Below are 72,089 nucleotides of genomic sequence, written 5' to 3' on the forward strand. Positions count from 1 at the left end.
GGCCCGAACTCCAAGATAAACATTGGTGGTAATACTCGAGTATACCGATTAGTCGAGGAGATAACACTCAACTCGACAACACTAGATACCCATGGTTCGTTATCTAATCGACCAAGCCCTTGCCGGCTCGACTCGATTAACTAGCCAGTGGGGTTTGGATCCCTAAGAAGTCGATGAGATAACATCTTCAATCGACTGAATCAAAATAAAAGTACGGAGACGAGAATGAGAGGCACCTCCCACTCACATTGAGTGTGGTACATGCTGCCGCTCAGCACTTATAAGTCAAGTACAAGTATATCAAGTCAATTGCAACAATAAACAAGTATATATCATATTACGGCAAGTGCGATAAAGTACACTCTTGCCCGATCAAACAAATTACACATCATTAAATCACATTGGTCAAGTATTGAAAACAAGTGTCCAGTTCAATCAGGTATTTGGAAGCACTCACCAAAGGTCTAGTGCCTCTCAAAAGTCACGTTCAGGTCCAACTCCTTGGTTGGAGTCCAATATCTGCGATAAAATATAATTTACAAATGTAAAACTCTCTAGAGTTCGAAACATAGGAGTTTCGCTTCAAGAAAATCAAATAAATGCAACTCTTTTAAGTAGTATTCAAGACACTTATCAAAGTCCGAAAAATTCATACTCGCTCGTTTAGTTATGATCAAGAAGTGGTTTCGACTTTAGAAGTTACACTTGGTATCAAAGACCGGGAAAAATCGTATTTTGAAAGGGTCCCTACTTTCACTTTTCAAGGGTACGAGTTCCGGCAAAATTTTAGCTTATATACCCTGACTAAAGAAAACTCGAATACCATAGGCGATCCAAGTCCAACTTGACCTCAAATCCTTACTCAAGTCGCAACTATATTTACCTAACCCTTAAGTGAAAATTTGGGCAACACGCCCTTTGTGTTTACCTATTTTCCAGCCATTTATGCCTTCATTGTTTTTCTTAATTCAGTCCCAAAACACATACAAATAATCAATCTCATCACAATAGCCGTTCAATAGCTCAAAATCATCCAAGTACAACACAAGTATAATAATCCAATCGGAAATCAAGTTTTGAAGGCAAAAGGCTAAATGGCAGATTCGACATCTTACAACATTTTAGTCACAACTGAAGTTATGTTTATCAGATTGGTTTGAAATTTATACTGTTTTGAAGCTAAGACAAAGGGCTACAACTTTCATGAAGACCACTCAATCCAGTTCACAATTGATCTAGGTCAAAAGTACAGGTTACAGAACCAAAAGGTCATTGTCAGTACGATTATCAGTACTGAATTCAAATGACAATAACCCAGGCTACACAATTCTGTTTGAGGTGTTATTAGATGCGTTGCAAAGCTAAAACATAGGGTCGAAAGTTTCGTGTTTTGGCTAAAGGCTGATTTGATATGGATCAAGGTGAAAAAACGCAGCCAGAATGATGAAATGTCAAAATTGTCTGCAAAACTGTACCTATGGCAGTCAAGGGTATTTTTGTTATTTCACATGATAAAGTGCTCAGATTGAGCTGAAAATTTTCAGATAGTTATAAAACATCATTTCCTACAACTTTCATGTTTTAACCTAAGCCCAATTCAGCTTCTATCATACACGAATAGAACTGGTCAGAACAGAGCATTTGAAATCCTTAAATCTGGAATTTAATGCATTCAATGTATAAGCTTCACATTTCTAGCTCGAACCACTACTTCAACTCCTTATCTAAGCTTATTCACATGATATTCTATCTAAACAAGAAGAAATACAGCTGAACAATTCAAAACCCTAACTCACAAATCCACCATAATCATCAAAACCACTTACATAGCTATCATTAACCAAGAATATGAGTTGCTACACAACTTAAGCAAGATGAAGGGAAAGAAATAGGATGGACAGCCATAATACCTCACTAAGATGCTTGCAAGAGATATACACCACCTATCCTTGTAAACTTTTAGCACACCAAGCTTCCAAGTGCTCAAAGAAAGGATTAATCGGTTTAGATTCTTGATTTTTCACTCAAAGAAGCTAAAATCCCAAGATGAAATGAGGTTCTCTCCTCTTGTTTTTCTCCCCTAAAATTTCGGCCAAGCTCAAGAAAAATGGAATAAAATGGAGCCAAGAAAAAGATAAAAAGGAAAGAAACTCATTTGGTCAAAGTTCCATGGATTGCCAACAAGTGTCAACTCAAGATGGCTTCTTGTTTTTCTTTCTTTTCTCCCTTTTCTTTAGTCAAAAATTTCAGCTGCTTCAGGAGATATTTTAGGGCTGATTTTGTTCAATTAATAATAAGGTGATTAAGGTAATAAAGTAGTGTTCAAGTGGTGCTCTCATTCGGTAGCAAACGGTGCACGTCGGTTCAAATCAATTTTCCTTAAATCGCGCGTACTAGGGTTTTAACTTATGATTCACTAACTTATTATTATCACTTGTAATAACACACTTTCTCTTATCTAAAACTCACTCTTAATCACCAAATTGAGTACACACTCCACACCGATTAATCACATTGCCAAAAGACGTAAAAACCCTAGTTTACCTTAACGATGAAAGAAAAGGGACACTACAAGAAAATTGAACATCAGTGACAAGGTGTTTTTGTCACAAAAAAATATAAAGTTGTCAGTAATGACTTTTATTGACAAGTTTTAGATCGTCACAGAGTCGTCACTAAATGCCCGTCGGTAAAAGTATACAATGATGACCTTAAAAGTCGTCAGTGAATAGTACTTATTAGTGACAACAATTGTCGTCAGTAACTAATACAATTCTAGTGACAACTTGAGACTTGTCATTGATACCTGGAGCAATATCGTCAATAAAAACTAGTCTGAGGTCATCTAATATTGATTAATTACTGACAACTTTTGTTGTCACTGAATGTCTTTTCATTTAGTGACAACAGATTGTTGTCAATGAAGAAATTCACCTTGTCACTATTGTTTCATGAAAACACTTTTCCAACTAGAATCAGTCAATTATGTCTTAAAAATGAAAGCAAAATAACAAAGCTTGCCAATAAATAACCAAAGAGATCCATTACATTAAATAAGCCAAAATATTCAATATTACCCATACTTTGATAAGTTGTATGCAGTCTAAATTTTCACAAATACAAAATAATTCCGATTCCTAAAACAAATGTCTAATGCCTAAACACTTCCTAAGCAAAAGATAGCTTCGTCTCCATTGTTCTTCAGTCAAGCAGTCATTGCTACTGCTGCTCTCCCAAAATGTTTGAATAGACAACATATATCTACATTAAAATAGTACAAGAATTAGTAAGTGAAAAGCAAAACTTGACAAGAACAAATAGAAAACTTAAGGATTTGCCAGCAAATAAACTCAATCATTTTTTTAATGTATGTAACACCCCGAATATTAGGAGATTGTTTGTAAAGAAGATATTAAAGAGTATTTCTTCGGGTTTGATTTAAAACCTTATTTTATTTTAAAAGACTAGAAACCCTAAATGTTTAATAAAAAAAAAACCCTAGTTTACTTGTGACTAACCGATTTTATTAAATGTCTCACATTTTAATAGAAACCCTAATTTTAATTTCTGAAATTGTAAAACCCTCACGTTTTCTTAAAAATGCTCTTTTATTTGGAAATTATTATTTATTAAAGTTCTACTATCTAATTATTCCATAATAAGTGCAAATGAATCTAGAAAGTAGGGTTTTACTCTTTGTTTTCAAGATTTGAGCAAATTAGGGTTTTAGCGATTTTTCCGCCAGATGAATTTTCGGTACTGGCCAAGGATCAATTTGATGATTAAAAGTGACTTTTAAGTGAGAAATAATATGTGAATAGGAGCAATTATATAAGGTTAGTGAATGGGAAGTAAAAACCCTAGTACGGGTGTTTTTAAGAAAAACGGCGCGAACCGGCGGGTCCCGCGCACTACCGATTGAACGCACCACTTTCTTACCACATGAGCTCATTGATATTTGAGCAAAATATCTTCTTAATTTCCAGCTAAGTCTGACCAAAATTAGAGGCTAAAATAACAAGGATAGGAAAGAGAAAAATGAAAGGTGGTGGTGGCGACACTTGTCGCCACCCTAGAGTTTCTTGGCCAAGTGATTAACTAGCCTTCTTAAACCAATTTTCTGCACTTTCCTCTTCATTTTTCCAGCAGCTGGTCGACCAGGAGGGAGAGAGAAAGTGAGAGCAAGAAACAATTCCTTCTTCTTGATTCTAACCAACCAAGTGACAAATTAAATTTCTAAACCGATTAAACTTACCTTTGAGTGATTAGTTAGTGATTGTTGGTGAAATTTTGGAAAGAGAAAGCTTGGGCTACACTTGGTGAACTCTAATCAAGGTAAGGAAGATGATATCTCTAAATTTTACTTTCAATCTTGTTTAAATTAAGCTTAGTAACTTGATTTGTGCTGGAATCATGGATGCTATCATGTTTTGGAAGTTTTCCCCTTTTTATATGATGAACTAGGGTTTGAGGAATTTCTGCCCAATTTGGTGTATGATGCATATATGTTGTAATTAAGTTTATAGAAGGGGTTTTGGTAGTGATTGAAGTGAGAAATTAAGGAAGATTGCATTAAAAACTAAAAATTCCAGATTTCTGGAAATTCTTGCTTCCATTCTGTCCGGTTTTGTAACTGTATGTTGGAGGCCGAATTAGCCTTAGGTCAAAGAATAAAAGTTGTAGAGAATGGTATTTTATAGGTACCTATAAAATTTCAGCTCAATCGGAGCAACGTAGGTCATGAAAAGTCCAAAATACCCTTACTATTTTAAGTTTTTCCTCAGCAGTCCGTTTCTTCAGTTTGTCCAGTTTATTACATTTTTTCACTAGAATGCGTACTGATTTAGCTTTTTACCAAAACATGAAAGTTGTGGTACTCTGACTTAGCTTTAAAATACCTCTAAGAACACCTGAATCGGACTTGTGTACTCTGAGATATGACCATTACAGTGTAAGGCGGTTATCAGCCGACAAATTGGATTTTGGTTCTGTAATTTGAGGATTTGACTAAGCTACATTAGGAACTGGACTAAGTGACCTTCATGAACATTGCAGCCCTATATCTTAGCTTCGAAACGGCTTAGGTTGTGTCTCAAAGCCCTATATTTCACGAGTATTCTCCAAGTGAATTTTCATTTCTTGATTCTTATTGAACGAAACGTCTAAGTTTCGAACTCTAATCATGTTTCAAAGTTCACAAATTGAGTTTTATCGCAGATTTGGACTCCGAACTCGGAGTATAACCTGAAAGTGACCGGTAGCACTATATCTTTTGGGTGAGTGCTTTCAAATACCGAATTGAACTTGATACTTGAACTTGATACGTGACCAATCTGATTACATGTTATATACGTGAATTGTAAGGGCAAGAGTGTACTTTATCGCACTTGCCCTTACGTGATATACTTGTTTATTGTTGCAATTGACTTGATATACTTGATTATGATGCGCGCACTTCCTGGAATTCCAGAAACCCTGTGGCGAGTTACTCTAGTCGAGCCGGCAAGGGTTTGGTCGATTGGGTAACGAACCCTGGGTCTCTTGTATTGTCGAGTGGAGTGATATCTCCTCGACTAATCGGTATACTCGAGTATTACCACCCGTGTTCTTGAGGATTTTGGGCCCAGCTGGGGGTTGAACGGTGGACGGAGAGTCGTTTAAGTGGTGTTCTACTGGATTGGTTACTTACTTGAAAGTTGACGGAGTGTCAACTACTATGTGATCAAGCCCTGATGATGAATGGAAGTTGGCTCCTGAGAGCCATCCGTATCCTTATGCTTTGGAATGATTATTGTTTATTGGATTATTGTTTCTTTTGAAAAACTTCTACACTCGCTCATTTTAAGATTGTTACTTGACGTGTTATTGCTCACATTTATGAACTCTTCATGCTCGTTACTTTGCTATATCGAAAACTTGTACTTATAAATAATGGTCAATTTGCTATTTGGAACCTCACTGGGCTTTTAGCTCATTCCACTCCATTTGTTTTCCTTTCAGGGGTACGAGCGAGGTGTGAGATATGTAAAGCCTAGCATAGACTAGTTGTTTGATTTTTGACTTGTACTCGCGCTATTCCTCGGATGGAACATGTTGTACTTGGATTGTATACGTTTTGAACTAGTTTGGTTTATTGAAACTTTGTACCTCGATTTCTATCAATGTGAATTATAAGCTTGAATTGGGAATGTTATTTATGGTTCATGGATGTGTGTACATGACTCGTTTGAGATAGGGAGTGAGTCCTGGCTAGAGCTGGGCAGGCGGTCTGCCGAACCCTTTGGTACGCCTTAGGGGGAGGTGGGGTCGTCACAGATGGTATCAGAGCTCCTATTGAGCTCGTGCCGGGAGAAGGTTCTCGGACTGTGGGGATTGACTTGTTAAGTGTGGAACAATTGTCTATTGTTGGAGACCTTAGATATGTATGTTGGGTAGGAATCTCTAATACGGGTGATTTGCTCTTGAGCTTGGCCAGCTTGAGTGGTGAATTATCATATTTTTGGATTCTTGTCCCCGAATACCAATGAGTGACACCTTTACGATAAGTTAAGATCTTGCGTAATATTGGGATAAGTTTGGATTGCGAAAGCAAAGGCACGGGGAATGCGAATAGTTTGGAATTGAAATATATTGAAGATATTTATGGGATTTGAGATCCTTCTTATTCACGTGTTTCGAGCCTTGATTAAGAGTAGTGCCTGAGCGATACCTAGGGTTAACGTACTGTAGGATGTGTTAATTGCCATGATACGTATATAAAGAAAGTATGTTATTTTCAATGTGTTTTGAAAATGCTTTTATTTGCTTATACTTATTTACGAATAAATGTTGAATTTCGAGGACGAAATTCTTTTAAAGAGGGGAGATTGTAACACCCCTAATATTAGGAGATTGTTTGTAAAGAAGATATTAAAGAGTATTTCTTCGGGTTTGATTTAAAACCTTATTTTATTTTAAAAGACTAGAAACCCTAAATGTTTAATCAAAAAAAAAACCCTAGTTTACTTGTGACTAACCGATTTTATTAAATGTCTCACATTTTAATAGAAACCCTAATTTTAATTTCTGAAATTGTAAAACCCTCACGTTTTCTTAAAAATGCTCTTTTATTTGGAAATTATTATTTATTAAAGCTCTACTATCTAATTATTCCATAATAAGTGCAAATGAATCTAGAAAGTAGGGTTTTACTCTTTGTTTTCAAGATTTGAGCAAATTAGGATTTTAGCGATTTTTCCGCCAGATGAATTTTCGGTACTGGCCAAGGATCAATTTGATGATTAAAAGTGACTTTTAAGTGAGAAATAATATGTGAATAGGAGCAATTATATAAGGTTAGTGAATGGGAAGTAAAAACCCTAGTACGGGTGTTTTTAAGAAAAACGGCGCGAACCGGCGGGTCCCGCGCACTACCGATTGAACGCACCACTGGACCACCACTTTCTTACCACATGAGCTCATTGATATTTGAGCAAAATATCTTCTTAATTTCCAGCTAAGTCTGACCAAAATTAGAGGCTAAAATAACAAGGATAGGAAAGAGAAAAATGAAAGGTGGTGGTGGCGACACTTGTCGCCACCCTAGAGTTTCTTGGCCAAGTGATTAACTAGCCTTCTTAAACCAATTTTCTGCACTTTCCTCTTCATTTTTCCAGCAGCTGGTCGACCAAGAGGGAGAGAGAAAGTGAGAGCAAGAAACAATTCCTTCTTCTTGATTCTAACCAACCAAGTGACAAATTAAATTTCTAAACCGATTAAACTTACCTTTGAGTGATTAGTTAGTGATTGTTGGTGAAATTTTGGAAAGAGAAAGCTTGGGCTACACTTGGTGAACTCTAATCAAGGTAAGGAAGATGATATCTCTAAATTTTACTTTCAATCTTGTTTAAATTAAGCTTTGTGAGAACCTTGAATTTTGCAGAAATACCAATGCTTACTTCGACTTCACTTTTATTTAGCCTTCGTATTCTTTAAATCTTTTCTAGTATTACTTTCACTCGCTTTTAGATACTAGTGCATAATTCCTTCGTAATTCTTGTTCTAATCTACCACGTTAGTTCATTTGTTGTAAACAAGTATATAAAAATAATTTTTGTGTGCAAAATAACATAACGGTGCTAACTATTAAAGCACTTAGCTTTGCTACACTAAGTTAATAATTCTTGAGTTATATTATGTTTTCTTGTTTTCAAATAAGTAGTTAAACACACGTTATTAATGAAGAATGATATAATTTCCCTAGACTATGAATTTCTTAGTTTTACTATACTAAATTAATATCTTAGAGTTAAGAATTAATTCTTCGTACTAACATATTAAAATTAGGATCTTAATTTCCTTGACTCAAACAATTTAAAGGACAACCAATCGATAACCTTAATTTCCTTAAAATAAATTCCAATTAGCACTAACGTTAAATGTTAGATTTTTATAACAAGGTCAAACTTGATTTTAATAAGTTAATAAAGTACAAATGTTAGGAACCTTAATATTAATTCTTAACCGATTATATTCGATAAAACGGTTTCGGTATATTAGTGTAGAATTAGGCCTTCAAATTTCAATTGGTGATAAGTATTGGATTTAAGATAGAATTGAGGATTGAGAAGAGGTTAGGGGGCAAAGTGAATGGACCAAAATGCCCTCCACAATTTCACAAAACCTCCACTATACCACAACCTCACAATGCTCGGCCAAACATTCCCTTGTTCAGCCTTCCATTGCCGCCCACTTAACCAATCAGAAACTCTCCAATTCCATACGTAAAACCATCTCCACACTCCACCAATTCTGGCCTCAAACATCTTCTAAAACCGGCACCATACACATCCCTCTTTCTTTCACATATCAAGATACAATTCCAAGTCCTCTGCCCAAACAAGACTTCGGACAGCAGCCTAGCACCGCCCATACCACCAATCCAAATCCATCACCAACTCCACAAGTAAACCAACTCTTACACTCAATCAGCTCCAAAACCACGGCACTCTTTCATCCACTTCCACTTCACATTCCAAACCACAACTGCAACTCTTCTGCTTAGTTATTATCGACAAAGAGGAGCTGAAGGAGGAAGCCGCGAGTTGCATTTCCCTTTTGTCTTGTCCGTAAGCTGAGGGAGAAACCAGAGAACCATCACCACCTTCGATAACTTCAGACCAACATCACAACTGCAATCTTAACCACTCTGCACCTCGCCAATTCCAGCCGCAACCCACTGAACCAGGACCACTACCCTGTCGCGTGCTTGTGAGCCGAGAGGAGGAAAACATTTTCCAGATTTTCGTGTGAAAGCTTGACTAGTTGTGAGGTAAATTTCTGGATCATTTTAGGAGTTATCAGAGGTAGATTGAAACCATTAGGGACATGCATGCATGGTTTAGACAGCCGATTAATGAAATCAAAGTCTTAGGAAATCTGTTTTGGAAGTAAATGTTTCGGCTGAGAAGCTGATTGGAAATGCGGCTTCACTTTTGTTTTTCCAGTGACAATCTGAGCACCTAAGTGTACTTAGCTGAATAAAAACTGGATGATTAAGACCATGCATGTTGATTGTGCTTTCGGATGATAATGGTAAAGTTTAAGAAACTTTTGTTTTAAGAGGGAAATGTCTTAGCCGAGAAGATGATTGGAAGTGCAGCTCTAATGTGTTTTCCGGAAATGAATTGAGCATGCATGGGTGATTAACTAATCGAATCTCGGATGATTATTATGATTAGAGTCATGCATGAATTTAATTAGCCTGGATCACTTGGAAAATAAAAGGAAAGCCGAAAAATTGGTTCATGAATGATCATTCGAGAATAGTTGGTAAAATTTCTGGATTTGTGTTAGTTGAGTATAATAGTAGCTTGAACCTGGATTTGATTTGAAAACCTCTACTAGCTAGCTACGTGTTTACATGTCCTAATAGAGTACCAAAAAAAAAAAAAAAAAAATTCTGCTTTAACCAAAGAAAATTCTGTTTTAGAACCATTGTTATTTCTGGAAATCTTGAGAGAAGCCGTGAGGTTTAAACCTGGAAATTTTGGGGTTTGTAACCATGATTTAAATTCAACTCTTAAACTGGAAATGTTCATTATCTTGCTATGTGTTTAAATACTGAATTTGAGTAACTAACACCATGATTAAACCAAGGGAAAATTCGAACTAAAGTAGATTGGTTGCTGGAAATTTTGGGTGATAGCCGAAGGGGTATGAACCAGAATTTCAATATCGTTGGAAAAATTCAATTTGTTTCTGGAAATTTATTTTATTTCCTTGGATTATGGTGGCTCAGAATTTCATAAGAGATACAAATTTTAAGATATACAACTTGTTCAGCAATGAACCAATTAGTACATGTAAAGCTGAAACCAAAAACGCTAGTATACAATTGCTGGAATTTTCGTTGAGACAGCCGAGAATTGAGTTGAAAATTTGCTTGGTTCTTGGAATTTTTTCTTGAAAAATGATGCTTGGAATATGTTGTTTTGGAGCCCTATAAGAAATGTACGATGGTTTGAATAAAAACTTTTGGTGTGAAAAGAAAAGAAAAAGGAGTTTTTCATAAGTGAAAAATGAAACTCCAGATTTTCGGAAGTCCCTGACCAGTCTCGATAAAACGGTTATATCTTGGTGTAGGAAAATCCGTTTAAGACGCCGTCAGCGGCATTTGAAACTAGAATCATAGATCTTCGCCCTGTAGAAATTTCGTATTTTTACTCCATGTGTACTACTGTCGGTGAATTTTCAAAGTAAACTGTTTGGCATGAATGACCCGTTTCATTTTAAATCTCCACTTGAATTCGGATTGGGACCTTATATTACTAGTGGTTCAAACTCTTGACTGAATTGTGGTTTGACCCTAGGGTGTTCCTGAAATTTTCAAAGGATTAGAGGGTAAGAAGGTACTTGCTAAACGTATGCTTAAGCCTGGCTAGTGAAACAGTTTCTATTCGTATTCCAATGTCCGCAAAGCTAATGGTCGACATTATTTTTCATTGGAGCATAATGTGTCGAAATTGTTGACGGTGGGCTCTATGAATTCCCACTTTTGAATTGACGGTTGATTTATTGGAAATTGTTGACGGTGGGCTCTATGAATTCCCATCCTGCATGGATAACTGAATTGCTGAAATTGTTTGGAAATCTGTGCTACTATTTTGTGAAACTGTGAGTTGATATAAGTAATGATTACCAAGTGCTAAGTATTGACGAAGCCTTGGTAAATTTTCCTGCTTATGCTTAGATATAAATTTGTTGGAACACAGGGCTAAGAATTGACGAGCCCTAGTGTTATTACTGTTTAAATTCTAATTGTGCAATATTGAGGAAATGTGATTTTGGTTTGGAATCGAAAATGTGAGAAGTTGTACCGACCTTGTGACTCCAAGTAAACGCTTGACTAAGTAAATGAAAAATATTTTGCTTTAAGTCTCGAACGGTACAGATTTAGCATCATATTGCTAAACATAGTGTCTACTATTTTTGCCTTAGAAACTTGGGCAACATGACTTTTATCCCTTAAGTTAAACTAGCCTTATCAATCTGGGGAAATGATTCTCCCAGACTCAAAACCTTAGTTTTGTTCCAAATTCCTTCCTTCTTTATAAATCGTTTAAGGCTAGTCGGAACTAAGGAAAATTTGAAAGGTGAAACTCGATCACTTTGGTTTTAAACGTAGCAACCTGCTTGGCAAGAAGAAAAGAAAAACCTTATTCTAGCAACATTTTTCAATAGACCTTACCCTAAAGCCTTAGCAAAGATTTTGCAAGCACCGCCACTCAAAGGAACTTTTTCTCAAGGTATACTTCTAGCCTTGATATTAAATATCTTGCCGACTTATTTTAAGAAAATAATAATAGTATTTTCTTCGAGGAAAAGTATTCCAGGAATATTATAAGAAATATTGTACGGTTCTCACAAGCTTGATTCCAAGTAAAATATTTTGAGAAAAAGTAAACTAGCAACATGCTAGAAAACTCTACATGTGCAAGCCAAAAGTTCCAATAGAAGACTTATGGCTTAAATTCTGATATTCTAGGATTTTACGAGGACGCGGAACTCGATCCTCAATCCAATATCTGAACTTCACTCTTGGTGAGTGTCCCTGCTTGTTCTATGTTATGTGGTTAAGCGCTTTATCAATTCGCTATGTGATAATTGCTAAAATGCAATAAATGATTTTGATCCATCGAAGTGAGCAGTGTGTACTTTATCGCACTAGCCGTTCGAGTGGTGACATGTGTGAAACATTTTCTAATGAATCTAAATGTAGTTGCGTCGCTGGGTGAATCCCTCGACATCTGAATCCAACTACCATAACATCTGAATCTGTAGTTGCGTCGTTGGGTGAATCCCTCGACATCTGAATCCAACTACCATAACATTTGAATCTGTGAATCTAAATGTAGTTGCGTCGCTGGGTGAATCCCTCGACATCTGAATCCAACTACCATAACATCTGAATCTGTAGTTGCGTCGTTGGGTGAATCCCTCGACATCTGAATCCAACTACCAAAACGTCGTTGGGTGAATCCCTCGACAAATTTATTACGGGTATATCTCGAGTATACTGCGTCGGTAGATGAAGTTTGGGCCCAAAGCAGAGGTATGAACGGTGACGGGTTAGGATTAAAATAAGTGTATCTACATGGAAATTAAGTAGGGAAAGTTGACGGAGGGTCAACTACGATGGTATCTGATCAAGCGTGGAAAATGGCTCCTGAGAGCCCTTGTATCCTACCTTGTGTTGTTACACGCTTTCCTGACTGTTTCGATTTGATTTAAATTATTAACCGCTGTTTGATTTATGTGATTGCATGTTTTGGGGCACCACTGAGCTTTAGCTCACCCCACGTATTTGTTTTCCTTAACAGGTTCTGGAGACTGAAAGCGCTGAGACTTATTCATGTTTCTTTTCTGCTCGTATGGGATGTAACGAATATTATGGCTATTGTGTAGGCTTGTATTGTGTTTTAACTTGAATTCTGTACTTCCATTTTTGGATTGCCGCTTGAAGCTGGAACATGTGTAAACCCTATTTCGGAGGGTGGATAATATATTTGTGTTTGTGAATTATGGATTGATGTATCTAGATACGAACGACCTTATTCCTTGGTTCTAGAGCGTGTGATGTCTAAGGGCCATAGATTGGCGATTTTAAGTTCCTTGTTGTCTCTGAAGTTAATGTGGTAGATGTTGACTTATTTTGAAAGGAAGCGACATTGTAATAATTAGGCTATTCTTCGATAGGATTTGGGTTAGTGTGCGTGCGTGAGTCCTGGCGAGAGCTGGGCAGACGGCCCGCCAACCCTTTGGTTCGCCTCAGGGGGAAGTGGGGTCGCCACAAGCTTAGTAACTTGATTTGTGGTGGAATCATGGATGCTATCATGTTTTGGAAGTTTTTCCCTTTTTATATGATGAACTAGGGTTTGAGGAATTTCTGCCCAATTTGGTGTATGATGCATATATGTTGTAATTAAGTTTATAGAAGGGGTTTTGGTAGTGATTGAAGTGAGAAATTAAGGAAGATTGCATTAAAAACTAAAAATTCCAGATTTCTGGAAATTCTTGCTTCCATTCTGTCCGGTTTTGTAACTGTATGTTGGAGGCCGAATTAGCCTTAGGTCAAAGAATAAAAGTTGTAGAGAATGGTATTTTATAGGTACCTATAAAATTTCAGCTCAATCGGAACAACGTAGGTCATGAAAAGTCCAAAATACCCTTACTGTTTTAAGTTTTTCCTCAGCAGTCCGTTTCTTCAGTTTGTCCAGTTTATTACATTTTTTCACTAGAATGCGTACTGATTTAGCTTTTTACCAAAACATGAAAGTTGTGGTACTCTGACTTAGATTTAAAATACCTCTAAGAACACCTGAATCGGACTTGTGTACTCTGAGATATGACCATTACAGTGTAAGGCGGTTATCAGCCGACAAATTGGATTTTGGTTCTGTAATTTGAGGATTTGACTAAGCTACATTAGGAACTGGACTAAGTGACCTTCATGAACATTGCAGCCCTATATCTTAGCTTCGAAACGGCTTAGGTTGCGTCTCAATCCGATAAGTGTAGCCTCGGATATGTTATTTCCGCATTCATACGTCAAATCTGCCTTGTGCTAGATTGTATTTCTGCACTTGCTATTATTGTAATTCCTATTCTTATGATATTGTAAGCCTATGGAACGGCTTTTGACTTGAATTGCTGATATTTATGATGTTGGATTTTGGTTGAAGAAAAATAATGAAGCCTAAATGGCTGGAAATTAGGTAAACACAAAGGGCATGCTGCCCGAATTTTTACTCGAGGTTTAGAAAACTATCTTTGCAACTTGAGTATGAGTTAAGAGTGATTACTGCTTGAACCATCTAGGGTACTTAAGTCTTCTTGTCCCAAGATATATAAATAAGGACTTGGCCGAACTTGTACCCTTGAGAAATGAAATAATGATTGTTCAAAGTACGATTTCCTTGTACTTTCGACTCGCATGACCATTTCAAGTATAAGTGTTACAAAGTTTTATCATTTAAAAAGTGAGCGAGTATTTCACGAGTATTCTCCAAGTGAATTTTCATTTCTTGATTCTTATTGAACGAAACGTCTAAGTTTCGAACTCTAATCATGTTTCAAAGTTCTCAAATTGAGTTTTATCGCAGATTTGGACTCCGAACTCGGAGTATAACCTGAAAGTGACCAGTAGCACTATATCTTTTGGGTGAGTGCTTTCAAATACCGAATTGAACTTGATACTTGAACTTGATACGTGACCAATCTGATTACATGTTATATACGTGAATTGTAAGGGCAAGAGTGTACTTTATCGCACTTGCCCTTACGTGATATACTTGTTTATTGTTGCAATTGACTTGATATACTTGATTATGATGTGCGCACTTCCTGGAATTCCAGAAACCCTGTGGCGAGTTACTCTATTCGAGCCGGCAAGGGCTTGGTCGATTGGGTAACGAACCCTGGGTCTCTTGTATTGTCGAGTGGAGTGATATCTCCGCGACTAATCGGTATACTCGAGTATTACCACCCGTGTTCTTGAGGATTTTGGGCCCAGCTGGGGGTTGAACGGTGGACGGAGAGTCGTTTAAGTGGTGTTCTACTGGATTGGTTACTTACTTGAAAGTTGACGGAGTGTCAACTACTATGTGATCAAGCCCTGATGATGAATGGAAGTTGGCTCCTGAGAGCCATCCGTATCCTTATGCTTTGGAATGATTATTGTTTGTTGGATTATTGTTTCTTTTGAAAAACTTCTACACTCGCTCATTTTAAGATTGTTACTTGACGTGTTATTGCTCACATTTATGAACTCTTCATGCTCGTTACTTTGCTATATCGAAAACTTGTACTTATAAATAATGGTCAATTTGCTATTTGGAACCTCACTGGGCTTTTAGCTCATTCCACTCCATTTGTTTTCCTTTCAGGGGTACGAGCGAGGTGTGAGATATGTAAAGCCTAGCATAGACTAGTTGTTTGATTTTTGACTTGTACTCGCGCTATTCCTCGGATGGAACATGTTGTACTTGGATTGTATACGTTTTGAACTAGTTTGGTTTATTGAAACTTTGTACCTCGATTTCTATCAATGTGAATTATAAGCTTGAATTGGGAATGTTATTTATGGTTCATGGATGTGTGTACATGACTCGTTTGAGATAGGGAGTGAGTCCTGGCTAGAGCTGGGCAGGCGGTCTGCCGAACCCTTTGGTACGCCTTAGGGGGAGGTGGGGTCGTCACAGATGGTATCAGAGCTCCTATTGAGCTCGTGCCGGGAGAAGGTTCTCGGACTGTGGGGATTGACTTGTTAAGTGTGGAACAATTGTCTATTGTTGGAGACCTTAGATATGTATGTTGGGTAGGAATCTCTAATACGGGTGATTTGCTCTTGAGCTTGGCCAGCTTGAGTGGTGAATTATCATATTTTTGGATTCTTGTCCCCGAATACCAATGAGTGACACCTTTACGATAAGTTAAGATCTTGCGTAATATTGGGATAAGTTTGGATTGCGAAAGCAAAGGCACGGGGAATGCGAATAGTTTGGAATTGAAATATATTGAAGATATTTATGGGATTTGAGATCCTTCTTATTCACGTGTTTCGAGCCTTGATTAAGAGTAGTGCCTGAGCGATACCTAGGGTTAACGTACTGTAGGATGTGTTAATTGCCATGATACGTATATAAAGAAAGTATGTTATTTTCAATGTGTTTTGAAAATGCTTTTATTTGCTTATACTTATTTACGAATAAATGTTGAATTTCGAGGACGAAATTCTTTTAAAGAGGGGAGATTGTAACACCCCGAATATTAGGAGATTGTTTGTAAAGAAGATATTAAAGAGTATTTCTTCGGGTTTGATTTAAAACCTTATTTTATTTTAAAAGACTAGAAACCCTAAATGTTTAATCAAAAAAAAAAACCCTAGTTTACTTGTGACTAACCGATTTTATTAAATGTCTCACATTTTAATAGAAACCCTAATTTTAATTTCTGAAATTGTAAAACCCTCACGTTTTCTTAAAAATGCTCTTTTATTTGGAAATTATTATTTATTAAAGCTCTACTATCTAATTATTCCATAATAAGAGCAAATGAATCTAGAAAGTAGGGTTTTACTCTTTGTTTTCAAGATTTGAGCAAATTAGGGTTTTAGCGATTTTTCCGCCAGATGAATTTTCGGTACTGGCCAAGGATCAATTTGATGATTAAAAGTGACTTTTAAGTGAGAAATAATATGTGAATAGGAGCAATTATATAAGGTTAGTGAATGGGAAGTAAAAACCCTAGTACGGGTGTTTTTAAGAAAAACGGCGCGAACCGGCGGGTCCCGCGCACTACCGATTGAACGCACCACTGGACCACCACTTTCTTACCACATGAGCTCATTGATATTTGAGCAAAATATCTTCTTAATTTCCAGCTAAGTCTGACCAAAATTAGAGGCTAAAATAACAAGGATAGGAAAGAGAAAAATGAAAGGTGGTGGTGGCGACACTTGTCGCCACCCTAGAGTTTCTTGGCCAAGTGATTAACTAGCCTTCTTAAACCAATTTTCTGCACTTTCCTCTTCATTTTTCCAGCAGCTGGTCGACCAAGAGGGAGAGAGAAAGTGAGAGCAAGAAACAATTCCTTCTTCTTGATTCTAACCAACCAAGTGACAAATTAAATTTCTAAACCGATTAAACTTACCTTTGAGTGATTAGTTAGTGATTGTTGGTGAAATTTTGGAAAGAGAAAGCTTGGGCTACACTTGGTGAACTCTAATCAAGGTAAGGAAGATGATATCTCTAAATTTTACTTTCAATCTTGTTTAAATTAAGTTTAGTAACTTGATTTGTGGTGGAATCATGGATGCTATCATGTTTTGGAAGTTTTTCCCTTTTTATATGATGAACTAGGGTTTGAGGAATTTCTGCCCAATTTGGTGTATGATGCATATATGTTGTAATTAAGTTTATAGAAGGGGTTTTGGTAGTGATTGAAGTGAGAAATTAAGGAAGATTGCATTAAAAACTAAAAATTCCAGATTTCTGGAAATTCTTGCTTCCATTCTGTCCGGTTTTGTAACTGTATGTTGGAGGCCGAATTAGCCTTAGGTCAAAGAATAAAAGTTGTAGAGAATGGTATTTTATAGGTACCTATAAAATTTCAGCTCAATCGGAGCAACGTAGGTCATGAAAAGTCCAAAATACCCTTACTGTTTTAAGTTTTTCCTCAGCAGTCCGTTTCTTCAGTTTGTCCAGTTTATTACATTTTTTCACTAGAATGCGTACTGATTTAGCTTTTTACCAAAACATGAAAGTTGTGGTACTCTGACTTAGCTTTAAAATACCTCTAAGAACACCTGAATCGGACTTGTGTACTCTGAGATATGACCATTACAGTGTAAGGCGGTTATCAGCCGACAAATTGGATTTTGGTTCTGTAATTTGAGGATTTGACTAAGCTACATTAGGAACTGGACTAAGTGACCTTCATGAACATTGCAGCCCTATATCTTAGCTTCGAAACGGCTTAGGTTGCGTCTCAATCCGATAAGTGTAGCCTCGGATATGTTATTTCCGCATTCATACGTCAAATCTGCCTTGTGCTAGATTGTATTTCTGCACTTGCTATTATTGTAATTCCTATTCTTATGATATTGTAAGCCTATGGAACGGCTTTTGACTTGAATTGCTGATATTTATGATGTTGGATTTTGGTTGAAGAAAAATAATGAAGCCTAAATGGCTGGAAATTAGGTAAACACAAAGGGCATGCTGCCCAAATTTTTACTCGAGGTTTAGAAAACTATCTTTGCAACTTGAGTATGAGTTAAGAGTGATTACTGCTTGAACCATCTAGGGTACTTAAGTCTTCTTGTCCCAAGATATATAAATAAGGACTTGGCCGAACTTGTACCCTTGAGAAATGAAATAATGATTGTTCAAAGTACGATTTCCTTGTACTTTCGACTCGCATGACCATTTCAAGTATAAGTGTTACAAAGTTTTATCATTTAAAAAGTGAGCGAGTATTTCACGAGTATTCTCCAAGTGAATTTTCATTTCTTGATTCTTATTGAACGAAACGTCTAAGTTTCGAACTCTAATCATGTTTCAAAGTTCTCAAATTGAGTTTTATCGCAGATTTGGACTCTGAACTCGGAGTATAACCTGAAAGTGACCAGTAGCACTATATCTTTTGGGTGAGTGCTTTCAAATACCGAATTGAACTTGATACTTGAACTTCATACGTGACCAATCTGATTACATGTTATATACGTGAATTGTAAGGGCAAGAGTGTACTTTATCGCACTTGCCCTTACGTGATATACTTGTTTATTGTTGCAATTGACTTGATATACTTGATTATGATGCGCGCACTTCCTGGAATTCCAGAAACCCTGTGGCGAGTTACTCTAGTCGAGCCGGCAAGGGCTTGGTCGATTGGGTAACGAACCCTGGGTCTCTTGTATTGTCGAGTGGAGTGATATCTCCGCGACTAATCGGTATACTCGAGTATTACCACCCGTGTTCTTGAGGATTTTGGGCCCAGCTGGGGGTTGAACGGTGGACGGAGAGTCGTTTAAGTGGTGTTCTACTGGATTGGTTACTTACTTGAAAGTTGACGGAGTGTCAACTACTATGTGATCAAGCCCTGATGATGAATGGAAGTTGGCTCCTGAGAGCCATCCGTATCCTTATGCTTTGGAATGATTATTGTTTATTGGATTATTGTTTCTTTTGAAAAACTTCTACACTCGCTCATTTTAAGATTGTTACTTGACGTGTTATTGCTCACATTTATGAACTCTTCATGCTCGTTACTTTGCTATATCGAAAACTTGTACTTATAAATAATGGTCAATTTGCTATTTGGAACCTCACTGGGCTTTTAGCTCATTCCACTCCATTTGTTTTCCTTTCAGGGGTACGAGCGAGGTGTGAGATATGTAAAGCCTAGCATAGACTAGTTGTTTGATTTTTGACTTGTACTCGCGCTATTCCTCGGATGGAACATGTTGTACTTGGATTGTATACGTTTTGAACTAGTTTGGTTTATTGAAACTTTGTACCTCGATTTCTATCAATGTGAATTATAAGCTTGAATTGGGAATGTTATTTATGGTTCATGGATGTGTGTACATGACTCGTTTGAGATAGGGAGTGAGTCCTGGCTAGAGCTGGGCAGGCGGTCTGCCGAACCCTTTGGTACGCCTTAGGGGGAGGTGGGGTCGTCACAATGTATCATTTGGATATTAACTAAAAGTAGGGTCATTAGCATCCAAAACTAAAGAGAAAAAATGGGTCAAAACTAGAGCTTAATATGCTCATGAAAAGAAAGTCTAGATAGTCAAAGGCAACTTTTATCAGTTTTATTATTTCTTAGGTTGACCTTCCAAGCAAGTGGGCACCTAGTATAAAATTAGTCAATTCTGATGAAGGGTATGCAGGTTTGTTTAACATACAAGTCTATTAAATTGGTATATCACACTTATCTAAATGATTTTTTGAAGCAAGTTCAATTTTATGTCATACCAGGTAGCATAGATCAGTTCACAACTTTTTAAGCGGTAAATCATAAACAAGAATTTGAAGAATTTTTTGGCCTTCAAATCAATTCTTTAGCAAGGTATCAGAAATCTGCTTGATGGGTTGACAACATCAAAAACACTTTGTTTCAATATTTCAAGAATGTTTGTTCCAAGTCTAACTGCCCACTATAGTTTGGCAATGACAGGATAGCCAAGGATCTATTGCAGCAGTCAACTGAGACATAGAACAACCTCAAAAACACGCGTAAAGATACCCAAAAACGAGAAGTACAGCCTGATTGAAAGACCAACAATATCCTAGTAGATATCCTGAGCCTATGTCAAGAGCTCAATTGCTAGAAATAATAACAAATCCATCAATTCTAGGAGAAATTAACTAATTTTCGCATGGTATTAATTCACGCTATTTTGGTTTAAATGCATCTAAATAGCATGTCAACTCTAACCAAAAAATGAGTCCTATCTTTGGTTCAAATTACCATGTTCCACTTCTCTAATCACAAAAATAATACTTTCAGCCATTATAGGCTATATTTTGAACAAAAAAAATTAAAACATGATGAACTTTATTTAAGAATGATACCAAGTGGAGCACCCAATTCATGCGAAGCAGATAATCACCCTGCTCTTCCAAAACAAGCTCCAAAGTACAACTTAAAAAACTTGCAATTTAGCCACACAAATTACAGACTAAATTTTGACCAAAAAAATTAAACTTGATGAAATTTTATTACAAATTGATACCAAGTGGAGCACTCAACTCATGAGAAGTAGATAATCATCCTGCTCCTTCCAAAATAGTTCTAAAGTACAACTTAAAATGTAACAGCCCCACTTTCCCCTAAGGCGAACCAAAGGGGTTAGCGGACTGCCTGCCCAACTCTCGCCAGGACTAACGATGCAGACTAGAACTATCTATAGCGATCCGGAACTTACAAACGAGCGTAAACAGGTCAAAATGGTAAAATAACCCAAAATAAAAAAAATGAAATCCGGAGCCGGCCATGAATAGTAACCGACCCGTCAAAACCCAACCGAAATAGCTAACAAACATTCACATCTGAACTTTAGCGATTACAATCCAAAAGGACATACAAAAGTTTTCAAAAGTTAATACATATACACGGTTTGCCAAATCAAAAGAGAAAACGCCCCAAAAGTACACTTAGGGTTTTAATACATGAGCTATACAAAAGATATGTTCAACTAGCTCAATTTGGCAGCCGTTTGTCAAATCCAGACCAAAAGGGTTTATTTTCCTGTAAGGAAAACAAAAGGAACAGAAAGGGGTGAGCTTGCGCTCAATGAGGTACCAAACATATAGCAGAAAAATCATGTTTCACATTTAACAAATCAGATACACATGCCAGATGTAAAGCAAAGGAACCAATGATTCAAATCAGAAGGATACGGGTGGCTCTCAGGAGCCAAATTTCCAGCGCAGTACTTGATCCAAACCGGTTGACTCTCCGTCAACGTATATAGAACCAAAACGTCCGTAGACCCCTCTTTACACCGAATTCCGTCCACCAAACACCCCTTTACCGGGCCCGCTCACCGTAACCGAACAGAAATGGTAATACTCGAGTATACCGGAATCAAGGGTCTCAATACCCAAAAATCCCCGAACAGACTACCGTGGTTCGTTATCTAATCGTCCAGGCCCTTGCCGGCCCGACTCGAATAACTTAGCCACAGGATTGAGCTCATAGGTCATAGAAATCCGAACAGATGCAGACACAGATAACAGATTCAAATTTTGCATAGTAAATTGGCATATGAATAGACTAGAGAACGAGTGTGATAAAGTACACCCCCGTCTCGAACAAATAAACAGATTGCAGAGTAGAAATCAAGTTAAACAGCAATGGAGGGGAGTGGTACACTCACCGGTTCAACTTCAAAAGTTTTCACTTCAGATTGGCCTTAATCGCCAAAAACCCTAAAATAACAAAATAAACCAATTGAAGGTTTCACATCCATAATCGAGTAAACACAGTGCACATGAGGCTCGACTACTTGTCGTATGCCTCGCCAAATAATTACCAATGCAAGGGTGGAAAACATGATTTTCTTGGAAACAAAAAGGTAACATGAAGACTTAGGCGCAAACAACCCAAAAGCCTTTCATTTCCACCAAAAGGCAAATCCAACTTAAAGGAACCAAACGGCCTATAAACTCGGGCAGCACCTCCCCTAAAATTCTTACTTTTCCAGCCATCAAGGCTTCATTATATCCTCAAATCAGTCCCAACACCTCACACAAAATTCATCTCATTTCCCAAAAGCCGTTCGCTAGGCTCAAAGTGGTACAAGTGCAAAAGCTAGCTAGGAAACAACCGAAATGAAAGCAAGCCCTAAAAGAGACTCGATAACGAGTCATATAGCCATACCAATTATAACCCTAATAGGGTTTCATATGCATAAATAAGCATCATAGGTAACCAGAAATTAAGAAATGGCTTTAACTTAGGCCTTAACCAAAAAACGTATTTGACCTCATAATGCGGTAATGACACCACTTTCACTACGGTTATCGGATGGGGGTGTAAGACCCACCGTTTCAAAGCTATGGAACAGGGCTACAACAATGTAGAAGGCCACTCAGTCCAAATCCTAGGAAAACTAGGCCAAAAATGCAGAATACCACAACCTGAACCGTAATTACAGGTTCCCAAATCGCACTATGCTGTAATGAACACAACTCATTCTATACAGGTCCAAATGCCGAAATTCCAAAGGCATATGTTAGCTAAGACATCCAGATACATTTCATCAGAAGACACCAACTTCAAAATCCAAACCAATTCCAGTCAAAACAAACGATTACAAGCGCAGTTTTCACATTCTGAGCAACCCAGACCAGCAACAGTAAAATCGACATAACTCACTCTACACAAATCCAAATGACCTGAAATTTTGCAGGCACTTCAAACTCATCAATACCTACAACTTTCATGTTTTGAGCAAAGTCCAATTCGGCCGCTAACCCTATGATCCAAAACCGGACAGAATTAGGGGTGTATGAACCCTAACCTTTCATTTTTCAATCCAAACTCAAAATTGGTTGCCATTATCATCAATTCACACCTACTAGTGTCATTATAGGTCATTACCAATCATCATAAACAACCACACCATCATAATCCAATTAAACCAGAAAAATCATCAATAAAATAAAAACTTCACCAAATCACTTCAAACCAAGATAAAAACCAGAAATTTCAGCACTTTAGGTCCCATTAGGCACCATTTAAGCATCATTAAGTGAAGTAGGATGTTTAATCATCACTTACCTAGGAAACAAGAGAAGAGGAGTTGTAGACCACCTTAACTCTTCAAGAAAACTTCACCAAACCAACCACTATCACCAACTAGAAAGATTTTATGGAGTAGAAATGGATGTAAGCAAATGTTTTTGGGTGATTTGCACCAAGTAGTAGCTAGAACTTGAAGAGTTTCTTCTTCCTTCCTTGCTCAAGATGGCCGGCCAACAAGAGGTAAGAAAATGGTGATTTTTGTGCAATTTTTAAGATATTTAACCTCTTGGTCAAAAGGTCAAAAATTGGAATAGTAAGTCATAAGCCTTGCCCAATGAAATGGTGACACTTGTCACCTCAATTAATGCATTCCTATCCTTTCTTTTCTCTCTCACATCAATCATTTCACACACTCTACTTATCTCTTAACACCCGATAAATTTTACACAGTATTCGGAATTTAACCTAATTGGCCGAATTTTTCCGAACTTTTCGCACTAGTGGGTCCCACGTCCATTATTCACTCTTAATTTTTCAAAAACTCTCCAATACTAGAAAAATCATCTAAAAACTATAATTACTCATTAAAATTCATCAGGAAAATTTCCTAAGCCAGAATACGCAGAAAACATGCAATTAAGGGGAAATAAACCCTAGGAAAAGATTAGGGTTTTTACGGGTTCTCACATAAAAAACCTGCAATTTAGCCACATAAAACATGTTAATGTATTTAAACAAAAGTTTACAAAAGAAGAAAAAGAAATGTTGAGATAGTCATGAAGGCCTATGAACATCAGAGGCCTCAGTAGTTATTGTTAGCAAGTACTTTGCTATCCTAGAAATTTTGCAAATGATTAATAAAATAACATGATTTCAGATGTCCTATCTCACATAATGATAAAGAATCAACAAATTATAACTCATAGAGGAAACCGGAGCGTCTTTGTCTAAATGAAATCTGATTGATGAAGTCATAATTTTGCTCCAAACCTGTAATGGTTAACACTGAAATGACATAAGCTACCCAACCATAGAGACTAAGCATAATTTTGCTCCAAACTTGTAATGGTTAACACCAAAATAACATAAGCTACCTAATCATAGAGACTAATCATAACTCAAAACAATAGCATTATATCGGTTGCAGTGATATAGTGGGCAAAGGAGAGTGATTCTTAGTTTGGTATGATAAGTGAAAGTTGGATACTTCAGCATGAATTGGGTCTTAAATATTTTAATTTCATCTCTTCTTCTTTTTAGTTTCCCCAAGCCAATCTTGAAGATCCACTAACATAACAAACTTTTAAGCTTTTGACTCAAACAAATAATTTGTTGATTGCATCACCAATTAAATCATTTTTTTAGCTGCAAAGCATAACCATTGCACTTGTCTCCATAAGTAAGATTTTAACGTCACTGAAAAATTTGGCTACAAATATTTAAATAGCTTCTAACTGCTAAAAAAAAGTGAAAGAACTTTCCTAACAGGGTAGAAAATGCTAAAGAGTTGCAATGGGAGGTCTATCAGATTGCATCCTGCCAGCGTAACCAAGTCAGTTTGAGCTCAATAAGTATCCTTCTCCCCCTCAAAATTCAGAGATTGACCAAAATATTTCTGGGCTTCCAGTCATAAAAAGCTGAAAAACTTGCTTCCTCATTTGTCTGTAAAACATTGATTAATATCTTGAATGACAATATCCAGGTCACAACCTATAGATTTCATCAGGTAAAAGCACTCAACCGCTAGCCCAATGAGGTTGAAATTTGCTAAAATCTCTAGCAATGCATTAAAATCGTTAATATCAGGCTCTAAACAAGGTTCATTTTTCAATTTAATGAAAAGAAGTTCAACCTATTCAAGGAATCCATTGCTTCCCAAAAGTGAGGCCAATTCTACTCAAGAAGTTCTACAATGAAACTACAAGAAGTTCTACTCAGTACATCTGACTTCCTAAACATGCAAGGAAAAAAATCAAACATTAGAGTAAATACTGATTATTTTTGGATTTGAATCATTTTAGTCAAAAGAAACATTAAAGTATACACTGATCCACCAACTAGATCATTGAAACTCACCTTCGCCCCTTTAAGCCCAAACACAAATTGATATTGTAGTCTAACCCACTAAAACTCCTTGGGTGTACATTGTGAGAACCCGTAAAAACCCTAATATTTTTCCTAGGGTTTATTTCCCCTTAATTGCATGTTTTCTGCATTTTCTGGCTTAGAAATATTTTCTTAGTGGATTTTATGAGCAATTATAGTTTTAAGATGATTTTTCTAGCATTGGAGAATTTTTAGAAAATTAAGAGTAAATAGTGGACGTGGGACCCACTAGTGCGAAAAGTTCGGATAAATTCGGCCAATAAGGTTAAGTTTCGGATACTGTTTAAAATTTATCGGATGTTAAGAGATAAGTAGTGTGTGTGAAGTGATTGATGTGAGAGAGAAAAGAATGATAAGAATGCATTTAATAGAGTGCCACATGTCATCTCTTCATTGGATGCCTTTTAAGAAACACTATTCACCTTTTGACATTTTTTGACTTTTGACCACTTAAGTTAATATCTCCAAAAATTCACAAAAAAAAATCACCATTCTTCACTTCTTGTTGGCCGGCCATCCCAAGCTCCACAAGGAAGAAAGTTCATCAAATTTCAAGCTCCCACTTGGTGCAAATCAACCAAAAACATTTGCTTCCATCCATTTCACTCCATAAAATACTATCTTCTAGTGCTAGTAAGGGTTGTGGTGAACTTTGTTTGAAGGATTAAGGTGCCCAATATCTTCCTCTCTCTTGGTTCTTGGTAAGTGAAGCTTGAAACACTCTACTACACCTAATGATGCTTATTTTGTGCTTAATGGTGGCATGAGGGTTGAAATATATGATTTGTTTCTTGATTGGAGGTGATTTGGTGAAATTTTCCATTTTATGATGATTTTTCTGGTTTAATTGGATTATGATGGTGTGGTTGTTGGTGATGATTGTCAATGGACTAAAATGACTCTAGTGGGTGTGAAATGTGGATAAATGCAATCAATTTTGGATTTGGTGTGAAAATTGAAAAGTTAGGGTTCTTAAATCCCAATTCTGTCCGGTTTTAGATCACTGGGTTAGAGGCCGAATTAGACTTTCCTCAAAACATGAAAGTTGTAGGTATTGAAGTGATTGAGATGCCTGTAAAATTTCAGGTCATTTGGATTAATGTAGAATGAGTTATGACGAAATTACTGTAGCTGTTCTGCTTGGGACAGAATGCGAAAACTGCGATAGTAATTGGCCATTTTGACTGGAATTGGTTTGGATTTTGGAGTTGGTGTCTTCTGATGAAATGTAGCTGAGTGTCTTAGCTAACATGTACCTTTGGAATTTCGTCATTTGGACTTGTATGGACTGAGATATACCGATTACAGTTTTTTGGTGTTTTGCGAACCTGTTTTAGGAATTCTGGGTTAGTATTTGGCATATTTGACCTAGTTGTGTTACGAACTGGATTGAGTGGTCTTCTACATTATTGTAGCCCTGTTCCATAGCTTCGAAACGGTGGGTCTTACACCCCCATCCGATAACCGTAGAGAATTTGACGCCATTACCGCATAATGAGAGTAAAACAGTTTTCTATTTGGGGCCAAGACTAAGGCCATTTTCTAATTTCTGGTTTGCTATTATGCTCATTTATGCATATGACACCCTTTTGGGGTTGTGTTTAGCATTGCTATATGGCTCGGTATAGAGTCTCATTGTATGTGTTACATGTTCTAGGGCTTGAAGGTAGTGCACGACGACTTGGTGATCGTGGTACATGAAATACCACTTTCTCACTTGGTGAGTATACCACTCACTAAATTGTTACTATGTGGTTTTGTTAAATGTTATGTGATGCCTTGATGGCTTACTCGAATATTGAAATTGATTAAGGTGAGAGTGTACTTGACCGCCCTCACCTCTTTTGATATTGTCACTGAATGGCTACCGTTTTATTGCATTACTGAACTTGATATATTGGTTGGTGAATTCCATTTCATGGAAACTGAATTGATGTCGTTTGGACGATGTCCAACGGCCTTACTGCATTACTGAGCTCAACCCCGTTTGGTAGTCAATTGGATCGAGCCGGCGAGGGCTTGGTCGTGAAGATTGAATTGCCACGGGGACTGTACTGGGGAACCTTGTGGTAATGAGACCCTTGGTTCCGGTAAAGTCGAGTATTACCAAAAATATTACTGAATGGAGTGCGGGCCCGGTTGGGGTATGTTGGGTGGAAGGAATGGGAGTAAAGTGAGGTCTACGGTTTGATACTTTTGACATTGACGGATGGTCAATGAGGTTGGATCAAGATTGCAAGCGCGGAAATGGGCTCTTGAAAGCCGACTGTATCCTTTTACCGTGGTACTTCATTGCTTATCGTGTACTTTAAATGATTTGCTATGCTTAAGTGACTTTGGTTGCTTATGTAGTGGTATACCACTGGGCTTTAGCTCATTCCGTGTCATTTGTTTTCCTTACAGAAAAATGAACACTTTTGGAAAGATTTTGATAGTTGGATGACAAGTTGAGCTATTGTACATGTAATTTTGTTTAGCTCCTTGAGGGTGATAACCCTAAGTGTATAGCTTTCTTTAATGAAGGGCTTGTGTTGGCCTAAATGTATTGGTATGAACTAATGAGATCGCTTGTACGCCATTTGGCTTGTAAATGTTGATTTTCAATGTATATATATGCTTGGCTGTGATTTGGATGAATTTCGGATCGATACAACTTCAAACGAAAACGGAAAAATTTTTGGCGAGGATGAACAGTAGCAAATCCGGCCAGGAATCCGGCCGGTATCTTGGCCGGATTGCCGGCCGGATTGCGAGGGAAAATTGAATTTCTTGGTTTTGCTCTCGGCCTTGTATCCGGCCGAGAATCCGGCCGGAAATTCGGCCAGATTCCGGCCGGATTCTGACGTGTCTTCTACTGTTCACTTCGGCTTCAATTTTCGTTTTTTTTATTTTGTGTTTTTGACTTGTTTGCGCGCATTGCTATGTTCCGGAACGTAATAGACCGACGAAAACTGTACCGTTAGTCCTGGCGAGAGCTGGGCAGGCAGTCCGCTAACCCCTTTGGTTCGCCTTAGGGGAAGGTGGAGCTGCCACAGGTGGTATCAGAGCCTAGGTTTGAACTAGCCTGGGTGTGAGAGAAGTGCTCGACTTGAGAATGCTATTGTTAATACCTATTACGGTTATTCATATTATTTCTTCCTTTGTTATAGGATGGATGCGAGTGGTGACCCGAGTGACCGCCCGGTAGGCGATCGTCCTCGTAGCACGCTGCCGACAATTAGGTATCAACTGAGACAGAAGGGGGCCGTGGTGCGTTGGAGCCCGGCTAGCCGCGTTCGACAGTGTGAGTGCCGTAGCAATTATGCCTACCCAAATACACTAGTTTTGTCGGTGGCAAAGGAACGCGAGGAGTTTGCTAAGGAAAATACTAAGCTTGAAGCTGCGGTTGCTACATTGGAGGCTGAGGTGGCTCAGGCGAAGGCGACCAATGACAAGCAAGCCGCACGTATTTTGGAGCTAGAGTATGACGTGAATGAGGCGGAGGACCGAGTTAATGACCTATGTGATCAGCTGAGGGATGGTCGCGAGCGTGAGGTCAAGCGAGCTCGCAAGGTCAGGGGTCGTGCTGAAGCGATCCTTAATCTTTGCGACGACGGACTCGAGGAGTCGAGTGATGAGGCCTCGTATGCTGGGGCCGAGGCTGGGGAGGAGTCTACCCCATCGCCTGGGTCTCAGACTCCAGCGACTGATTAAGCTATGAAATCTAGGCACCTTTTGGCTAGTGGTGGTTTTTGAATGTACATAGGGATAGGGATAGAGCCTTAGCTAACCGTTTGGATGTAGAGTTAGATACGTGTAAATCTCTTTTGATAGGCCTATCCTCAGGTGGATCTTTTGTGTACGTACGTGCTTTGACCGTACTTGACTGACTGATTGTAAATCTGTGTTTGGCTTGTATATATGTGTGCTTGTTATCTTGTTTGAAATGCATCAATATGTGTTTTGTGCAAAGTTAAGTATTGCTTATATGTTTTACTGCTGCTTTGGTATAGTACTTTTGCCTAGACAAAGTATACCCTATGGAAGGAACACGAAGTGGTCGGGGACGCGGGCGCGGAACTAGACAAACCGCACCGGTTAGGGAAACGGGGGAAGCCTCTACTGGACCAAATCCTGAACCCCAGATAGACCCCAACGTTCAAATAGCTGCTGCTATGCAGCAAATGACCAACCTACTTGCACAAGTAGTGCAACAACAGGGCCAAAACCCAAATCCCAACCCCGGAAATCCTGGTAACCACGTTGAGAGCGAGGATAGAGCTCTCGAACGTTTTCAAAAGTTTTCCCCGCCAAACTTTATTGGGGGACCCGACCCTGATGTGGCTGAAAAATGGCTTGAGAAAATGGTTGATATATTCGCGGCCCTACACTACCCGGACGAACGGCATGTCACTTTTGCCGTGTTTCAACTGGAGGGGGCTGCCCGTTCCTGGTGGAACGTAATTAGGCAGAAATGGGAGCGGGAACAGACACCGAGGACATGGGTGAACTTTATACGAGAGTTTAATGCTAAGTTTTTCCCTCCTCTAGTCCAGGAGAGGAAGGAGGACGAGTTTATCCGGCTCCGGCAAGGGGCTCAGACTGTGGCGGAGTACGAGAGTCAGTTTACCCGCCTGTCCAAATTCGCGCCTGAATTAATCATGACCGAGCAACGACGCGTGAGGCGCTTTATTCAGGGCTTGAACGTTGAGATCCAGAAAGACCTCGCGGCGGCTCAAATCATCACGTTTAGCGAGGCAATGGAAAAAGCCCAGCGGGTTGAGAGTGCACGGCTGCAGGTCCGAAACTTCCAGGCTAAAAAGCGTGGTTTTCCTGGGAGTACGTCTGGACAAGGTGAGAAGAGCACTCCTTCCAAGTTTGGACGAGGAACTGGGGGTGGTCGTCATTCTGGGTCAGGCAGAGGGACTCCGTTCAAGGGTGGTCAAGCTGGGCGAGGACCGAGGGGAAACGTTCAGAGTGGCTCAGCTTCTGCACCTCGCGGTCCCTGTGGGCACTGTGGGAAGACAAACCACACCGAGGATAATTGCTGGAGGAAACTGGGAAAATGCCTGCGGTGTGGAAGTGCGGACCATCAACTGGCTACATGCCCGGTCCTGAAACAAGACGGAAAAGGGGGCCAACTACCGTCGAGGACCAATACTGGATCGGCCAAGGGAGACGGATCCAAACCAAAAGTTCCGGCTAGGGTATATTCCTTAGAGCCCCACCAGATCCCAGAGTCTTCCGAGGTCGTAGAAGGTACGATCCCTATTTTCCACCGCTTTGCAAAAGTTTTAATTGATCCTGGTGCCACTCATTCGTTTGTTAACCCTGATTTCATGTGTGGCATCGATATAAAACCTGCTAGCTTACCATATGACTTAGAGGTTAGTACACCTACGGGGAATCAACGTTTGGTGACTAGTATGGTTTATAGGGATTGCGATGTATGGGTAGGTGAAAGGAGATTTCTAGGAGACCTGATTAGCTTGTCCATTAAGGGGTACGACGTGATTTTGGGTATGGACTGGTTAGCCAGATATAACGCCCAACTGGACTGTAAAACGAAAATAGTTGAATTTCGCATTCCTGGCGAGGCAACCTTAAGGTTAGATATAAGGGGTAGGTTAGCCTCATCTGCTCTCATTTCGGGCATTCGAGCTAGGAAACTGATAAGTAGAGGGGCGCAAGGATATTTGGCCTTTCTAATTAATACCCCTACGGATAAGTTAAAAGTGGAAGACGTGGCCGTAGTGAGGGAATTTCGGGATGTGTTTCCTGATGAATTAGTGGCTTTACCTCCGGAAAGAGAGATAGAATTTTGAATAGATCTTTTACCTGGAACTGCACCTATCTCGAAAACCCCTTACCGAATGGCGCCTGCAGAACTTAAAGAGCTTAAGTTGCAATTGCAAGACCTTTTGGAGCGGGGATTCATTCACGAGAGTGAGTCTCCTTGGGGAGCTCCGGTCCTATTTGTGAAGAAAAAGGATGGAACATTGAGGATGTGCATTGATTACCGGGGGTTGAACAACGTGACCATCAAGAATAAGTATCCACTGCCCCACATCGATGAGTTGTTTGACCAGGTGCAGGGAGCTGTGGTCTTCTCGAAGTTGGACCTCCGACAGGGATACTATCAGTTATTGATAAAGAAGGAGGACATTCCGAAAACTGCTTTCAACTCGAGATACGGGCATTACGAGTTCGCCGTTATGCCCTTTGGACTGACCAATGCTCCCGCCGCCTTCATGGACCTAATGCATAGGGTTTTTAAACCCTATCTAGACCGATTTGTCGTGGTGTTCATTGACGACATTTTGGTCTACTCTAAGTCACGCGGGGAGCATGAGGAGCATTTGAGAGTGGTATTGCAGACGTTACGGGAACATCAACTATATGCCAAGTTTAGCAAATGCGAGTTCTGGTTGGAGAAAGTGGCATTTCTAGGGCACGTGATCTCTCATGAAGGTATTTCGGTGGACCCGGCGAAGGTTGAGGCCGTGACAAATTGGAAGAGGCCAGAAACCCCCACGGAGATTCGCAGCTTTCTAGGGCTAGCTGGATACTACCGAAGGTTTATTAAGGATTTTTCCAAACTAGCAGGACCTTTAACTGACTTGACAAAGAAGCATGGCCAGTTTATCTGGAACGGCCGATGCGAAACGAGTTTTCAGGAATTAAAGAAAAGATTGACCATGGCTCCAGTACTGGTCTTGCCAAATGGAGTGGACGGGTTTGCAGTATATGCGGACGCGTCGCGAGAGGGATTGGGACGTGTTTTGATGCAGAACCGGAATGTGATAGCTTTCGCCTCTAGGAAATTGAAGCTTCACGAGCAGAACTACCCGACTCACGACCTGGAATTAGCCGCTGTTGTATTCGCTCTGAAAAAGTGGAGGCATTACCTATATGGGGTGACCTTCGAAGTGTATTCGGATCACAAGAGTCTGAGATACCTTTTCTCCCAGAAGGAACTGAACATGAGGCAACGGAGGTGGATGGAATTCCTGGAAGATTATGACTGTACGATCAATTACCATCCGGGAAAGGCAAATGTGGTAGCAGATGCCTTGAGTCGTAAGGTGCAAGTAGCAGGACTAATGATTAAGGAGTGGGATTTGCTAGAATCCGTGTGTGAGTGGAAACCCTGTCTAGGGAGCCATAAGGTGATATTTAGCAATGTTAGGGTTACCTCCACTCTACTGGAACGTATAAAAGAGGCGCAAGGCGAGGATTTGATGGTACGGAAGTGGAGAGAGAAAGTGGAGAAGAGAGAAACTACGGACTTTAATTTAAGTCCTGAGGGTATTTTGAAATACCGAAATCGAATGGTGGTACCAAAGGATGAATCGTTGAAAGCAGAAATTCTGGAGGAAGCTCATCGGTCCAAGTATACAATCCATCCGGGTAGCAGCAAGATGTATCAAGACCTGAAAGAGACCTATTGGTGGGATAATATGAAGAGGGAAATAGCTCAATACGTGCAGAAATGTCTTATTTGCCAGCAAGTGAAGGCAGAGCATCAAAAACCATCGGGTCTGTTACAACCCTTGGAGATACCCGAGTGGAAGTGGGAAAACATCACCATGGACTTCGTTTCCGGTTTACCGAGGACGCAAAGAGGTCACGATGCCGTTTGGGTGATCGTTGATCGATTAACCAAGTCGGCCCATTTCTTGCCGGTGAACATGAAATACTCAATGGACAAATTGACCCGATTGTACATGGATGAAATTGTAAGGTTACACGGCGTGCCTGTGAGCATTGTCTCTGATCGGGATCCACGGTTTGTATCGCGATTTTGGCAGAAGTTTCAAGAAACCCTGGGGACGAAACTCAACTTGAGCACTACTTATCATCCTCAGACGGATGGCCAGTCAGAACGGACAATTCAAACTCTCGAGGACATGCTGCGAACGTGCATCTTGGATTTCGGAGGCAATTGGGGTCAGCACATGACCTTAGTGGAGTTTGCGTACAATAATAGCTTCCATTCGTCAATTCAAATGGCTCCGTACGAAGCTCTCTACGGACGCAAGTGCCGCTCACCGATTTACTGGGACGAAGTTGGTGAAAAGAAAGCCCTAGACCCGACAACTATTCCGTGGATGGAAGAGGCTCACGAGAAGGTCAAGTTGATAAGGCAACGGCTTCAAACCGCCCAGAGTCGCCAAAAGAGCTACGCGGATAACCGAAGGAAGGATTTGGAATTTGAAGTTGGAGATCAAGTATTTCTTAAGATCACACCCTTACGAAGTCTTGCAACGGGCAAAGGAAAGAAGCTTCAACCGCGGTACGTCGGACCCTACAAGATACTTCAAAGGGTTGGAGCGGTCGCGTATCGATTGGAACTGCCATCCAGTCTATCTCGAATCCACGATGTCTTTCACGTCTCGATGCTAAAGAAATATCATCCAGACCCATCTCATGTGTTGCAACCGGAGGATATCGAAGTGGATGAATCACTGGCTTATGAAGAGAAACCAATCCAAGTACTCGATCGAAAAGTCAAAGAGCTCAGAAACAAGAAGATTCCGCTAGTGAAAGTGTTATGGAGAAACCACGGAGTGGAGGAAGCTACTTGGGAAATGGAGGAGGAAATGCGAAGGAAATACCCAAACCTTTTCGGGAATTAAGGTGAGAAATTTCGAGGACGAAATTCTTTTAAGGGGGGGAGAGTGTGAGAACCCGTAAAAACCCTAATATTTTTCCTAGGGTTTATTTCCCCTTAATTGCATGTTTTCTGCATTTTCTGGCTTAGAAATATTTTCTTAGTGGATTTTATGAGCAATTATAGTTTTAAGATGATTTTTCTAGCATTGGAGAATTTTTAGAAAATTAAGAGTAAATAGTGGACGTGGGACCCACTAGTGCGAAAAGTTCGGATAAATTCGGCCAATAAGGTTAAGTTTCGGATACTGTTTAAAATTTATCGGATGTTAAGAGATAAGTAGTGTGTGTGAAGTGATTGATGTGAGAGAGAAAAGAATGATAAGAATGCATTTAATAGAGTGCCACATGTCATCTCTTCATTGGATGCCTTTTAAGAAACACTATTCACCTTTTGACATTTTTTGACTTTTGACCACTTAAGTTAATATCTCCAAAAATTCACAAAAAAAAATCACCATTCTTCACTTCTTGTTGGCCGGCCATCCCAAGCTCCACAAGGAAGAAAGTTCATCAAATTTCAAGCTCCCACTTGGTGCAAATCAACCAAAAACATTTGCTTCCATCCATTTCACTCCATAAAATACTATCTTCTAGTGCTAGTAAGGGTTGTGGTGAACTTTGTTTGAAGGATTAAGGTGCCCAATATCTTCCTCTCTCTTGGTTCTTGGTAAGTGAAGCTTGAAACACTCTACTACACCTAATGATGCTTATTTTGTGCTTAATGGTGGCATGAGGGTTGAAATATATGATTTGTTTCTTGATTGGAGGTGATTTGGTGAAATTTTCCATTTTATGATGATTTTTCTGGTTTAATTGGATTATGATGGTGTGGTTGTTGGTGATGATTGTCAATGGACTAAAATGACTCTAGTGGGTGTGAAATGTGGATAAATGCAATCAATTTTGGATTTGGTGTGAAAATTGAAAAGTTAGGGTTCTTAAATCCCAATTCTGTCCGGTTTTAGATCACTGGGTTAGAGGCCGAATTAGACTTTGCTCAAAACATGAAAGTTGTAGGTATTGAAGTGATTGAGATGCCTGTAAAATTTCAGGTCATTTGGATTAATGTAGAATGAGTTATGACGAAATTACTGTAGCTGTTCTGCTTGGGACAGAATGCGAAAACTGCGATAGTAATTGGCCATTTTGACTGGAATTGGTTTGGATTTTGGAGTTGGTGTCTTCTGATGAAATGTAGCTGAGTGTCTTAGCTAATATGTACCTTTGGAATTTCGTCATTTGGACTTGTATGGACTGAGATATACCGATTACAGTTTTTTGGTGTTTTGCGAACCTGTTTTAGGAATTCTGGGTTAGTATTTGGCATATTTGACCTAGTTGTGTTACGAACTGGATTGAGTGGCCTTCTACATTATTGTAGCCCTGTTCCATAGCTTCGAAACGGTGGGTCTTACACCCCCATCCGATAACCGTAGAGAATTTGACGCCATTACCGCATAATGAGAGTAAAACAGTTTTCTATTTGGGGCCAAGAATAAGGCCATTTTCTAATTTCTGGTTTGCTATTATGCTCATTTATGCATATGACACCCTTTTGGGGTTGTGTTTAGCATTGCTATATGGCTCGGTATAGAGTCTCATTGTATGTGTTACATGTTCTAGGGCTTGAAGGTAGTGCACGACGACTTGGTGATCGTGGTACATGAAATACCACTTTCTCACTTGGTGAGTATACCACTCACTAAATTGTTACTATGTGGCTTTGTTAAATGTTATGTGATGCCTTGATGGCTTACTCGAATATTGAAATTGATTAAGGTGAGAGTGTACTTGACCGCCCTCACCTCTTTTGATATTGTCACTGAATGGCTACCGTTTTATTGCATTACTGAACTTGATATATTGGTTGGTGAATTCCATTTCATGGAAACTGAATTGATGTCGTTTGGACGATGTCCAACGGCCTTACTGCATTACTGAGCTCAACCCCGTTTGGTAGTCAATTGGATCGAGCCGGCGAGGGCTTGGTCGTGAAGATTGAATTGCCACGGGGACTGTACTGGGGAACCTTGTGGTAATGAGACCCTTGGTTCTGGTAAAATCGAGTATTACCAAAAATATTACTGAATGGAGTGCGGGCCCGGTTGGGGTATGTTGGGTGGAAGGAATGGGAGTAAAGTGAGGTCTACGGTTTGATACTTTTGACATTGACGGAGGGTCAATGAGGTTGGATCAAGATTGCAAGCGCGGAAATGGGCTCTTGAGAGCCGACTGTATCCTTTTACCGTGGTACTTCATTGCTTATCGTGTACTTTAAATGATTTGCTATGCTTAAGTGACTTTGGTTGCTTATGTAGTGGTATACCACTGGGCTTTAGCTCATTCCGTGTCATTTGTTTTCCTTACAGAAAAATGAACACTTTTGGAAAGATTTTGATAGTTGGATGACAAGTTGAGCTCTTGTACATGTAATTTTGTTTAGCTCCTTGAGGGTGATAACCCTTAGTGTATAGCTTTCTTTAATGAAGGGCTTGTGTTGGCCTAAATGTATTGGTATGAACTAATGAGATCGCTTGTACGCCATTTGGCTTGTAAATGTTGATTTTCAATGTATATATATGCTTGGCTGTGATTTGGATGAATTTCGGATCGATACAACTTCAAACGAAAACGGAAAAATTTTTGGCGAGGATGAACAGTAGCAAATCCGGCCAGGAATCCGGCCGGTATCTTGGCCGGATTGCCGGCCGAATTGCGAGGGAAAATTGAATTTCTTGGTTTTGCTCTCGGCCTTGTATCCGGCCGAGAATCCGGCCGGATTCTGACGTGTCTTCTACTGTTCACTTCGGCTTCAATTTTCATTTTTTTTATTTTGTGTTTTTGACTTGTTTGCGCGCATTGCTATGTTCCGGAACGTAATAGACCGACGAAAACTGTACCGTTAGTCCTGGCGAGAGCTGGGCAGGCAGTCCGCTAACCCCTTTGGTTCGCCTTAGGGGAAGGTGGGGCTGTCACATACATGAAAAGATTGAATAATTACATTCACAACTTAAACACCTCTAGAAGAAGGAGACGCTTGCATCCATGCATAACCCAAACAATATGTAAAAAAATTGGGCTGAAATTTTTGGCAAAAAAATTAGGGCAAATAAAAATTGGGGGAAAATTAGGGAGAGAAAATGTACATAAGAGAACCTACCCTTTGTTGTAGAGAGTTGGTAGCGAACTTTTACCCTTCAACATCGCAGAAAGATAACCAATCGTTAGACAATTGGTGGAGAACTGTGTTTTGTTTTCTATTCTATGGGAGGCGGCAGATGAGGTGGAGGGTGGACTCCTTGAGGATGTTGTAGTTGGCTAGGGTGCGGCCATCCTCCAGTTGCTTGTCGGTGAAGATGAACTGCTGCTGGTCTGGGGGAATGCCCTCATTGTCCTAGATTTTGGCCTTGACATTGCCGATGGTGTCGAAAGACTCCACCTCAAGGGTGATGGTCTTCCCTGTCAGGGTTTTCACGAAGATTTGCATCTTTGATGACGGCGGCTGCCGCCTCCGCTGCTGCTAAGGTTTTAGAAAGTGAATAAAGGGGGTTGAGAATAATGGAGTTGATCGAGGGATTGAGAGTGTAAAGAGTACTGAAGACGTTTTTGTTTGTGTTGGGGGAGGGGGATTAACAGCGGTTCCTTTTCTTGGTGTATAGTACCTGAGCCACTTTTTTTTTTTTCATTTCTAGTTTGAACAAATTTTTGGTACTAGTCAATCAAGATAATCCAAATCAGTTTTTAGCTTCAATTTTTTATTTAAATTTATTAATATATTTCTAATCACTACTTCATAAAATATTTATTAAAAAATTATAATGGATGGAAAATTTTTGCTAAATTCAAATAACTGGTAAATGTATCTTTCTCAAGTTGTAATAGTTTATATAGTTATTTTAACTAGAAACCTTCATTACTTTTTTCAGTTAAAAACCTATTATAATTTGAGTAACTATAAATAGTTTAATAAATCACCAAATTTAAAAAAAAATAAATTAATATTAAGGCTCACAATTGAATAATTACATTGGAGATGTTCAAGTTAGTGATGATACTATGTTGTCACTAACTACGCTATAGTTTTACTGACGAAAATCGGTCGTCAGTAAATATAAACAATGACAACAATGAAAAGTTGTCAAAAAAAGAGGTAGATTTTGAAGTTATTGTACTACTAATTTGCAAAACAAACCAAGGTTGCCATTAATTTTTAGTAGATTTTAAATAGAGCACATTCAATTAACAAAGCACATTTTAAATAGCGGCTATTCAATTAACATCCAATACAAAACTTCACTATTAATCCATTATCTTCAAATAAGAAAAAAAATGCACAATTAAACTAATACATAATGTGTACTAGTTAATTAACTATGGAGTTTAGGATTTATCCACTTCGATAACTAGTTCCATTTGAAAACTCTTATTTATATTCATATCATATTAACTAATAATCATTCTAAGTTAAGTAGTCACAAGTTTATTTACACTAATGAATTTTTTATTTTTTAATTATTTTTATTCTAATGAAATTATTACATATACAAGAAAATTAAACTAATAAAGAGGCTCATAAGTATATAACAATCAAAAATCATTAGAGAACACATAATAATTACAAAAAATTAGGAGTAATAGTTGTAAAAAATAATAAATATTTTAAATCAAACAGTGACAATACTAGGTTGTCACCAAAGGCTATACAATGTCATCAGTGACAACAATTGCAAAGTTGTCAAAGAAAGTGCTATTAATACTGACAACTTTTAGAAAGTCATCACTATTGTAGTTCCCGCTCTCTCCATGACTCCTGGCGGGAATCAAATTGTGACAACAATGCAAAGTTGTCACTGATGTGTTGGCTCCCTTGACTCAATTGTGACAACTTGCTGTATTGTGGTTAAAGGACACCATTCTGTGACGATTTTTTTTCATCACTGAGAAATGTTGTCACTAATGACCAAATTTCTTGTAGTGGGAAAACCCTTGGTTCTATGATTAATTATAACTATTGAGGAAGTGAATGAGTAGTAAAACTATTGTAAAATAATTGATTCAAAATAAAGATAATTTTTAAGAAAATATGATGGACTTTACAAGTCCTCACAATCACACTACCAAAATACACACAAAAACACACAACAAAACCCTAGTATGCACAAAACCCTAACTTATGCCCTTCCTTTAGAAAAATTATAACTTGAGTTATAATTATAAAAAATTTATATAACTTGGCTTGTAAAAACTAGACTTCAAATACTAAGAATCTTTAGAAAACACCTCAAAGAGATTTAGTTCATAAGTTGGTCCAAATTGAGCCATAAGCTACTACAACATTCCTATGTTTACTTTTGCAGGGCAGAATTTTCAGTCAAATTTGCCAATTTTGTAGAATTTATAAACATTGAATCAAACTCTAAATTTTACACCGTAGGAAGCCCTCTGAGTCTAGTTTCAAACGCAATAAACAGAACTCAATTCTGACTTTCCTATACGAAGTTATAGCCAATTTCCAAAACTACACAGAGCCTCCTGCGAAAATTCTAGATTTTCTAACAACTTGAGATTATGAAACTTTTCTTAACAAAATTCACTCACTTGATTCAAATTCAACCATTAAAGCAACCAAGAATCAAACATAAGTGGGTTCACGTAAAGGTTATAAAGAAAAGTAAAATTTCGGGATCTCACACTTTCTCCCCCTTGAAAGAATTTCGTTCTCGAAATTCTAACCTTTGCTCGCACAAAACGTGATGCTACAGGATTTTTCTCCAATTTTAAAGTGGCTTTTTCTCACTTATAATGCTACCACAAACTTACCTCAAATGCAACCAAGATACAGTCCCTTATTCTAGTGCTCTCCACTCTTTGGTACTCAAATACAAGAATCCATGATAAGATAATTCACATCTCGAGTCGGCCGGTCCCAAGAGTAAATCACACCTACTAGAGATTCCTACCTGACGTACATATATATCCATGATAAGGGATTTCCACTTATAACTGGCACGATTCATAGCTTACGTCCGAGAAGAGCACTTAGTCCTTTACACTTATTCATATAATCGGGACCATATCGCCACTTGAGCCAATCTCAATCCACGCAGAGATCACGCGAAACAGCTCTGATACCATCTGTGACGGCCCCAACTCCCCCTAGGGCATACCCCAGGGTTTGGTGGACCCCTTGCCCAGCTCTCGCCAGAATTCATTCACTCTCAACAAATAAAATAAGATGTAACCTCAAGAATAAGTGAAATAACAGTTCCCAAACTTGGAACATGTACTTACATTCATATCTTTCCCAAACATTCATACAATCCCAAATATAGCAAATGTTGTGAATTCCAGATACATTCAACCCAAACCGAGCACTAGCGCGAGTACAATCGCAAAATTTCAAAAATTAGACTATGCTAACCTGTACCAGTCTCACGCCTCGCTCGTACCCCCTGTAAGGAAACCAAATGGCGTGGAATGTGGTAAAAGCCCAGTGAGGTTCCAAATAACAAGTTGACCATTATTTCAAAATACAAGTATCAACGTAGCAAAATAGCGAGCAGAACAAGTACATAAAAATGAGCGATAACACTTCAAGTAGCAAATCTCAATATGAGCGAGGGTAAAGGTTTTCAAAAGAAACAATAACCCGATAAGCAATAATCATTTCAAAGTATAAGGATACGGATGGTTCTCAAGAGCCAAGTCCCATTGCTTCACCTGAGCTTGATCAAGTAGTTGACACTCCGTCAACTTTCAAGTAAAGTAACCAGTCTAGTAGAACACCACTTAAACTACTCTCCGTCCACCATCCAAACCCCTTATCGGGCCCGAACTCCAAGATAAACATTGGTGGTAATACTCGAGTATACCGATTAGTCGAGGAGATAACACTCAACTCGACAACACTGGATACCCATGGTTCGTTATCTAATCGACCAAGCCCTTGCCGGCTCGACTCGATTAACTAGCCAGTGGGGTTTGGATCCCTAAGAAGTCGATGAGATAACATCTTCAATCGACTGAATCAAAATAAAAGTACGGAGACGAGAATGAGAGGCACCTCCCACTCACATTGAGTGTGGTACATGCTGCCGCTCAGCACTTATAAGTCAAGTACAAGTATATCAAGTCAATTGCAACAATAAACAAGTATATATCATATTACGGCAAGTGCGATAAAGTACACTCTTGCCCGATCAAACAAATTACACATTATTAAATCACATTGGTCAAGTATTGAAAACAAGTGTCCAGTTCAATCAGGTATTTGGAAGCACTCACCAAAGGTCTAGTGCCTCTCAAAAGTCACGTTCAGGTCCAACTCCTTGGTTGGAGTCCAATATCTGCGATAAAATATCATTTACGAATGTAAAACTCTCTAGAGTTCGAAACATAGAAGTTTCGCTTCAAGAAAATCAAATAAATGCAACTCTTTTAAGTAGTATTCAAGACACTTATCAAAGTCCGAAAAATTCATACTCGCTCGTTTAGTTATGATCAAGAAGTGGTTTCGACTTTAGAAGTTACACTTGGTATCAAAGACCGAGAAAAATCGTATTTTGAAAGGGTCCCTACTTTCACTTTTCAAGGGTACGAGTTCCGTCAAAATTTTAGCTTATATACCCTGACTAAAGAAAAGTCGAATACCATAGGCGATCCAAGTCCAACTTGACCTCAAATCCTTACTCAAGTCGCAACTATATTTACCTAACCCTTAAGTGAAAATTTGGGCAACACGCCCTTTGTGTTTACCTATTTTCCAGCCATTTATGCCTTCATTGTTTTTCTTAATTCAGTCCCAAAACACATACAAATAATCAATCTCATCACAATAGCCGTTCAATAGCTCAAAATCATCCAAGTACAACACAAGTATAATAATCCAATCGGAAATCAAGTTTTGAAGGCAAAAGGCTAAATGGCAGATTCAACATCTTACAACATTTTAGTCACAACTGAAGTTATGTTTATCAGATTGGTTTGAAATTTATACTGTTTTGAAGCTAAGACAAAGGGCTACAACTTTCATGAAGACCACTCAATCCAGTTCACAATTGATCTAGGTCAAAAGTACAGGTTACAGAACCAAAAGGTCATTGTCAGTACGATTGTCAGTACTGAATTCAAATGACAATAACCCAGGCTACACAATTCTGTTTGAGGTGTTATTAGATGCGTTGCAAAGCTAAAACATAGGGCCGAAAGTTTCGTGTTTTGGCTAAAGGCTGATTTGATATGGATCAAGGTGAAAAAACGCAGCCAGAATGATGAAATGTCAAAATTGTCTGCAAAACTATACCTATGGCAGTCAAGGGTATTTTTGTTATTTCACATGATAAAGTGCTCAGATTGAGCTGAAATTTTTCAGATAGTTATAAAACATCATTTCCTACAACTTTCATGTTTTAACCTAAGCCCAATTCAGCTTCTATCATACACGAATAGAACTGGTCAGAACAGAGCATTTGAAATCCTTAAATATGGAATTTAATGCATTCAAGGTATAAGCTTCACATTTCTAGCTCGAACCACTACTTCAACTTCTTATCTAAGCTTATTCACATGATATTCTATCTAAACAAGAAGAAATACAGCTGAACAATTCAAAACCCTAACTCACAAATCCACCATAATCATCAAAACCACTTACATAGCTATCATTAACCAAGAATATGAGTTGCTACACAACTTAAGCAAGATGAAGGGAAAGAAATAGGATGGACAGCCATAATACCTCACTAAGATGCTTGCAAGAGATATCCACCACCTATCCTTGTAAACTTTTAGCACACCAAGCTTCCAAGTGCTCAAAGAAAGGATTAATCGGTTTAGATTCTTGATTTTTCACTCAAAGAAGCTAAAATCCCAAGATGAAATGAGGTTCTCTCCTCCTGTTTTTCTCCCCTAAAATTTCGGCCAAGCTCAAGAAAAATGAAAGAAAATGGAGCCAAGAAAAAGATAAAAAGGAAAGAAACTCATTTGGTCAAAGTTCCATGGATTGCCAACAAGTGTCAACTCAAGATGGCTTCATGTTTTTCTTTCTTTTCTCCCTTTTTCTTTAGTCAAAAATTTCAGCTGCATCAGGAGATATTTTAGGGCTGATTTTGCTCAATTAATAATAAGGTGATTAAGGTAATAAAGTAGTGTTCAAGTGGTGCTCTTATTCGGTAGCAAACGGTGCACGTCGGTTCAAATCAATTTGCCTTAAATCGCGCGTACTAGGGTTTTAACTTATGATTCACCAACTTATTATTATCACTTGTAATAACACACTTTCTCTTATCTAAAACTCACTCTTAATCACCAAATTGAATACACACTCCACACCGATTAATCACATTGCCAAAAGACGTAAAAACCCTAGTTTACCTTAACGATGAAAGAAAAGGGAAAACCCTTGGTTCTATGATTAATTATAACTATTGAGGAAGTGAATGAGTAGTAAAACTATTGTAAAATAATTGATTCCAAATAAAAGATAATTTTTAGGAAAATATGATGGATTTTACAAGTTCTCACAATCACACTACCAAAATACACAAAAAAACGCACAACAAAACCCTAGTATGCACAAAACCCTAACTTATGCCCTTCCTTTAGAAAAATTATAACTTGAGTTATAGTTATAAAAAATTTATATAACTTGGCTTGTAAAAACTAGACTTCAAATACTAAGAATTTTTAGAAAACACCTCAAAGAGATTTAGTTAATAAGTTGGTCCAAATTGAGCCATAAGCTACTACAACATTCCTATGTTTACTTGTGCAGGGCAGAATTTTCAGTCAAATTTGCCAATTTTCTAGAATTTATAAACATTGAATCAAACTCTAAATTTTACACCATAGGAATCCCTCTGAGTCTAGTTTCAAACGCAATAAGCGGAACTCAATTCTGACTTTCCTATACGAAGTTATAGCCAATTTCCAAAACTGCGCAGAGCCTCCTGCGAAAATTCTAGATTTTCTAACAACTTGAGATTATGAAACTTTTCTTAACAAAATTCACTCACTTGATTCAAATTCAACCATTAAAGCAACCAAGAATCAAACATAAGTGGGTTCACGTAAACGTTATAAAGAAAAGTAAAATTTCGGGATCTCACACTCTCTCCCCCTTGAAAGAATTTCGTCCTCGAAATTCTAACCTTAGCTCGCACAAAACGTGATGCTACAGGATTTTTCTCCAATTTTCAAGTGGCTTTTTCTCACTTATAATGCTACCACAAACTTACCTCAAATGCAACCAAGATACAGTCCCTTATTCTAGTGCTCTCCACTCTTTGGTACTCAAATACAAGAATCCATGATAAGATAATTCACATCTCGAGTCGGCCAGTCCCAAGAGTAAATCACACCTACTAGAGATTCCTACCTGACGTACATATCTATCCATGATAAGGGATTTCCACTTATAACTGGCACGATTCATAGCTTACGTCCGAGAAGAGCACTTAGTCCTTTACACTTATTCATATAATCGGGACCATATCGCCACTTGAGCCAATCTCAATCCACGCAGAGATCACGCGAAACAGCTCTGATACCATCTGTGACGGCCCCAACTCCCCCTAGGGCATACCCCAGGGTTTGGTGGACCCCTTGCCCAACTCTCGCCAGAATTCATTCACTCTTAACAAATAAAATAAGATGTAACCTCAAGAATAAGTGAAATAACAGTTCCCAAACTTGGAACATGTACTTACATTCATATCTTTCCCAAACATTCATACAATCCCAAATATAGCAAATGTTGTGAATTCCAGATACATTCAACCCTAACCGAGAACTAGCGCGAGTACAATCGCAAAATTTCAAAAATTAGACTATGCTAACCTGTACCAGTCTCACGCCTCGCTCGTACCCCCTGTAAGGAAACCAAATGGCGTGAAATGTGGTAAAAGCCCAGTGAGGTTCCAAATAACAAGTTGACCATTATTTCAAAATACAAGTATCAACGTAGCAAAATAGCGAGCAGAACAAGTTCATAAAAATGAGCGATAACACTGCAAGTTGTAAGTCCCAAAGACAACCTAAGAGGGGGTGAATTAGGTTGATTAAAATTTTAATCAAGTTTATGCACCTTTTTCTTTAATAAAAATTTACCTTCTTTTCTAGTAATGATCAACCAAGTAGATTAGAATAAGAGAACACTATTGATCAGAAAAACAAGTATAAATAAGCAATGAGATTTTTATTAAACAAAAAGTAAGATAGAGTATCAAACCGATTGTCTACCAAGCTTTCCTCAAACTTGAAGACCAATCACAAGGTTGAGCAACTTCTCTTTGATGAAAAATGTTCAACTAGATGTACAATGGAGGGAGCACTTCCTCCTTACCCTAAGCTTCATTTAGTCAAGCTAAGAAGTTTTACAATCACTCAAATAACCCTCAACAAAGCTACACTAATGAAACTTTCAACCACACAAGAAATGCTCACACGAAATTCACACCACTTGGAGAACAAATCTAGTTTTGGAGACTATTTTTTAGCTAAAATATCTCTTGAGAACTTGTAAACAAAGTGTGCAAAAGTCCCTCCTTGGTTTAGAACAGTTTGTTTTTAAAGGGGACCAAAAATGGGTTTCATCAATGCTTCCAACGGATAGAAGGCAGATGAAGAGTCAGCTAGCCGTTGGGGCTGTCGGACGTCCGACGACCAAATCATCGTCCGAACCAATCGTCCGAAAGCAGCCAAGTTGAAGTTCGGACGTCCGATGCGTTTTTATCGTCCGACAGCACAGCGTCCGATCGTTGGCAGAGAGTTGACAAGTCATCTTAGAATTTTTCGGACGTCCGATGTGGTTGATGTGCGTCCGAGGTGTGCGTCCGATCCTTCCGGACGTCCGATGCTTCCTTATGAGCGTCCGACAGAGCTTCCTTCTTGATGTTCTTTCTCCTTTCGGACGTCCGACAGATTCCTTTCGGACGTCCGACATGAGTGTCCTGTTTTTGCTTCTTCTTTGGGTTGATTTGCATTTAACTGATTCTTTGATAGGCAAAAACACTTATATTTGAAGAAAGTTAGACAAACATTTCAAAGTACTTTGTGATCATCAAAACCAAGAATAACATTCTCCCCCTTTTTGATGATGATAAAACAAAGGTTTGAAATGAGATTTGATGATTGGAATAAAAGCTCCCCCTTTCTCAATAGACAAGAACTCCCCCTTACTTAGTGAATCATAAAAAATTTTGAAAAACTCCCCCTCACTTGGCTGCTCAACCGAATTAAACAATTATCCAAAAATATGACAATTAAGCAGCCAACAACCAACATTTTACTAATTCAATCCATCAGCCAATCCAAATTTAATCAACTCATCAATCAATCAATCCAGTCCTCTCCCCCTTTTTGTCATCACAAAAGGGCAATCAATCACATCCATCTCATCCACAAACACATTCGTTAATGCAAACCAAAAAGAAATTCATTATATCCACACAGTCATCATTCAAAATACTTACATAAGCAGAACCATAAACATAAACATAAACATAAGCAGAACCAAATGTTGAATTCATCTACATATCCATTGTTGAACACCATAAACACATAAAAGAGATAAACAGAATGCAAATGTCCTAAATGGTGAACTATGTGGATCTAGGTGATCTTCGAGAGAGCTGATATTGGGAGAGGTCCTCCTCATCAGTTTCTTCATCATCTTCAGCAGCCTCTTCAATTGGTGCCTTGCCTTTGTCTGATGTGGAAGGGCCATGAGGAGTCACAGGAGTTGATGGGTTCGGATCTGGAATTGATGAACTTGGATCAGTGGTGCGAGGCTCTTTGCCATGTGAAGCTTCGTCAACCACAGGTAGGGGAAAAAGAAGATTCTGTTTGTATAGGTAAGCTGTTTGATGCTCAGAGGACATGGTGAGCATTAGACCATGTTCCAGAAGAAGAACATGCTGTTTGAGTTCACGAAAGAGCTCAATCACTTCATCATTGGAGGAGGAAGATGCCTTAGTGGCAGACTTCCTAGGATGAATGGGAGTGAGTGTGACAAATGAAGGATCATGTGTAGCCTTAGACCTATGTTCACTAGATGATGCCCCCTTATAAGCCCATAGATTATCCTTAAAGACAAGATTTTTTCTTTCAAAATATCCTTTGGTAAAAGCATAAGAAGATGCTTCTTTGGGACAAATACCGAGAATTGGAACTTTGTAAAACTCAAAAATCTTTTGAAGAAACTTTCCATAAGATAATTTTCTGCGAGAATCAGTGGCATAGCGAAGTAAAAACTTGCACATGACAAAACCAAAATCAATACGAATTTTTTCTCGAAAACAGTAAAAGAGATACAACTCCATTTTATTTGCATCAGTTCTATGACCATCAGTAGGCACAAGCAGGTTTGAAATGATTGAAAATGCAATTAGATTCACGGGGGCAAGATCATTCAGTTTAGCATCAGCAGGGGAGGAAAAACTTCTTTTAAAATAAGTCAACATTTTAGCCCCATCAAAATGATTATCAGCAGTAGGGTGCTCTTCATAGGAAAAGAAATTTGTAATTTTATCCTTGCAACCACGTTCAATGGTAGTATTTAAAATGGAATTTACAGTTTCAGAATCAAAGACTAAGTCTACCCCATTAACCCTGGACATGATCTCAGTTTGGTCAGTGCCTTTCCTAAAATTAGCAAAGAATTGATACAGCATTTCAAGGTAATAAACATTGGGCATAGAAATGAGATGTGACCATTTCTGGAAAGCAAATAGACTCAGAATGGATTCTAAACCTATGTGACAAAATTCAGAAGAATTTATAGTGCGTTGAGGGATGACACCTTTCTGGGATATCCAGGAATGTCTGTCTTTTGCAGCATCATCAAAAAATGGAGGGAGAGTAGTTGATTTTGGAGGCGGTTGAGTTGAGGTTCCCTGTCCAGATTCAGGCAGAGGGGTGGGTTGTGGTGTAGGCCGTGACATTTGACCCTTCACAGCTCCTCTCTTGAAACGTTTGGATGTCCTTTTGACCGTAGGAAGATCATCATCCTCATCCCTGAGTGGATGCTTGCGTCCGGCAGTAACCTTTCCTCCTCTTAGATTCACCATTGTGTGAAATGTGTGGAATGAATGATGCAAATGATGCACACAGTAGTAAGGAAGTGAAATACACAGAAATTTTGGGACAAAAAGACCTTGAACAAGATTTGACAGAGCGCTTATGAAAGAGTAGGGTTTTGAGGGAAATTTGGGAATTTGCGAAATATTATGCGATTCGGTGAAATGATCAGGAGAAATGAATCGCAATCGATCAGAAAAAGTTTTGTGTGACAGCCCCACTTTCCCCTAAGGCGAACCAAAGGGGTTGGCGGACTGCCTGCCCAGCTCTCGCCAGGACTACGGATCAGATTAGCGCGATCTAATACTTTTCGGGTCATACAACCGCGTGAAAACCAGTCGAACCCACAAAATAAGAAAAAACAAAGTCGGAGTCGGCCATGAAGAGGAACCGACACGTCAAAACCCAACCAAACGTCAAGCAAATATTTACATCTCACAAGTTAGCATATACTTCCCAAAAGGGGCATACCAAAGTGATTCAAAAGTGGATACATGTACGGTTTGCCAAATCCAAAAGAGAAACGGACCAAAAGTACATTTAGGGTTTTAATACATGAGCTATACAAAAGATATGTCCAACTAGCTCAAGTCGGCAACCGATTATCAAATCTTGTCCAAAAGTATTTATTTTCCTGTAAGGAAAACAAAAGGAACAGAACGGGGTGAGCTTGCGCTCAATGAGGTACCAAACAGATAGCAATAAAGTCATGGCATTTCACATTTAACAAATCAGATACACATGTCAGATGTAAAGCAAAGGAACTAATGATTCAAATCAGAAGGATACGGGTGGCTCTCAGGAGCCAAATTTCCAGCGCAGTACTTGATCCAAATTGGTTGACTCTCCGTCAACGTATATAGAACCAAAACGTCCGTAGACCCCTCTTTACACCGAATTCCGTCCACCAAACACCCCTTTACCGGGCCCGCTCACCGTAACCGAACAGAAATGGTAATACTCGAGTATACCGGAATCAAGGGTCTCAATACCCAAAAATTCCTGAACAGACTACCGTGGTTCGTTATCTAATCGTCCAGGCCCTTGCCGGCCCGACTCGAATAACTTAGCCACAGGATTGAGCTCATAGGTCATAGAAATCCGAACAGATGCAGACACAGATAACAGATTCAAATTTTGCATAGTAAATTGGCATATGAACAGACTAGAGAACGAGTGTGATAAAGTACACCCCCGTCTCGAACAAATAAACAGATTGCAGAGCAGAAATCAAGTTAAACAGCAATGGAGGGGAGTGGTACACTCACCGATTCAACTTCAAAAAGTTTCACTTCAGATTGGCCTTAATCGCCAAGAAACCCTAAAATAATCAAAATAAACCAATTGAAGGTTTTACTTCCAGAATCGAGTAAACAGAATGCACATGTGAGGCTCGACTACACGTCGTACGCCTTGCCAAATAAATACTAATGCAAGAATGCAAAAACATGATTCCCTTGGAAACGAAAAGGTAGCATGAAGACTTAGGCGCAAACAACCCAAAAGCCTTTCATTCTACCAAAAGGCAAACCCAACTTAAAGGAACCAAACGGCCTAGAAAATCGGGCAGCACTTCCCCTAAATTTCTTACTTTTCCAGCCATTAAGGCTTCATTATATCCTCAAATCAGTCCCAACATCTCACACAAAATTCATCTCATTTCCCAAAAGCCGTTCACTAGGCTCAAAGTGGTACAAGTACAAAAGTTAACTAGGAAACAACCGAAATGAAAGCAAGCCCTAAAAGAGACTCGATAACGAGTCATAAACCAATGCCAACCACAACCCCAATAAGGTTTCATATGCATATATAAGCATCATAGGTAACCAGAAATTAAGAAATGGCTTTAACTTAGGCCTTAACAAAAAAAAACGTATTTGACCTCATAATGCGGTAATGACACCACTTTCACTACGGTTATCGGATGGGGGTGCAAGACCCACCGTTTCGAAGCTATGAAACAGAGCTACAACAATGTAGAAGGCCACTCAATCCAGTTCCTAACACAACTAGGTCAAATATGCCAAATACTAACCCAGAATTCCCAAAACAGGTTTGCAAAACACAAAAAACTGTAATCGGTATATCTCAGTCCATACAAGTCCAAATGCCGAAATTCCAAAGGCATATGTTAGCTAAGACATTCAGCTACATTTCATCAGAAGACACCAACTTCAAAATCCAAACCAATTCCAGTCAAAAGGGCCAATTACTATCGCAGTTTTCGCATTCTGATCAAAGCAGAACAGCTACAGTAAAAATGGCATAACTCACTCTACACTCATCCAAATGACCTGAAATTTTATAAGCACCTCAAACACATCAATACCTACAACTTTCATGTTTTGAGTAAAGTCTAATTCGGCCTCTAACCACATGATATAAAACCGGACAGAAATTGGGGATGATAGAACCCTAACTTTCACTTTTCCTTCCAAATCCAAAATTGGTTGCAATTATCTATCATTCACACCTACCATAGTCATTACCCCTCATCATCAACCATCATAAACAACCACAACACCATGATCATATTAAACCAGAAAATTCCTCAAAAAAATAAAACTTCACCAATTCATCACAAACCAAGAAATAAATCACATAATCCATCACTTTAGCTCCCATTAGGCACAAATTAAACATCATTAAGTGTAGGAGGAAGTTCAAGTACCACTTACCTAGTAAACAAGAGAAAGATAGTGGTGGAACACCTTAGCTTCTCCAAAAACTTCACCAAGTCACTTACTAGCACCTAATGGAGTGATTTTATGGAGCAAATCTAAGTTTAATTGGTTGGAATGGAAGATTGAGATAGTTTGAAGCTTGCAAATTGCAGAAGTTTTTCTTCCTTGTCCAAGAGAGAGAATCGGCCAACAAGAGGTAAGAAAGAATGAATTTTTAGTCAATTTTTGAGATATTTAATCCATGATAAGAAAAGTCAAAAATGTCCAACAAGTGGACCAATCACATAGTGCCACTTGGCACTTCATTTAATGCCTTCCTATCACTTGGTTCCTCTCACATCAATGCCATGTCACCCTCTACTTATCTCTTAACACCCGATAAATTTCCACCAGTATCCGAAACTTAACCTTATTGGCCGAATTTTTCCGTACTTTTCGCACTAGTGGGTCCCACGTCCAAAATATATTCTTAATTTTCTAAAAACTCACCAATACTAGAAAAATCATCTAAAAACTATAATTACTCATAAAATCTACCAGAAAAATATTCCTAGGCCCGAAAATGCAGAAAACATGCAATTAAGGGGGAAATAAACCCTAGGAAAAATATTAGGGCAAAACGGGTTCTCACACTCTCTCCCCCTTAAAAGAATTTCGTCCTCGAAATTCCTTATCAGCGGAATCCATCAAATCTAAGGTACCCAACGGATCGTACCTTCTACGTCCTCAGACGAGTCAGGGACCTGATGATGCTCCAGGGAATATACTCGAGCCGGTACTTTCGCTCCAATCCCTTCTCCTTTCGACTGTCCAGGGTTGGTCTTAGCTGGTTGCTGAGAGTTAGTCTTGGTTGGTGGCGGAGTCCCTCTCCCTTCGCGCAGTCGTGCTGGACAGTTAGCAATTCGATGTTCGGCGCTACCACAGCGCAGGCATTTTCCTTCTTTCTTCCAACAATTTGCCTCCGTGTGCTTTGGCCCTCCGCAGTATCCACAGGGACCTCGAGTAGCAGTGCCCGATCCTCCCGATGTGACACCACTGGCCACCCCCGGTTGTCGTACTCCCCCGTTCCCTTTTCCACTCTTAGGGGGTGTGCTCTTATCTTCCTGTTCCGAGCTGCTCCCAGGAAAGCCCCTTTTCTTGGTTTGGAAGTTTCTAACTTGTAGCCTCGCATCTTCAACCCGTTGAGCTTTCTCCACAGCGTCACTAAAGGTACTAAGTTGAGCTACAGCCAAATCCTTTTGAATCTCAACATTTAGCCCCTGAATAAAACGCCTTATCCGTCTTTGTTCGGTTATGATCAGTTCAGGCGCAAACTTAGACAACCGAGTGAATTGACTCTCATACTCGGCTACGGTTTGTGTTCCCTGGCGAAACCGAATAAATTCATCTTCCTTCTTTTCTTGAATGAGAGGAGGGAAAAACTTGGCATTAAATTCTCTCATAAAGTTCGCCCACGTCCTCGGAGTTTGTTCTCTTTCCCATTTCATTCGAATGACATTCCACCATGAACGGGCGGCTCCCTCTAGTTGAAAGACAGCAAATGTCACCTGTCTCTCCTCGGTATAGTGTAAGGCAGCGAAAATATCGATCATCTTCTCCAGCCACTTCTCAGCTATGTCAGGATCAGGGCCTCCAAGAAATTTGGGTGGGGAGAACTTCTGAAATCTCTCAAGGGCTCTATCCTCGCCCTCCATGTGATGACCAGGATTCCCAGGGTTAGGGTTAGGGTTTTGACCTTGTTGGTGCACCACTTGGGCTAGCAAAGCAGTCATTTGCTGCATGGCAGCAGCTATTTGGACATTGGGGTCAACCCTAAGTTCAGGGTTTGGTCCAGATGAGGTTTCCCCAGTACCCCTTTCAGGCGTAGGTTGCCTATTTCCACGCCCACGGCCCCGTTCACTCCGTGTACCTTCCATGAGTTTTACTTGGTCTAGGCAATAATACTAAACCAAAATAAGCACGATGCATGTAAGTAACACTCAAAACTTTTATGATAACACACATTTATACATTCCAAACAAGATCAAAACATGTATATACAAGCCGGTCAAAATTAAGCCACACACATACATACAACCAGTTAAGTCAAGTACAAACATAGACGATCCACCAAGGAAAGGCCTTTCTAGTTCACCAAATCCTTTCTAACCTAGGCCCTCATATCTTTCGTATCCGGGCGCAAGAATCTCGTCTAAGATAATTCACATCTCGAGCCGGCCGGTCCCAAGAGTAAACCATCCTTATTAAAGATTCCTACCCGACATACATACCTAACTTCCTCGAGTCCCATGATAATGATTCGTATACTTATCACATGCCCGATTCATAACTTATGCTCAAACGAGCACTTAGACATATTCACGAAATTAGGACCACAACACCACTTGGCCCAGTCTTACTCCGCGCAGAGACCACGCGACGTGGCTCTGATACCACTTGTGACAGCCCCACTTTCCCCTAAGGCGAACCAAAGGGGTTGGCGGACTGCCTGCCCAGCTCTCGCCAGGACTACGGATCAGATTAGCGCGATCTAATACTTTTCGGGTCATACAACCGCGTGAAAACCAGTCGAACCCACAAAATAAGAAAAAACAAAGTCGGAGTCGGCCATGAAGAGGAACCGACACGTCAAAACCCAACCAAACGTCAAGCAAATATTTACATCTCACAAGTTAGCATATACTTCCCAAAAGGGGCATACCAAAGTGATTCAAAAGTGGATACATGTACGGTTTGCCAAATCCAAAAGAGAAACGGACCAAAAGTACATTTAGGGTTTTAATACATGAGCTATACAAAAGATATGTCCAACTAGCTCAAGTCGGCAACCGATTATCAAATCCAGTCCAAAAGTATTTATTTTCCTGTAAGGAAAACAAAAGGAACAGAACGGGGTGAGCTTGCGCTCAATGAGGTACCAAACAGATAGCAATAAAGTCATGGCATTTCACATTTAACAAATCAGATACACATGTCAGATGTAAAGCAAAGGAACTAATGATTCAAATCAGAAGGATACGGGTGGCTCTCAGGAGCCAAATTTCCAGCGCAGTACTTGATCCAAATTGGTTGACTCTCCGTCAACGTATATAGAACCAAAACGTCCGTAGACCCCTCTTTACACCGAATTCCGTCCACCAAACACCCCTTTACCGGGCCCGCTCACCGTAACCGAACAGAAATGGTAATACTCGAGTATACCGGAATCAAGGGTCTCAATACCCAAAAATTCCCGAACAGACTACCGTGGTTCGTTATCTAATCGTCCAGGCCCTTGCCGGCCCGACTCGAATAACTTAGCCACAGGATTGAGCTCATAGGTCATAGAAATCCGAACAGATGCAGACACAGATAACAGATTCAAATTTTGCATAGTAAATTGGCATATGAACAGACTAGAGAACGAGTGTGATAAAGTACACCCCCGTCTCGAACAAATAAACAGATTGCAGAGCAGAAATCAAGTTAAACAGCAATGGAGGGGAGTGGTACACTCACCGATTCAACTTCAAAAAGTTTCACTTCAGATTGGCCTTAATCGCCAAGAAACCCTAAAATAATCAAAATAAACCAATTGAAGGTTTTACTTCCAGAATCGAGTAAACAGAATGCACATGTGAGGCTCGACTACACGTCGTACGCCTTGCCAAATAAATACTAATGCAAGAATGCAAAAACATGATTCCCTTGGAAACGAAAAGGTAGCATGAAGACTTAGGCGCAAACAACCCAAAAGCCTTTCATTCTACCAAAAGGCAAACCCAACTTAAAGGAACCAAACGGCCTAGAAAATCGGGCAGCACTTCCCCTAAATTTCTTACTTTTCCAGCCATTAAGGCTTCATTATATCCTCAAATCAGTCCCAACATCTCACACAAAATTCATCTCATTTCCCAAAAGCCGTTCACTAGGCTCAAAGTGGTACAAGTACAAAAGTTAACTAGGAAACAACCGAAATGAAAGCAAGCCCTAAAAGAGACTCGATAACGAGTCATAAACCAATGCCAACCACAACCCCAATAAGGTTTCATATGCATATATAAGCATCATAGGTAACCAGAAATTAAGAAATGGCTTTAACTTAGGCCTTAACAAAAAAAAACGTATTTGACCTCATAATGCGGTAATGACACCACTTTCACTACGGTTATCGGATGGGGGTGCAAGACCCACCGTTTCGAAGCTATGAAACAGAGCTACAACAATGTAGAAGGCCACTCAATCCAGTTCCTAACACAACTAGGTCAAATATGCCAAATACTAACCCAGAATTCCCAAAACAGGTTTGCAAAACACAAAAAACTGTAATCGGTATATCTCAGTCCATACAAGTCCAAATGCCGAAATTCCAAAGGCATATGTTAGCTAAGACATTCAGCTACATTTCATCAGAAGACACCAACTTCAAAATCCAAACCAATTCCAGTCAAAAGGGCCAATTACTATCGCAGTTTTCGCATTCTGATCAAAGCAGAACAGCTACAGTAAAAATGGCATAACTCACTCTACACTCATCCAAATGACCTGAAATTTTATAAGCACCTCAAACACATCAATACCTACAACTTTCATGTTTTGAGTAAAGTCTAATTCGGCCTCTAACCACATGATATAAAACCGGACAGAAATTGGGGATGATAGAACCCTAACTTTCACTTTTCCTTCCAAATCCAAAATTGGTTGCAATTATCTATCATTCACACCTACCATAGTCATTACCCCTCATCATCAACCATCATAAACAACCACAACACCATGATCATATTAAACCAGAAAATTCCTCAAAAAAATAAAAACTTCACCAATTCATCACAAACCAAGAAATAAATCACATAATCCATCACTTTAGCTCCCATTAGGCACAAATTAAACATCATTAAGTGTAGGAGGAAGTTCAAGTACCACTTACCTAGTAAACAAGAGAAAGATAGTGGTGGAACACCTTAGCTTCTCCAAAAACTTCACCAAGTCACTTACTAGCACCTAATGGAGTGATTTTATGGAGCAAATCTAAGTTTAATTGGTTGGAATGGAAGATTGAGATAGTTTGAAGCTTGCAAATTGCAGAAGTTTTTCTTCCTTGTCCAAGAGAGAGAATCGGCCAACAAGAGGTAAGAAAGAATGAATTTTTAGTCAATTTTTGAGATATTTAATCCATGATAAGAAAAGTCAAAAATGTCCAACAAGTGGACCAATCACATAGTGCCACTTGGCACTTCATTTAATGCCTTCCTATCACTTGGTTCCTCTCACATCAATGCCATGTCACCCTCTACTTATCTCTTAACACCCGATAAATTTCCACCAGTATCCGAAACTTAACCTTATTGGCCGAATTTTTCCGTACTTTTCGCACTAGTGGGTCCCACGTCCAAAATATATTCTTAATTTTCTAAAAACTCACCAATACTAGAAAAATCATCTAAAAACTATAATTACTCATAAAATCTACCAGAAAAATATTCCTAGGCCCGAAAATGCAGAAAACATGCAATTAAGGGGGAAATAAACCCTAGGAAAAATATTAGGGCAAAACGGGTTCTCACACTCTCTCCCCCTTAAAAGAATTTCGTCCTCGAAATTCCTTATCAGCGGAATCCATCAAATCTAAGGTACCCAACGGATCGTACCTTCTACGTCCTCAGACGAGTCAGGGACCTGATGATGCTCCAGGGAATATACTCGAGCCGGTACTTTCGCTCCAATCCCTTCTCCTTTCGACTGTCCAGGGTTGGTCTTAGCTGGTTGCTGAGAGTTAGTCTTGGTTGGTGGCGGAGTCCCTCTCCCTTCGCGCAGTCGTGCTGGACAGTTAGCAATTCGATGTTCGGCGCTACCACAGCGCAGGCATTTTCCTTCTTTCTTCCAACAATTTGCCTCCGTGTGCTTTGGCCCTCCGCAGTATCCACAGGGACCTCGAGTAGCAGTGCCCGATCCTCCCGATGTGACACCACTGGCCACCCCCGGTTGTCGTACTCCCCCGTTCCCTTTTCCACTCTTAGGGGGTGTGCTCTTATCTTCCTGTTCCGAGCTGCTCCCAGGAAAGCCCCTTTTCTTGGTTTGGAAGTTTCTAACTTGTAGCCTCGCATCTTCAACCCGTTGAGCTTTCTCCACAGCGTCACTAAAGGTACTAAGTTGAGCTACAGCCAAATCCTTTTGAATCTCAACATTTAGCCCCTGAATAAAACGCCTTATCCGTCTTTGTTCGGTTATGATCAGTTCAGGCGCAAACTTAGACAACCGAGTGAATTGACTCTCATACTCGGCTACGGTTTGTGTTCCCTGGCGAAGCCGAATAAATTCATCTTCCTTCTTTTCTTGAATGAGAGGAGGGAAAAACTTGGCATTAAATTCTCTCATAAAGTTCGCCCACGTCCTCGGAGTTTGTTCTCTTTCCCATTTCATTCGAATGACATTCCACCATGAACGGGCGGCTCCCTCTAGTTGAAAGACAGCAAATGTCACCTGTCTCTCCTCGGTATAGTGTAAGGCAGCGAAAATATCGATCATCTTCTCCAGCCACTTCTCAGCTATGTCAGGATCAGGGCCTCCAAGAAATTTGGGTGGGGAGAACTTCTGAAATCTCTCAAGGGCTCTATCCTCGCCCTCCATGTGATGACCAGGATTCCCAGGGTTAGGGTTAGGGTTTTGACCTTGTTGGTGCACCACTTGGGCTAGCAAAGCAGTCATTTGCTGCATGGCAGCAGCTATTTGGACATTGGGGTCAACCCTAAGTTCAGGGTTTGGTCCAGATGAGGTTTCCCCAGTACCCCTTTCAGGCGTAGGTTGCCTATTTCCACGCCCACGGCCCCGTCCACTCCGTGTACCTTCCATGAGTTTTACTTGGTCTAGGCAATAATACTAAACCAAAATAAGCACGATGCATGTAAGTAACACTCAAAACTTTTATGATAACACACATTTATACATTCCAAACAAGATCAAAACATGTATATACAAGCCGGTCAAAATTAAGCCACACACATACATACAACCAGTTAAGTCAAGTACAAACATAGACGATCCACCAAGGAAAGGCCTTTCTAGTTCACCAAATCCTTTCTAACCTAGGCCCTCATATCTTTCGTATCCGGGCGCAAGAATCTCGTCTAAGATAATTCACATCTCGAGCCGGCCGGTCCCAAGAGTAAACCATCCTTATTAAAGATTCCTACCCGACATACATACCTAACTTCCTCGAGTCCCATGATAATGATTCGTATACTTATCACATGCCCGATTCATAACTTATGCTCAAACGAGCACTTAGACATATTCACGAAATTAGGACCACAACACCACTTGGCCCAGTCTTACTCCGCGCAGAGACCACGCGACGTGGCTCTGATACCACTTGTGACAGCCCCACTTTCCCCTAAGGCGAACCAAAGGGGTTGGCGGACTGCCTGCCCAGCTCTCGCCAGGACTACGGATCAGATTAGCGCGATCTAATACTTTTCGGGTCATACAACCGCGTGAAAACCAGTCGAACCCACAAAATAAGAAAAAACAAAGTCGGAGTCGGCCATGAAGAGGAACCGACACGTCAAAACCCAACCAAACGTCAAGCAAATATTTACATCTCACAAGTTAGCATATACTTCCCAAAAGGGGCATACCAAAGTGATTCAAAAGTGGATACATGTACGGTTTGCCAAATCCAAAAGAGAAACGGACCAAAAGTACATTTAGGGTTTTAATACATGAGCTATACAAAAGATATGTCCAACTAGCTCAAGTCGGCAACCGATTATCAAATCCAGTCCAAAAGTATTTATTTTCCTGTAAGGAAAACAAAAGGAACAGAACGGGGTGAGCTTGCGCTCAATGAGGTACCAAACAGATAGCAATAAAGTCATGGCATTTCACATTTAACAAATCAGATACACATGTCAGATGTAAAGCAAAGGAACTAATGATTCAAATCAGAAGGATACGGGTGGCTCTCAGGAGCCAAATTTCCAGCGCAGTACTTGATCCAAATTGGTTGACTCTCCGTCAACGTATATAGAACCAAAACGTCCGTAGACCCCTCTTTACACCGAATTCCGTCCACCAAACACCCCTTTACCGGGCCCGCTCACCGTAACCGAACAGAAATGGTAATACTCGAGTATACCGGAATCAAGGGTCTCAATACCCAAAAATTCCCGAACAGACTACCGTGGTTCGTTATCTAATCGTCCAGGCCCTTGCCGGCCCGACTCGAATAACTTAGCCACAGGATTGAGCTCATAGGTCATAGAAATCCGAACAGATGCAGACACAGATAACAGATTCAAATTTTGCATAGTAAATTGGCATATGAACAGACTAGAGAACGAGTGTGATAAAGTACACCCCCGTCTCGAACAAATAAACAGATTGCAGAGCAGAAATCAAGTTAAACAGCAATGGAGGGGAGTGGTACACTCACCGATTCAACTTCAAAAAGTTTCACTTCAGATTGGCCTTAATCGCCAAGAAACCCTAAAATAATCAAAATAAACCAATTGAAGGTTTTACTTCCAGAATCGAGTAAACAGAATGCACATGTGAGGCTCGACTACACGTCGTACGCCTTGCCAAATAAATACTAATGCAAGAATGCAAAAACATGATTCCCTTGGAAACGAAAAGGTAGCATGAAGACTTAGGCGCAAACAACCCAAAAGCCTTTCATTCTACCAAAAGGCAAACCCAACTTAAAGGAACCAAACGGCCTAGAAAATCGGGCAGCACTTCCCCTAAATTTCTTACTTTTCCAGCCATTAAGGCTTCATTATATCCTCAAATCAGTCCCAACATCTCACACAAAATTCATCTCATTTCCCAAAAGCCGTTCACTAGGCTCAAAGTGGTACAAGTACAAAAGTTAACTAGGAAACAACCGAAATGAAAGCAAGCCCTAAAAGAGACTCGATAACGAGTCATAAACCAATGCCAACCACAACCCCAATAAGGTTTCATATGCATATATAAGCATCATAGGTAACCAGAAATTAAGAAATGGCTTTAACTTAGGCCTTAACAAAAAAAAACGTATTTGACCTCATAATGCGGTAATGACACCACTTTCACTACGGTTATCGGATGGGGGTACAAGACCCACCGTTTCGAAGCTATGAAACAGAGCTACAACAATGTAGAAGGCCACTCAATCCAGTTCCTAACACAACTAGGTCAAATATGCCAAATACTAACCCAGAATTCCCAAAACAGGTTTGCAAAACACAAAAAACTGTAATCGGTATATCTCAGTCCATACAAGTCCAAATGCCGAAATTCCAAAGGCATATGTTAGCTAAGACATTCAGCTACATTTCATCAGAAGACACCAACTTCAAAATCCAAACCAATTCCAGTCAAAAGGGCCAATTACTATCGCAGTTTTCGCATTCTGATCAAAGCAGAACAGCTACAGTAAAAATGGCATAACTCACTCTACACTCATCCAAATGACCTGAAATTTTATAAGCACCTCAAACACATCAATACCTACAACTTTCATGTTTTGAGTAAAGTCTAATTCGGCCTCTAACCACATGATATAAAACCGGACAGAAATTGGGGATGATAGAACCCTAACTTTCACTTTTCCTTCCAAATCCAAAATTGGTTGCAATTATCTATCATTCACACCTACCATAGTCATTACCCCTCATCATCAACCATCATAAACAACCACAACACCATGATCATATTAAACCAGAAAATTCCTCAAAAAATTAAAACTTCACCAATTCATCACAAACCAAGAAATAAATCACATAATCCATCACTTTAGCTCCCATTAGGCACAAATTAAACATCATTAAGTGTAGGAGGAAGTTCAAGTACCACTTACCTAGTAAACAAGAGAAAGATAGTGGTGGAACACCTTAGCTTCTCCAAAAACTTCACCAAGTCACTTACTAGCACCTAATGGAGTGATTTTATGGAGCAAATCTAAGTTTAATTGGTTGGAATGGAAGATTGAGATAGTTTGAAGCTTGCAAATTGCAGAAGTTTTTCTTCCTTGTCCAAGAGAGAGAATCGGCCAACAAGAGGTAAGAAAGAATGAATTTTTAGTCAATTTTTGAGATATTTAATCCATGATAAGAAAAGTCAAAAATGTCCAACAAGTGGACCAATCACATAGTGCCACTTGGCACTTCATTTAATGCCTTCCTATCACTTGGTTCCTCTCACATCAATGCCATGTCACCCTCTACTTATCTCTTAACACCCGATAAATTTCCACCAGTATCCGAAACTTAACCTTATTGGCCGAATTTTTCCGTACTTTTCGCACTAGTGGGTCCCACGTCCAAAATATATTCTTAATTTTCTAAAAACTCACCAATACTAGAAAAATCATCTAAAAACTATAATTACTCATAAAATCTACCAGAAAAATATTCCTAGGCCCGAAAATGCAGAAAACATGCAATTAAGGGGGAAATAAACCCTAGGAAAAATATTAGGGCAAAACGGGTTCTCACAAAAGACCATAGTCTAATGTACATTTCAAATACCTAAAAATCCTTTTTACAGCATTCAAATGTGATTCACGATTGAAATCTAGCACACAAGCAAACAGCAAACATAATATCAGGTCTACTTGCGGTTAAATATAGTAGGCTTCCGATCATACCTCTATAGTGCTTTTCATCCACATGATTACCTTCTTCATCTTTGTCAAGTTTTGTAGAAGTGCACATTGGAGTTCCAACTTGCTTTGAGTCCTCCCTGCCAAACCTTTTCAGCAATTCCTTGGTATATTTTGCTTGATTTATAAAAATTCCCTCAAGAGCTTGATGTATTTGAAGTCCAAGAAAGAAATTTAATTCTCCCATCATACTCATTTCAAATTCACTTTGCATAGTGGTGGAAAAATCCTTGCATAGATACTCATTAGTAGCACCAAAAATAATATCATCAACATATATTTGCACAATAAAAAGGTCATTCAACACTTGCTTAGTAAAAAGTGTGGTATCCACAATACCTCTTTTGAAACCATTTTCAATCAAGAAACCACTTAATCTTTCATACCAAGCTCTTGGAGCCTGTTTTAAACCATATAAAGCTTTAGATAGTTTAAACACATGACTTGGAAATTTTGTATTTTCAAAACCAGGGGGTTAATCCACATATACTTCTTGATCAATAAAACCATTTAAAAAAGCACTTTTAACATCCATTTGAAACAATTTGAAGCCTTTGAAGCAAGCAAAAGTAAGAAGCATTCTAATAGATTCTAATCTAGCTACGGGAGCAAATGTTTCATCAAAATCAATTCCTTCTTCTTGTGCAAATCCTTTAGCAACTAATCTGGCTTTATTTCTTACAACAACACCTTTATCATCCAACTTATTTCTAAATATCCACTTTGTGCCAATGATAGGTTGATTTTGAGGTCTATCAACAAGTGTCCAAACCTTATTTCTCTCAAATTGATTAAGTTCCTCTTGCATTGCCAAAATCCAGTTTTCATCCTTTAAAGCATCATTGATATTTTTGGGTTCAAAAAGAGAAACTAAAGCAAAATTGTCTATCAATTTTCTAGAAGAGGAACGAGTCTTTACCTTCTCGGATGGATCACCAATTATAAGTTCTTTCGGATGATTTTGGCTAAATTTTCAAGCCTTGGGAAGATCTTTGAATGGATCATCATTTCTGTCCTCATCTTCCCTTTCTTGATCTTCATGAGCTTCATTTTCCATTTCCTTTGCTTCCGGTTCAGAGTTTTCTCCATCTCCAATTTTCAGCTTTTCCATTCCTTCACGAACACCTACATCATCATCCTCACACGAACGTTTGGAATTATCATCATTAGTTTCATCAAATGTTATGTGTATGGCTTCTTCTATCACAAGAGTCCTTCTATTAAAGATTCTATATCCTCTTTTGTTCTCGCAATATCCCAAAAATATTCCTTCATCAGATTTTTTCTCAAACTTACCAAGATGTTCCTTTAAATTTAAAATAAAACATTTACAACCAAAGACCTTGAAATATCCAACTGTAGGTTTCTTGTCAAAAATCAGTTCATAAGATGTTTTATTCAAAATGGGTCTCAAAAGGATTCGATTCATCACATAACATGCAGTGTTTACCGCTTCAGCCCAAAGGTACTTTGGCAAACTACATTCACTTAACATGGTTCTAGCAGCCTCTTGTAGAGTCCTATTTTTCCTTTCTACAACACCATTTTTCTATGGAGTTCTTGCAATAGAAAACTCATGAGTTATGCCATTAAAATCACAAAATTTTGGAAAACCACAATACTTGAATTCTGTTCCATTATCACTTCTAATTCTAACAATTTTTAAACCAAGCAGATTTTGCACTTTAGCAAACAATGAAGTGAAATTCTTGAAAGCATCATTCTTATGAGCAAGAAATATTACCCAAGTATATCTAGAATAATCATCCACAATCACAAAGCAGTATTTCTTACCTCCCAAACTAGTGATTTGAGTAGGACCAAATAAGTCAAGATGCAAGAGTTCTAAAGGTTTGGAAGTAGATACACACTTCTTTGGTTTAAAAGAAACTTTTGTTTGCTTTCCAAATTGACATGCATCACAAATTTTATCCTTTTCAAAACTGATTTTTGGCAAGCCTCTAACAAGCTCCTTTTTCGAAATTTCCTTTAGTAAATCCATGTTAAAATGACAAAGTCTCCTATGCCACAACCAAGGATCTTCATTTGAAGCTTTAAGACATTTTAAGCTAGATGAATCAATTCTATCAAGAACCACAATATATATGTCGTTGAACCTCTTACCTTTGAATACAACATTATATTTGGAATCAAGCACAATGCATTCATGCTTTTTAAACAATACATTCAAGTCTTTATCACACAATTGACTAACACTAAGCAAGTTATAACCTAAGTTATCAACTAAGAGCATATTATGAACAAAGGTTTCACCATCCTTACCAACATCACCTATTCCAATTGTCTTAGCTTTCACATCATCGCCAAATGTCACCTTCCCACTTGATTTTGATTTCAGCTTTATGAACAAAGAAGGATCACCGGTCATATGCCTTGAGCAGCCGCTATCAATAAACCATTTTGACTTGGTTGAGCCTTTTTCCTCATTATTTCCAATAGCCATGAAGGCCATTTGAGCTGATTCTTCCTCTTCTTCAACTTCCCCTTCGGAGTTACATTCATGCCAAATAATCTGGAAGTTGTTGAATCTTGGTTTTCGATCAGCTTTACCATCTTTCATTTTCTTCATGGGACATTCGTTTGCATAGTGTCCAGGTAGTCCACATTCATAGCATTTGTCCACTTGCTTCTTGTTGAATTCTTGTTTTCCTTTGTTCCTTGCATTTGATGAATAATTTTGAAATTGATTGCTAGGTCCTCCCTTTCTAAACTTCCTTTTATTCAAGATTCTCTTGAAGCCTCTTGTGATGAGAGCAAGGTCATTATCATCACCATCCGAGTCTTCATCATCCAAGTGAGTTGGATCATCTTCACCTTGAGTAGTCTTTAGAGCAATATTTCTCTTTGCTCTAGCATCCTCTTCCTCCTGCACTTTGGATTTCAATTTCAACTCATAAGAGGTTAGTGAGTTAATGAGAGATTCAATAGGCACAGAATTTAAATCCTTAACCTCCTCTATTGCAGTCACTTTATTTTCCCATTCTTTGCCCAATGCATTGAGAATTTTCCTGTTCTTCTCTCCCAAGGTGTACTCTTTGTCCAATACCTCGAGATCTTTGATCAAGTCATTGAACCTGCAATACATTTTGTCAATATCCTCAAGAGGTTCAATTTTAAATGATTCATACTTTGTGACCAAGATAGCCTTTTTCTGTTCTCTCACGTTGTCACCACCCTCATGGATTTCTCTTAGCTTATCCCACATTTCTTTGGCCGATTTACATCCTTTTACTCTAATTGATTCATTTGAATCTAAGGCACTATAAAGAACGCTCATGGCCTTGGCATTCAATGTGAGGTTAGTCCTATCTTGAGCATTCATTTCAGTTCTCGTTTTTTGCCGAAGCAAACCTGTATCTGCATCAAGAAAGTTAGCTTCATGCGGTCCTTCACTCACAATAAACCATAACTCAATATCAATAGATTGCAAAAAAATAATCATCCTTTCTTTCCAGCTAACATAATTTGAGCCACTAAACATGGGAGGCCTAATAACAGATTGCCCATCAACAAACATAGCATGACTGGTTGTCATCTTTACTCCAAGCCGCTTGAGCTTAATCTCTAGGAGACCAAGCTCTGATACCAATTGTAAGTCCCAAAGACAACCTAAGAGGGGGGTGAATTAGGTTGATTAAAATCTTAATCAAGTTTATGCACCTTTTTCTTTAATAAAAATTTACCTTCTTTTCTAGTAATGATCAACCAAGTAGATTAGAATAAGAGAACACTATTGATCAGAAAAACAAGTATAAATAAGCAATGAGATTTTTATTAAACAAAAAGTAAGATAGAGTATCAAACCGATTGTCTACCAAGCTTTCCTCAAACTTGAAGACCAATCACAAGGTTGAGCAACTTCTCTTTGATGAAAGATGTTCAACTAGATGTACAACGGAGGGAGCACTTCCTCCTTGCCCTAAGCTTCACTTAGTCAAGCTAAGAAATTTTACAATCACTCAGATAACCCTCAACAGAGCTACACTAATGAAACTTTCAACCACACAAGAAATGCTCACACGAAATTCACACCACTTGGAGAACAAATCTAGTTTTGGAGACTATTTTCTAGCTAAAATATCTCTTGAGAACTTATAAACAAAGTGTGCAAAAGTCCCTCCTTGGTTCCGAACAGTTTGTTTTTAAAGGGGACCAAAAATGGGATTCATCAATGCTTCCAACGGATAGAAGGCAGATGAAGAGTCAGCTAGCCGTTGGGGCTGTCGGACGTCCGACGACCAAATCATCGTCCGAAAGCAGCCAAGTTGAAGTTCGGACCTCCAATGCGTTTTTATCGTCCGACAGCACAGCGTCCGATCGTTGGCAGAGAGTTGGCAAGTCATCTTGGAATTTTTCGGACGTCCGATGCTGTTGATGTGCATCCGAGGTGTGCGTCCGATCCTTCCGGACGTCCGATGCTTCCGGACGTCCGATGCTTCCTTATGAGCGTCCGACAGAGCTTCCTTCTTGATGTTCATTCTCCTTTCGGACGTCCGACAGATTCCTTTCGGACGTCCGACATGAGTGTCCTGTTCTAGCTTCTTCTTTTGGTTGATTTGCATTTACCTGATCCTTTGATAGGCAAAAACACTTATATTTGAAGAAAGTTAGACAAACATTTCAAAGTACTTTGTGATCATCAAAATCAAGAATAACACAAGTAGCAAATCTCAATATGAGCGAGTGTAAAGGTTTTCAAAAGAAACAATAACCCGATAAGCAATAATCATTTCAAAGTATAAGGATACGGATGGTTCTCAAGAGCCAAGTCTCATTGCTTCACCAGAGCTTGATCAAGTAGTTGACACTCCGTCAACTTTCAAGTAAAGTAACCAGTCCAGTAGAACACCACTTAAACTACTCTCCGTCCACCATCCAAACCCCTTACCGGGTCCGAACTCCAAGATAAACATTGGTGGTAATACTCGAGTATACCGATTAGTCGAGGAGATAACTCAACTCGACAACACTAGATACCCATGGTTCGTTATCTAATCGACCAAACTGTGACGGCCCCACCTCCCCCTAAGGCGAACCAGAGGGTTCGGCGGGCCGCCTGCCCAACTCTCGCCGGGACTCAGTCGATCACTACAATCCTCAAATGAATTACAATATAAATCTCAAATATACATCACATGGTCCACAAACATACATCCAAGTCTCCGATAATTACATATCACAAATGCAGCGGAAACTAATTCCAATCGTGGGATGTATACTTACATCCGTTTCAATTCCAAATATTGATACAAGCCCAACTCGTACATAAAATAAATCCAAATTTAAACTGTACACGATATAAGCCATCCAGTCACGTGAATAAGCACTCCAAGCTTTCCTTCGCCTTGAGCCCTGTGGGGGGGAAATAAAACATTTTTGGGGTGAGCTAGAAGCTCAGCGAGTAACCATTAAAATCAGTAATCAATTCAGTTTCACAGTCGTTCATTTCAGTGATGTCATGATTTCAAGATCAAAGGTACATTTATTGCTCTCGTGAGCCAGCGAAATCGTTGTACTTAAACACCCAACGCTCCAAACAAACCTTAAACAGTAAACAGTCAGTGGGGGAGCCATTTGCTCCAGATGAACAGTACACAGAGGTGGAGACGTTGGTGTTCAGCACACGAATTCCAAGCACTCATTTAAGCCAAAACATGTCATGGCCACATGCAAGCACTCATGATATGCAATCAAGTAAATAGTGCAATAAACGGTTCATAAGTAATTTTGGAAACAGTTTAGGGTCACTCACCTCCACGGCTCAGAAACCATCCATCATGTATCATTGCCTTGCTCAACTCCAAGCCTTAGATCACAAACCCAATGCAAACAAGTCCCTTCAAAGTTCGGACAGCACTTCCCCTACATTTGCTAACTTTTCCAGCCATCATGGCTTCATTATTACTTCAGCCAGTCCCAAAGTCACACAAATAAGTTCATCTAACATCCATTCAGCAAGCTCCAAGTAGTACAAAGACAAGTCAAGCTAGGGAAAAGTCCGGAAATGAAGGTTAAGCTCAAAACCAGAAAAACAGTTTTGACGTCATAATGCGGTAATGGCACAACTCTCACTACAATTATCGGTTGGGGGTGTAAGACCCACCATTTCGAAGCTATGAAACAGGGCTACAACAACGTAGAAGGTCACTCAATCCAGTTCCTGGCCCAACTAGGTCAAAAATACGAAATACTATACCAGAATTCCCAAAACAGGTTTGCAAAACGCAGAAAACTGTAATCAGTATATCTCGGTCCATACAAGTCCAAATGCCGAAATTCCAAAGGCATATGTTAGCTAAGACATTCAGATACATTTCATCAGAAGACACCAACTTCAAAATCCAAACCAATTCCAGTCAAAATGGCCAAATACAAACGCAGTTTTCGCATTCTGTCCAAAGCAGAACAGCTACAGTAATTTCGTCATATCTCATTCTACATTAATCCAAATGACCTTAAATTTTACAGGCACTTCAAACACATCAATACCTACAACTTTCATGTTTTGAGAAAAGTCAAATTCGGCCTCTAACCCAGTGATCTAAAACCGGACAGAATTGGGATTTTATGAACCCTAACTTTTCAATTTTCACACCAAATCCAAAATTGGTTGCATTTAGCAACAATTCACACCTACAAGAGTCATTATAGTCCATTGCCAATCATCCAAGATAGCCACAACATCCCATTCATATTAAACCAGAAAATTCATCATAAAATGGAAAACTTCACCAAATCACTTCAAACCAAGATAAAAACCAGAAATTTCAGCACCTTAATCACTAATAAGCATAACTTAGGCTTCATAAGGTGTAAGAGAGTGTTCAAGCTTCACTTACCAAGAACCAAGAGAGAGAGGGATGTTGACCACCTTAGGCCTTCAAATAAACTTCACTAAAGCTCTCACTATCACTAAAAGGTAAGATTGTATGGAGTGGAATTGGTTGTAACCAAAGTTTTTGGTTGATTTGCACCAAGTAGAAGCTTGAATGTTGAAGAAAGTTCCTTCCTTCCTTGCTCAAGGTGGCCGGCCAACAAGAGAAGAAAAAATGGTGATTTTTGGTGAATTTTTGGATATTTAATCCTTTGGTCAAAAAAGTCAAAAATGTGAATAGTAATTCTTAAAAGTTCAACCAATAAGAAAGTGACATGTGTCACTCTATTAAATGCATCCTTATCATTCTTTTCTCTCTCACATCAATCACTTCACACACCCTACTTATCTGTTAATACCCGATAAACTTTTAACAGTATCCGAAACTTAACCTTATTGGCCGAATTTTTCCGAACTTTTCGCACTAGTGGGTCCCACGTCCAATATTTATTCTTAATTTTCTAAAAACTCACCAATGCTAGAAAAATCATCTAAAAACTTTAGTTGCTCATAAAATCCACCCAGATAATATTTCTAAGCCAGAAATGCAAAAATTATGCAATTAAAGGAACTAAAACCCTAGGAAAATATTAGGGTTTTTACGGGTTCTCACACTCTTTTTTTTTTCGGGGCGTCACAATCTCCCCTCCTTAAAAGAATGTCGTCCTCGACATTCCATCTTGTACTAATCAAGTCAAGTCAACCTGCAAGAATCACTAATATTTCAAACCAAACCCACAGTCCGGCATCCTAAACTTCAAGCCTAGGATACACTACAGAAATCTGAAGCCTAGGCTCTGATACCAACTGTGACGGCCCCACCTCCCCCTAAGGCGAACCAGAGGGTTCGGCGGGCCGCCTGCCCAACTCTCGCCGGGACTCAGTCGATCACTACAATCCTCAAATGAATTACAATATAAATCTCAAATATACATCACATGGTCCACAAACATACATCCAAGTCTCCAATAATTACATATCACAAATGCAACGGAAACTAATTCCAATCGTGGGATGTATACTTACATCCGTTTCAATTCCAAATATTGATACAAGCCCAACTCGTACACAAAATAAATCCAAATTTAAACTGTACACGATATAAGCCATCCAGTCACGTGAATAAGCACTCCAAGCTTTCCTTCGCCTTGAGCCCTGTGGGGGGGAAATAAAACATTTTTGGGGTGAGCTAGAAGCTCAGCGAGTAACCATTAAAATCAGTAATCAATTCAGTTTCACAGTCGTTCATTTCAGTGATGTCATGATTTCAAGATCAAAGGTACATTTATTGCTCTCGTGAGCCAGCGAAATCGTTGTACTTAAACACCCAACGCTCCAAACAAACATTTAACAGTAAACAGTCAGTGGGGGAGCCATTTGCTCCAGATGAACAGTACACAGAGGTGGAGACGTTGGTGTTCAGCACACGAATTCCAAGCACTCATTTAAGCCAAAACATGTCATGGCCACATGCAAGCACTCATGATATGCAATCAAGTAAATAGTGCAATAAACGGTTCATAAGTAATTTTGGAAACAGTTTAGGGTCACTCACCTCCACGGCTCAGAAACCATCCATCATGTATCATTGCCTTGCTCAACTCCAAGCCTTAGATCACAAACCCAATGCAAACAAGTCCCTTCAAAGTTCGGACAGCACTTCCCCTACATTTGCTAACTTTTCCAGCCATCATGGCTTCATTATTACTTCAGCCAGTCCCAAAGTCACACAAATAAGTTCATCTAACATCCATTCAGCAAGCTCCAAGTAGTACAAAGACAAGTCAAGCTAGGGAAAAGTCCGGAAATGAAGGTTAAGCTCAAAACCAGAAAAACAGTTTTGACGTCATAATGCGGTAATGGCACAACTCTCACTACAATTATCGGTTGGGGGTGTAAGACCCACCATTTCGAAGCTATGAAACAGGGCTACAACAACGTAGAAGGTCACTCAATCCAGTTCCTGGCCCAACTAGGTCAAAAATACGAAATACTATACCAGAATTCCCAAAACAGGTTTGCAAAACGCAGAAAACTGTAATCAGTATATCTCGGTCCATACAAGTCCAAATGCCGAAATTCCAAAGGCATATGTTAGCTAAGACATTCGGATACATTTCATCAGAAGACACCAACTTCAAAATCCAAACCAATTCCAGTCAAAATGGCCAAATACAAACGCAGTTTTCGCATTCTGTCCAAAGCAGAACAGCTACAGTAATTTCGTCATATCTCATTCTACATTAATCCAAATGACCTGAAATTTTACAGGCACTTCAAACACATCAATACCTACAACTTTCATGTTTTGAGAAAAGTCAAATTCGGCCTCTAACCCAGTGATCTAAAACCGGACAGAATTGGGATTTTATGAACCCTAACTTTTCAATTTTCACACCAAATCCAAAATTGGTTGCATTTAGCAACAATTCACACCTACAAGAGTCATTATAGTCCATTGCCAATCATCCAAGATAGCCACAACATCCCATTCATATTAAACCAGAAAATTCATCATAAAATGGAAAACTTCACCAAATCACTTCAAACCAAGATAAAAACCAGAAATTTCAGCACCTTAATCACTAATAAGCATAACTTAGGCTTCATAAGGTGTAAGAGAGTGTTCAAGCTTCACTTACCAAGAACCAAGAGAGAGAGGGATGTTGACCACCTTAGGCCTTCAAATAAACTTCACTAAAGCTCTCACTATCACTAAAAGGTAAGATTGTATGGAGTGGGATTGGTTGTAACCAAAGTTTTTGGTTGATTTGCACCAAGTAGAAGCTTGAATGTTGAAGAAAGTTCCTTCCTTCCTTGCTCAAGGTGGCCGGCCAACAAGAGAAGAAAAAATGGTGATTTTTGGTGAATTTTTGGATATTTAATCCTTTGGTCAAAAAAGTCAAAAATGTGAATAGTAATTCTTAAAAGTTCAACCAATAAGAAAGTGACATGTGTCACTCTATTAAATGCATCCTTATCATTCTTTTCTCTCTCACATCAATCACTTCACACACCCTACTTATCTGTTAATACCCGATAAACTTTTAACAGTATCCGAAACTTAACCTTATTGGCCGAATTTTTCCGAACTTTTCGCACTAGTGGGTCCCACGTCCAATATTTATTCTTAATTTTCTAAAAACTCACCAATGCTAGAAAAATCATCTAAAAACTTTAGTTGCTCATAAAATCCACCCAGATAATATTTCTAAGCCAGAAATGCAAAAATTATGCAATTAAAGGAACTAAAACCCTAGGAAAATATTAGGGTTTTTACGGGTTCTCACACTCTTTTTTTTTTCGGGGCGTCACACCAAGCCCTTGCCGGCTCGACTCGATTAACTAGCCAGTGGGGTTTGGATCCCTAAGAAGTCGATGAGATAACATTTTCAATCGACTGAATCAAAATAAAAGTACGGAGACGAAAATGAGAGGCACCTCCCACTCACATTGAGTGTGGTACATGCTGCCGCTCAGCACTTATAAGTCAAGTACAAGTATATCAAGTCAATTGCAATAATAAACAAGTATATATCATATTACGGCAAGTGCGATAAAGTACACTCTTGCCCGATCAAACAAATTACACATCATTAAATCACATTGGTCAAGTATTGAAAACAAGTGTCCAGTTCAATCAGGTATTTGGAAGCACTCACCAAAGGTCTAGTGCCTCTCAAAAGTCACGCTCAGGTCCAACTCCTTGGTTGGAGTCCAATATCTGCGATAAAATATCATTTACGA

General features: G+C 39.2%; 1 long non-coding RNA gene across 1 annotated transcript; it reads left to right on the forward strand.

Annotated features, from left to right (window-relative positions):
• Positions 1-8,742: 8,742 nt before the first annotated feature.
• LOC140013752 (uncharacterized) lies at positions 8,743-12,905 on the forward strand. Its single transcript, XR_011820601.1, has 3 exons — positions 8,743-9,310; positions 12,026-12,081; positions 12,861-12,905. It is a non-coding gene; the product is annotated as an uncharacterized lncRNA (long non-coding RNA).
• The last annotated feature ends 59,184 nt before the right edge of the window (positions 12,906-72,089 follow it).

This window comes from Coffea arabica, chromosome 8c (genome assembly GCF_036785885.1).
Source record: "Coffea arabica cultivar ET-39 chromosome 8c, Coffea Arabica ET-39 HiFi, whole genome shotgun sequence".
NCBI classification, from domain to species: domain Eukaryota; kingdom Viridiplantae; phylum Streptophyta; class Magnoliopsida; order Gentianales; family Rubiaceae; genus Coffea; species Coffea arabica.